The following is a 72,089-nucleotide window of genomic DNA, read 5'->3' on the forward strand; positions in this document are numbered from 1 at the left end:
AAAGTGATTTTACCGATTAAAAAGTGAATTTACCGAAAAAAGTTACTTTAACGAAAGAACCATAGAATATGAATTCCTGCAGTCACTAAAGTTGTCAAAATCGCTCCCTTACCACAATTATTATAATGCTGCAAATATGTAAATGACCCTAAAACTTTTTCGAAAACTGTCACGGGAAAATTGTAAATGTTCATCCGCAACGTGACCTTAGGGGCCGTCCATAAATGACGTCACGCACCTGGGGGGGGGGGGTCAGACATTTGTGACGATATGTGACGAGGGGGGGGGGGTTGAGAAATGTGACGTCACATCAAAATGCGCAACTTAAATAAATATAGACACATTCTACTTAATTAAATAGACTTTTTTCTCTTACAACATCAGAGTGCAGCGCCACATTAAATACGCACTACAATGACAATAGTTTAAAGCGATTTGAAGCATGTTTTACTTTCAAAATGGAAATATGGTTTTGGGGGGTGGGGCAGAGCTTTGTGACGTCATATTTGAGGGGGGGTCTGACTTTTTGTGACACCGTGAGACGGCCCCTTAGACCGAACAGCATTAAGAGGTTAAAAACCTCTCCATCTGGCATGTTCGTTAGGGGGGGGGGGGGCACAACGTGACGTCACGTCTTACCTGTGACTCTGTGACGTCACTCGCCCGTGCCCTTCGATGTCGCCAGGGTGCGAGCCCGCACGGCTGGCGAGCTCACGTGACGGCACGCAAACGCGGCGATGCCTGTGCCCAGACGCGCGGTTTGACGCGGACCCTCGTCCTCCCCTCAGGTCTCGGAAGTACGAGGTCATCGGTGATGTCATTTGGCGTTCCGAGTGGCCGTCGCACGTTGCGTGACGTCACCACTCGACGGCGTCGACTATCGATTCCGAGGCTATCGGTGTGAGCGATTCGCCATCGCGATTCTTGAATCGATGTCGTTTCGTCTCCCGTGGGCTGTTCCTGCGGCCGTGATGGCCACGGCCCCTTTTGTGCCAGGCTAGGTGCACCTTGAGGCCGTCAAACGTGGACTCCACCTGCTCCGTCTGTGTGAGATAGAGGGCGTCGCGGTGGCTAAGAGATGTTAACTACCTTGCCTGGTATACAGGAGGTCGTGGGTTCGACCCTGACCCCTGCTGTATATTTGGAGTTTGCGTGTCTCTCCCCGTAGAGATGTTAACTACCTCGCTTTGTATGCAGGAGGTCGTGGGTTCAATTCCGACCCTGACTCCTGCTGTATATTTGGAGTTTGCAGTGTCTCTCTCCCCGTGGTCGCATGGATTTTTCTCCGTGCCCTCCGGTTTTTCCTTCCACATTTAAAATCAACATCACGCGTTTAGAGTCGATCATCGATTATCCACGAGGGAGGGGACGCCAGATTTTCAAAAACTCCGGATAATTAATCACTAAATAATTATTTAAAATAGATGTTTTTTGCACATTCTTGTATGACATGTTTTTAGGTGTTATTTTTTTTTGTTTACTGTATGAAATTGTCAGACATTAACATACAATGGACAAAAATGAACATCCAACTTTAAAAAAGTTACTCTATTTACTGTATCGTATTTACCACTCCAATCTCGAAGACTACATGGGTTTATGTATATGAGCGCAGTATTATTGTATGTAGTGTATAATGTAGTGTATATATTTGACACTGAAATCAAGCATAGCTACTTTGTGTGTCATGTTTTGGTGATTTCGAAAACGTTTTTTGGTTTGGCCATGTTTTTGTTTATTGTAGTACGGAGTTAGACTGATGGCCTTAATCTAAGTTGTCTTGTGGTTGTTTTTGTTTGACTTGCATCCCACTGGGATTTTTGCACACAGTGTTGGTGTACGGTGCTTTTTCAGGAATATTTGATGTTTTTTTCCTGGATTTTCTGTTTGCACAGTCGCATAGTCACTTTAAGATGTTTTATTGTTTATTTTTGTGTTTGTTGCGGTTGCACCCGATTCAAGAGCCGAATGACTCACAGGGCTATACCAAATAAATGGAACTATCAATGGAACTATGTGTAGTGTCTTCAAAAATTACTCACGCCGACACGTAACAAGTCACCTACTTACACTTTATTCACCTATTCTTGCACCAATTGTAGGCACTCCTATAACTATCTATATCAGTGGTTCTTAAGCTGGGTTCGATCGAACCCCAGGGGTTCGTTGAGTCACTCTCCGGGGTTCGGCAGGGGTCAAGACACACACAGTATAGCAGCCCGGTTCGCACTAGCAATGTCGGGCGGTTTTGTCAGCCGTCAAAAAATTTGCAACACACAATTTTTCTTCGCTGTGTTAGATTACAAGTGTTACACAAAATAAATTCAGCCCACTTGTATTAGTCGTGACGTCACGCTCCGCTTGGCCATCATTGGCTGCAGCTGATCACGCCACATTACGTGATCAGGAACTTGGTGCGCTCAGTAATCAACTTGTGGCTGTTGTGATTGTACGTAATTTGTGATTTTCTTTTAATCTTTCAATCCCTTCATACTAACTATGTCGAGCAAAAAAAGAAAGTGGTTGGACGAATACGTACAATATGGAATCACGTGTATAAAGGAACGTGATGGGAGTCAGCGTCCTCAATGCATGATTTGCAATGCCAAGTTGAGCATTTCTAGTCTAGCACCGGCAAAACTAAAGGAACACTTCCTAAAGCTGCATGGAGATGGGAAATACAAGAACACAACGCTCGCTGAATTCAAGGTGAAGAGAGCCAGATTCGATGAAAAGGCTACTCTGCCTGTTCTCGGATTTGTACCCATCGACAAACCGATCCTCGCAGCATCGTACGAAGTTGCGTACCTGATCGCAAAGCAGGGCAAACCACACACCATTGGTGAAACACTCGTAAAACCAGCTGCGTTGAAGATGGCGAATATCATGCTGGGAAAAGCTGCTGAAGATAAGTTATCCCAAATTCCTCTTTCAAATTACACTATCAGCAGCAGAATAGACGACATGAGCGATGAGATCTTGGCTCAAGTAGTTGCAGATCTAATTTCAAGCCCAATAAAATTCAGCCTCCAACTCGACGAGACCACTGACGTTTCCAATCTAAGCCAGCTTGTTGTATTCGTGCGCTATATGAAAGACGACGTGATGAAGGAATATATTTTTTATTTTGTAACGATCTTTCGTGGAATATGGTTTCTGCAGTTTGTTCGGACGGAGCTCCAGCCATGCTGGGACGACACTGGTTTTGGAGCACTGGTGAAATCCGATGCACCACACATCATTGTTACGCACTGTGTTCTGCACAGGCATGCGTTGGCAACAAAAACCTTGCCTCCAAAACTGGCAGAAGTATTAAAAATTGTAGTTGAATGTGTGAACTACGTGCGAAATAGTGCTATGAAGCACCGCATCTTCAAAGAGCTGTGTAAGGAAATGGGCTCTGAATTCAAGATACTTCTGTACCATTCTAACGTTCGGTGGTTATCCCGGGGAAAGGTGCTGAATCGTGTTTTTGCCATGCGTGTGGAATTAGTCCTGTTTTTGCGAGAGTACCAACATTGTCACGCAGATTGCTTCGAAAATTCTGAGTTCGTTCTCATTTTGGCGTACATGGCCGATATTTTCGATGCTCTCAATCATCCCAATCGACAGATGCAGGGTGGTGGAGTCAACATCATTGAAGCAGAAGAAAACCTGAAGGCGTTTAAAAAAAAGCTCCCTTTATGGAAACGACGAACAGAGAATGATAACTTCACAAACTTCTCCCTGCTGGACGACTGTGTAAGTAAGATCGAAGACGTGTCTAGAATTGGAGACATTTCTGTACCTGGGGAGCTGAAGCAAGCAATTGCCATGCACTTAGATGAGCTCGCAAAGTCTCTCGACGGATACTTCCCCACCAGAGAGTCATATCCAGCATGGGTGAGACAGCCGTTCACGTTTAGTGTTGCGACAGCAGATGTCAACGATGAATACCTCGAGGAAATCATTGAACTTCAGCAGAGCCAGCTTCAACAGCAACTCTTCAGAACAACAACACTCTCAACGTTTTGGTGTCACCAAATCGTACCATACCCTCTAATTGCTAAGAAAGCCCTTGAGATACTCACACTGTTACAACGTATCTTTGCGAGCAATCTTTTTCGAGGATGGTAGACAAAAACTAAGAAAAGGAACAGACTTTGTTGTGAAAATTATATGAGAGTGGCACTTGCCAAGGTGAAGCCGCGCATTTCTGAACTTGTATCTGAAAGGCAACAGCAAAAGTCACATTGATTTGCAGTAAATATTCATTGAGTTATGTTTTTGTGTGAAATTCATGTTTTGTTGGTTTTGTTCTTTGAATACAGTGATTTTGTGTGCAACTGATGCATGGTTAATTTTGTGCACTAATAAAATATATACCTATGTTTTGAAGAAATCATATTTTATTTTTCCAATTATGAAGGTTTCGGTGAATGCACTGATGAAGCTTGCAGGGTTCAGTACCTCCAATAAGGTTATGAACCACTAATCTATATGATCACTTATGGTTAACTTCTCCCCACTCTTATCTACCTTTCGCCTCCCTTATCCTGCGCTCAGCAGCTCTGCTCTCAGCAACTTCGCACACAGCATCTCCGCATGCAGCGTCTCCACACACAGCAACTCTACACCTCCACCGCTGCCCTCACCTACGCTCCCTCAGACCCGCTCACCCGTCTGTTCCAGGTGAGGGAATCACTATCACCCGCCTGGCGACGGCATAGGGGTTGAGGTTCCTTTGACGGCTGGAGCGGCTGCGGCGAGATGTCTTCACACTTGGTCCTCGGCAACAACTCTCCCGCTCCGCTCACGCACACTCCCTTATTTTAATTCCTCTGCTAATTATCCAAGACCTCTCGTGCGTCTCTTTAAGCTGTCGCCAGGCTAGCGCCTGTCAGCCCATCAATCAACCATTGTCTCCCTGGCAACACCTCCGGTTTCAGCGTGCACAACCGGTCGACTCCGTTTGCACCTGGTTGCCCCTTAACAACTGGCGGTTTGCCCGTGCAAACCTCATGCGCACCTGTTTGTCCTCAGTTGCCCTGGGTTAACTGTGCACACCGCGTATTTCACTACTCTACACATGCACACGGTGGCGATAGCTGGACTGGGTCACAGCCTTTGGAACGGTTTTGTCGGATTGGCCCGGGACGGCCGGATAATGTTGGAAGCAGCCGGATAATCGATGATCAACTATTTATCTGCTTTACATTTTCACGTGACAAAACCACTTCGTTGAGCTATCATTTGTGGTAGCCAGGTCGCTTCTGACAGCTCAGTGGGCCTTAAGTGGTAAAATAAATAAATAAACTTTTGTTTTTGGTTTAGTGTTGCTCCCTTGCATATATGGGTTTTCTCCAGGAGCTCGTTTCCTCCTACATAAACACTAATCTAGTTACAACTCCCCAATATAGAGAGGATCCCAGAGCTTGAGCATTTACTGGTGCCGGCTCACCACTTGGCTGCTGCTGCATTCCCACTTGTCTGTGGTTCCTGCTCGCTCTTCTCGAGACGTTCTCTCGCTGCAAGAGCGAGTGAATAACTGTGCGGCGCGTTACGAGTTGAAGTTATTTTCTGCTGCAGTTGGAATTAGTGGTCAGTCGGCTTTGTTAGCTTTGCGCCCAAGCTATGGAACGCCTTGCCACTTGAAATCAGGCAGTCGGTAGACATTTAAGTCTGCTTTGAAAACCCATCTCTTTTTAAAGTGGCCTACCCTCTATAGTTTGGTCAGTTGGCCTGTCTTTATTTTTGTTTCCTGCTTTTCATGCATTGCGCATTGGGAACCTAGGATGGAATGCGCATTATACATTTGAATTATATTATTCACATTCTTGCGCCTCTTCCCCTAAATGATATCCTGATTCTTCTACTATTGATGTTCCATCACGAGACATCAGTATCCATTTTGTACTTTGACACAGCATCGCAACCTCCCTGTATTTAAGAATGCAAGTCTCAAGTTTATTTTGTTTAACCATGTGAGGATTGAAGACGCTAGGATAGAGCCTCATTTGCAAGAGTGACCTGGGCATCAGCCCACGGAAGTCGATATCACAGTCACTCACGTAACTTTAAATTCTTATGGGCACCAGCAGTAGTCACAGCAAGGCCCCTCAGTAACATTTATGTGTAGCTATGGAATTGACAGCAAGGGCATTGCAGTGGCGAGATGTTAACTACCTCGCCTGGTGTACAGGGGGTCGTGGGTTCGATCCCGACCCTGATGCCTGCTGTATATTTGGAGTTTGCGTGTCTATCTCCCCATGGATTTTTTCCCTGGGTTCTCTGGCTGCTATAAATTTTCACGTGATAAGCCACTTCGTTGAGCTGTCATTTGTAATAGCCAGGTCACGTCTGAAAAGAGCTATACAGCTCAGTGGGCCTTACCTGGTAAAACAAATTTTTTTAGTAAGTTGATACAGGAGTGCTTCAAGAAAAGCCAAAAGCATTGCATTCGTCCCTGTGTGTGTGAAAAAGCAGGTGATTTCCCAATGCACTCCATTGGGTCCGATTCTGGTGTTGATAGTGGCAGTTTGTAGTGATATTTGGTCCGAAAAATTTCGAATTATCCCTCAGTTATCAAGAGCAACTGCCTTTCTACCAAACGTAATTCAGGCCCGGCCAGGTCACCTTTGACGAACAGATCATAGCTCAGTGGGCTGTACCTGACAAATAAAACAGTATATCCATGAATTAGAGCATATTATTCCTCTGCACTAATCACACCTCCGATTAGCACCATTGGCTAAATACGGTGCGAAATAAGTTCATCGCACATACAGAAAGTTGCAAACCAGTAATCAACTTGAATGGGTTTTGGGCATTGTTAGAAAGTACACTTTATTGCGAAGAAAATGTCATCAACTATTCACTTTGCAATTTACACAAGACCTGAAATATCTTGAATTACAGATCATTGATATCCCTTAGCCAAGAGCGATGCTGAAGCATGGGAAGGTAACTAGGAAACAGACACCATTGTGAAGCATGCACAGTAAAGCCACCGCCTCCGCTATAACCGCGCATGTGGCCGCATGACATTCTCGCCGAATCTTATAAGCCACAGGCCCTGAGGGGGCATGCATATGCGTGGATTAGCACACACGGTACGGACACCATAAACTACGCACAGTGACATACTGATGGACAATCGACTTCGGTGGTACTGTAGACCTAAGTTTCTTTTACACAGGGCACAACCTCCTGATGAGACTCGAGGAAACGATAAAGAAACCAATGTATTTTTTATTTTACCAGGTAAGGCCCCACTGAGCTGTGGTAGCTATTTTAAGAAGTGACCTGGCCACAAATGATAGCTCAACGAAGTGGCTGATCGTCACGTGGGAATTGATAGCAGTCAAATACTCCTTAAGCGCATGTTGATTCTAAATGTGGAGGGAAAAACCCTAGGACCCGGACAAAAATCCACGTACCCACGGGGAGAGAGAGACATAGAAGCGAACAAAGCCTCACCAGGGTTTTCTATGACGCATTGCTATTAAGAGCCCAATAATTGGTATATTGAAATGTGATTTTATTGCAGAGGGTAAACAAGCTCCCTTTTTGTGACTTTATGTAAATATATTGGTTTGAATAAAAGTGTTTGAGGGATTTTGCGTTTCTCTTTGCTGTGCATAACTATGTTGGGACTGCATCTGACAAACAATTGAACTAGACATGCGTAGGTATGTACAACTTGATAACACTGTAATCAACTTAAAACTGACACTGTGTATTGTTAGGGTGTTTATGAATTGTCTGAGGTTGCTTAATCTGTGGAACTGCCAGTGTTTCTTAGTTAGATGAGGCATAAATATTTGCCTTAAGAGACCACTTTCTGTGCATTGTTTACACTACGTTTTTTATGGATACTGTGTTTTTTATTCCATATAATGCCATCATGTTTTAGGCTCAGTCTACATTACAATTAATATGACAGATTAAAAATCGTGTTTTTAGAGATACATAATTGAAAAAAAATGAAGATAATTTGTATATTGCGATTATAATTTGCTATCTATTGTTTTACTTCGCTTATGTGTTATTGTTTAAGATTTGGTTTATTTTTACCGTCACTTGTTGCGTATGTCGGAGGAAGTGGTGGTGTTGTTTTTTGTTGATGAAACACGATTCGAGAGCTTCTTGACTCACAGGGTCATGCAAAATAAACTGAAACTTAATGGACAGCTGAGGAAAGACAGTTTGAGTTCGGAAATATATATATTTTTGCACGGACATCATTTGCCGTAGCAAATGTGTAAAGCGTTCCAACCACCCTCCCAACTCTACACTCAATGCGTCTGGTCCAATTCACCATACGTCACGTGACTTTTTGATGAATGCAACTCAACACAGTATCACTTAAAAAATTTACAATTTTTTCGCATGCTTTCATGGTGGATTATACGTAAATAATAATAATAGGTCTACATCACCACATTAGAATTACATCTTGGTTGCTCTGCCTATAGGCTGTTTAATACTGGAGTTCGTTACCTCAAAATCCACTACGGCAACATACAGCGATTGCTTTTGCATCATGTCGCTGGGTTATGGTGAAGGGACCCACCCCACAGTGTTCATGGAGACCTCTTGCCTATATGAGGCAATCCATACACATTGTAATGAGCAGGCTAAATGGAGCACAGGAGGGCAAGTGAAAGATGAGCTTCATTTTATTCACCCGGAACCATGTTGACGCTCACCCACTTAAACACGTGCTTCTGGCAAATATTGTTCCAAACAGCACAGTAAGCTGCTCATTAGTGAAACAAACATATGTCCGTTTATTTTGTAGATTTAAAATTGCATGTTTATCAGGATTTCACTGTACACGTACGGTAGCTGGGGACCTTTTAAGCGACTGCTTGGACCTGTCCAAAAATTGGCAAATCTCCCTCTTTCCAATGTGTTTTCGGGTCATACCATGTTCTTGTACCATGTTTGTTGTCCTTCCCCTGTACCACCGATTAGCACGGTCGGCTAACACACGTACACGTTCGGCTTCTTCGGGAGCTCTCGTGAAACTGAAGAAGTTCCCAGAAAACGTCGGAGACATCGTGCCCAACAATGCGCAGTGCAACCAAAAAAACACAGACATCGAGAGAGGGCTACGAAGCACAATAAAAACGCGAAAACGTACGCAGCAAAACTCTCCGTCAGTACGGCGGGGGCCCTCGCGGGCACCGTCCCTACCCCGTGGGCACGTGGTGGCCGGGGCCTCACGGGGCCCACATCCCACCAATGCATGGCGGCGAAGTGCGCCCGGCGCGTGTTGGAGCCGCAGTGGACCTCGCCCTTCTTCACGTGGTGCGACAGGAGGTCGTCCACGAAGGAGCAGCGCAGGCCAAGGGGCTCGAGCAGCGAGCACACGCTGGTCTCGAGGGCGCACTGCTCGTCGATGATCGGACCAAACGGCTTGGGGATGGCCAGCTCCTTGTTCAGCACCACCATGTTCACCTGCGAGTCGTGACACGTGCAAGAGGTGAATTTTCTTTCACGTGTGTATGTTTAACTTTGTTAGCAGCGTATGTCGCCAACCGCACTAATCGGCTGAGTGTCTCGCAGTTTATAACGGTTTGTTAGAAACGTCTTTGCCGTGTTCACCTTTCCACAATAAAGAATACGACGTTTCGCCAATTCTGGCCGTCCCCTTATGATGCTAATTGTAATTATTGGTGAAACATCGTACTCATTGTAAATGTTGTGGGTTTACCTCTCCAAAACACCGGTGTGCTGAACTCCTAACGAATTGGCATGTTTTGTTTACGTACTGAACCTTACTAATTAAGCAAGCACCCTCTCTAGTTTCCACTCCTCCCTCAAGACCCACCTCTTCTCCCAGGCCCATCCTTCCCTCCATCCCTTAGCACCCCCATAATTCCGGTACTCACAAACCGCCCTCCCCATACCCCAAACCCTATCCGCCATATCACTTTTCGTTACCCGAATTGTACCACTCATAATCCTTGTAAAGCGCTGTAGATAACAGCGCTATGTAAATATAAGATATATTGGCTGTGTCGGGTGGTGGCGGGTTTGACATTTATATTTATGCGATCTAACCCAAAAAACCTCTTATTATGGACAATATTGGTCGTGAAAGCTCTGCTGCTACTACTACGTGTTAACTTGCACCTGTGGTGGCGAGGCTGTTATTGCTCGCCAAGCGCACGGCTTCCGTCGCGTTTTGCATTCTCGACCGGTCGCAGGGGACGTGAACCCGAGGTTTGCCACGCAACATTGCAGCAGCAACAACGACAATGAGGGCAGCCACACGCACCATGTTGGAGAAGTAGGCCTTGGCCTTGCACTAGTTGAGGAAGAACACGGGGAGCTCAATAATGTCCGCCTCCTCCAGGCCCAGCTCCCTCTTGAGCACGTCATGGTTCCAGTCGATGCAGCGCTGCCACCACACACAGGACAGATAAATGGGGAGCCGGGGATCGCGTCGCTTCAAGGCTGTGTGGCAGGTGCCTCCCCAACCCCAGCAAGCTGTTAATGGCGCTGTCTCCACCGCTGCGTATGTTCAGTGGTCCCTCGGTCTATGATTCCATCGATTAACAATTCGCCTCCCATAGAGTCCCATTTCTATTAACGATACATTTTCAATTAACGATACGGTTTTACGATATCACGCGGCCGCCCATTTCGGCCAATCGGAGCGGTCCCAAGTGGACTCAGCCAACCTCAGCTCCATCAACCCCTTAAGCCGCTATCCATGTTCTTAGCCAAAGGTATGACATTTTATTGTATGCTCTATTGATTATTTATCAATTTTTCTATTCATATTAATGCTCTAATATCTTCCTATAACGTGTATTTATTAAAATTGCGTGTTTAAATATTATAACCTATATTTTTAGGGTGAAAAAGATCAACTTCTGGTCGTCGTTTAACAAATTAAGCCTTCAACGTGTATTTCCTATATTCGATTCATGATGTCAAGTAACGATGGTTTTCGTGGACCCAGTTAACATCGTTAATCGAGGGATCATCGTATATCTGTACAGCGGCTGGGAGGGCAATCACTCGTGATGATAGTGTAGAGGTGTTAACTACTCACTGTTCGGCATTGCCACTAGGTATCAAAGGGGCAGTGCAGCGTTACCTCTGTGTACATAACGGTTGGGGTCAGACGAGGTGAAGTGGATCGTAGCCACAGGTATCAGTGTGTTTAACACGTAGTAGAGCTTCCACGACCAATATCCATGAGGTTTTTTGTTGGGTTAGATTGCGTAAATATACATGTCGTTAAACCCGCCACCACCCGACACAGCCAATTAGTAAGGTTTGTCACGCAAACAAAATATGCCAATTGGTTACTAGTTCAGCACGCCGATGTGTTGGAGAGTAAACTCACATTTATAATTCGAGTACTAAAACTTACATTCTATAGTTGTGGCTTTAGCCAGGAAAAAATACATTTTAGTGATATTGCTATTGATTTAATGATCAACTTATATTTAACATATGTAATTAAAGATATCGGTGTTACAAAAAATAACCTAATGATAACATGTCTAATGAATGTAAAACACTAAAATCCCTCTTGCACCCTCAAATGCGGAATGTGCACCGTTATAACGCGGAACACTCCCGTTATAACGCGGAACGCTCCCATTATAAAGCGGAATGCTCCCATTATCACGCAGAATGAGCGGCGTTATAATGCTGAATGCTCCCATTATAACACGGCATGAGCGCCGTTATAACATGGAATGAGCGCCGTTATAACGCGGTTTTCTGAGCAGTCGACGTCGAACTACTTTCTTGAGCTGCATGGCTGAATGGTGTGATACAGTACGCGGAATGATACAGTAACACGGTGGTGTAGCCTCATTTATCCCGCCACGTTACTCCCCGTGTGCATATCATATCTCGCCAAACTATGTTGTTTACATTTTTAGTGGGGAAAGTTTTTCGCTTAAAACGAGTTTTTAGTTTGAAGCAGCACTTATCAGGAACGCATCTACCGCCTTAAACGAGGACTTACTGTGATAATATATTTTATCATTTTTTATTAAACAAGAGCCCAGTATACGGCACGAGCGACGGAAATTATATTTTTGTTAAACGGACAGTGTGATTATCGTGGACATGACATCGTACTTTATACCGTAGCATCCCCATAAGGGGTGACCCGAATGAGCTGTGTGTGCCCATCTGGTGGAGAGGCGATGATGATGATGGCGAAGCCACTGCCAGCGCATTTCAGTTTCAAATTAGTGAACTATTCTAAACTAAAAAAAATATTTTACCAGGTAAATAGCTCTTTTTCAGAAGCGACCTGGCCACAGAAAGTCAAGAACAAAGAACACGTTTAAACAATTTATTGAAAGAAGTGCAACATCAATCAAACACCAATATTTTAACCACATCAATTTGCAGTGGCGATTAATAAAATATAAAAGAGAAATGCACCTGGAAATGAGGCACTTCTCATAAATGTACTACTGATTTTGGTCCATGGAAGGTACATTAAAAAGCAAAGCGAATCACATGACTTGGTGGCCTGTGGTCGAACCTGGCGCCGACGTCTTTTCGATGCCGAGACACGTAGAAGAGAAGCATTTTGAATCAATATCTCCTGTAAACCGGAGTACATTCACAGTCGGATATTGTCAAGAAATTCTGCGCTTTTAATTTAAGCTAAATTCCCAACTCTGAAAGTTTGACGCTCATGCAATGAGCATTAAGTCTCACGTGGCAGAGCGGGTGAGAAAATTCCTCCCTCTGACACGTGGAGCCAGAGGTCACTTCCAGCTGTCTCAGAGGTAGCGCTGCTATATCCTCTTCAGTGAGCCATACCATTACACAAGGGGGGGTTGGTTGTACTGTACTGCTGAATGAGACATCCCAATGGATACTTCGTCTCAGACATGATGCAAACAGGGAAATTATGATAACATTTTGTAAAGTTTAAAAGCCATGTAAAACTATTCTTCACATTAATCTAAATCATTGTTGCCACGGCCAATTCGAGTGACGCACACTCGTTACATTTTTTTCTAATTTAAACTTTTCTTATCCAATGCAAAACTGGATGTCAGAGTTAAGTTGATTCTTGGGGCTCTAGTTATCCTTCGATCTCAAAGGATTCGCAAGTCAATTGGGGGATGAATAGGCCTGAATAGGCACGAACATCATACCAGCCACAGTTTTATTAAATGCCTTTCCCTACACAATGTTTGCAATGATTAGGCAAAAGTCTGCTGCAAGAGTTACTTGGCTTAGATAACGCCCTTCGATAAGCCTACTATTTGTTTTTAGTCCTTAAGAGCTGGCACGAGTTACCTGCCTGAAATAATCAAATCACCATATGTGATTACAGCCTGGATTAATACTCACAAGGCAGTTGCCTGAATTGAACCAGCTGAGCAAGCTATGCCAGGGCTGTGCCGAGCCAACCCTGGTGTGACTCGAGAGGTGCTGGGTTGTTTTTCCACTGCACCAGCCAAGACATGCCAGGGCTGTACCGAGCCAGCCCTGGTGGCACTCGGGAGGTTGCTGGGTTGCTTTTCCACTGCAACCAGCCGAGCCATGCCACCGGCATCAAACACAACGAGCAAGTCGAGACGCAGGTAGACAATGTGGTGACGCCGTGTCCTCACCACAGTGTGCCGACTAGCGTCGCATGCGATGAACGAATCATTAGCCCTGTTTAACACGTAGTAGTAGGCTACCTGTTAGATATAAATGTGTAATTCACCCTGCCACCACCCGACACAGCCAATTGGCGAGGTTTGTCACATCAACAAAACATGCCAATTAGTTGCTGCTTCAGCACATTGATGTGGCGAAGAGTAAAAATAGTAAATTGTGGGTTTACTCTCCCAACACAACCGGTGTGCTGTAGTAGTAACAAATTGACACGTTTTGTTTACGTTATAATCTGGATGGAACACTCATTTCTTAAGAACTGCTTTTTGTGTTTCGTTTGTTGTCCTTCCCTGACACCTCCGATAAGCACGGTTGGCTACGTACGGTGCGAAAGAAGTTCAACATACAATCCTTACAAATTGGCTGCGTCGGATGGTGGCGGGTTAATCAACGTATTTATATTTACGCGACCTAACCCAAGCAAAACTCTTTGTGAAGCATTGACCCTGACCCTGTTTGGGCCCGAGCTAGATTCAGATACTTTGTTAGCCCAGGAAATTATGCTTTGGTTGTGGCTCAGCACAGTGGGAAAACCAACCACCTGTACCATCAGTTTAACACGTAGGCTTTCGTGATCAATATTATTCATAATAAAGGTTTTTGGGTTAGATCGCGTTATTTATAAATGTGTCGTAACCCTCTACCACCCGACATGGCCAAACTGTAAAAAATGTGTCACGTTTACAAAGGACAAATAGTTCACTACTTTAGCCTACCGGTGTGTTGAAGAATGAATCAACATCATTTAAAATTTGAGTACGACGTATCACTGGTCATTACATCCAGCTTCATCGGGCAATTCGCCAGAATTGTAAAGCCCTCACTTGCTCCCGGTCTAAAATAGAGCAGCAGGGTGGCATCATCATTTAACTCATTCAGGTGCAGTGATTTCAGGCGGGGGGGGGGGGGGGAGGTATTGTAATTATATAATCGATTGGTAATCAGTCAATGGTTATGATTAGTAATGAGTTGTAGATTAGTAATTAGTTGTAATGTGTGTTATTGTAATTATATGCACAATAACACATGCGGGCCTCGCACTGGCTTGGCTCGGACGATCCAGCGGAGGACGGGCCATCGGCATGACGTGGGCTGTCGTCTTCACGCCCAGGGGCTTGACGGGTCTCACAGGGGGTCCACGTCCCACCAGCGGACGCCAGCGAAGGGTGAGCGGCGAGTGTTGGAGCCGCAGTGCACCTCGCCCTGATTGAGGTGGTAGGTCTTCAGGTCGTCGATGAAGTGGCAAGCGAGGCCCAGGGGCTCGAGCAGGGAGCGCACGCGTCTCTCCAGTGGGCACTGCCCGTCCACGTGCGGCCAGAATGGCTTTGGGATGCCCAGTTGCTTGTTGAGCACCACCATGTTCACCTGGGCCACGGAATGGCACGGGAGAAATTAATAAGCCTGTATTTTAACGATGATATAAGGAATAATATACTATTTTGCAGAGGTTCTTAGCAGTCAGTTGTAGAGTATTCCAAGTTGGTCATAGAGGAGTGGGGTAGTTTAGGGTACAGTATACAAAGTATGTATGTACGGTGAACTTATTTCGCACCGTGTGTAGCCAACAGTGCTAATGGGAGGTGCGGGGTAAAGACAACAAACTAAACACAACAACAAGCAGTTCTAAGGAAATGAGTTTCCAGTGGCTGAAGTCACGATCAGCGCAAGCACAACGCGATGGCAGTGGTGGATGGTGAATGTTTACAACTGAGACTGCCACTAGTGTGACCACTTGGCAGCATCGTGAAATAAACAGATCTTAGAGAAGGGCACGGCAAGATGCCAGATGGCTATAGTAAACAAAATTCGGATATTGCCATTTCTAACAGATGCCGGTTTAATGGAGCATTCCGGATGGTAAAGTGCCGAATTGCAGAGCTTTTCCTGTATATACTATTAAAAATAATAATTAAAAAATTAAGCTTCTAATCTCAATGGTCCTCAAACTATTTGTGATGGACAGGTCACTTCTAAAAAAGAGCTATATATATCAGTGGGCCTTACCTGGTAAAATAAAAAAAATAGTTAAACAGTTAAAGAGTGGAGCTTTTGTAACAGAGCAGCCACACGCACCACGTCGGGGAAGTAGGCCTCGGCCTTGCTCTCGTTGAGGAAGAAGAGCACGGGGAGGTCGATGATGTCCGCCTCCTCCAGGCCCAGCTCCCTCTTGAGCACGTCGCGGTTCCAGTCAATGCAGCGCTGCCACCACAGTCGTTGCCATTAATACGCACGTGTGCGTGTGTGTGCGCGCGTGTGTGTGTGCATTTCTTCACAGGTGCTCGCTAACAGCACTTGCCCCAAAAGGCCGTTAAGGCTATATGGGGGATCTTTGTCTTTGTGCCTTACAAAATTGGCGCGTGATTTTTGGCGATTTCAGTGGCGATTTTCTTTTTCTCTCAGTAACTTTGACGTCAATTATTTTTTATACGCATGTAGTATTAATAATAACGAACGATAAAAAGTAGAATTCAAAGCCATCAATTGGGGCTGTCTTTGGCCTTATGGAAACAATAGGCTTTTGTATTCTTTGGTTCTTTCGGTAAAGTCACGTAGGTAATAATAGAATAAAATAAAACAAAAATAAAAACTAAATTAAATCATGACGTTTTGGGCGCAACACAAGCGCCCGTCATCAGGTGGAACACAACAGTTAGACACATCTAACTGCAGTGAAACAAGACGCTATGTAAATAAGAGAGGGGTGGGAGGAGCCAAGGTGGGGGGGTGGGGGGTGCGTGGGGTGGGGGGTAGGGCATAGGAAGATCAAAGAGAGAAAAGGGAAGACACTAAACATGCTGCAATGGACAACATGACACTAAACATGCCGCAATGGACAACAACATCATGTAGTTATGATTTTACCTGATTAATAACATCTTTCCAATGATTGCTCAATTTGTATCCATCATCTCAGTTAAAGTTATGTCTATGTTTGTGTATCTGGATGGCTTCATGAACAAACCTTTCATAGTAGCCAGATGGTTTGCAGAGTACCTTGGTCTCGGAAAAAACAATATCATGAGAGCCCACAGCATTATAGCAGTGATCAGCAACTGCGGAGGAATTGGTTTTTCCGTGTTTCAGATCTGACTTGTGCTCGCGGACACGGTCAGAAACATGACGTTTCGTTTCGCCAATGTAACAATCACCACAGATGCAACTTAGTTTGTAGATTCCAGGGTATTGCAAGTCAGGAATGACATCCTTCACAGATGAGATTAGATCACGGATTTTGTGTACTGTACTAAATTGGACCTGGATCTTGCGTTTTGTTTAAGATTTTGGCAACCTTTTTGGTAACGCCATCTATGTATGGTAACGTGATGGTTTTGATCGGAGTCTTAGGGGGTTGTTTCTCCATGGTAGGAGATACAACTTTGCGGATAGTACGGTCCGAGTATCCATTCATCTTAAGGGCCATGTGTACATGTTCTAATTCATTGACCAGGTGGTGTTGGTCAGAGATGCAGTCGGCCCTATGGATCAGTGTTTTGATGAGGGAATTCTTCTGTGCCGGATGGTGGTGGGAATCAGGCTTCAGATAGGAGTCTGTGTGGGTGGCATTCCTTTAGACAGAATGTCCCAAAGAGCCATTGGACCTCCTCTCAAACAGAACATCCAAGAATGGTAGCTTGCCATCCTTCTACATTTCCATGGTGAATTTGATTGATGGGTGTATGGAGTTAATGTGGTCAAGAAATTGGTTCAATGCTGGTAGGCCATGTTGCCAAATGACGAAAGTGTCATCCACATATCTATTCCACAGGGAACGACATAGGGTGGATGTCTGGATGGCGTCTGTTTCAAATTTCTCCATGAAAACATTGGCTATCACTGGTGACAAGGGGGGACCCATGGGGTATCCTCATTTTGTTTGTAGAAAGTACCATTCCAGGTGAAGTAAGTGTTGATGAGGCAGTGCCTAACCAGCACAGGGACATCAGGGTTCAGTCCATGTTGGACTAAGTCTTCAATTATTGCTATGGTGTCAGTAGGCCTCGGCAAGGTAAGGTAAAAGGTTAAAACAACGAGCCTACCTTTACCCTACCTTTTACCTTACCACAATACAATCACTCTACCCTACCTTTTACCCTTCAGCAGGTAAGGTAAAAGGTTAAAAGCAACGAGCCTACCTTTACCCTACCTTTTACCCTTACCCCACCTTTTACCCTTACCCCATACAAATTACCCGATTACAGGGTAATTACTGGGGTACTGCACATGAAAAAGGTTTATAACAGGTAAATGCTAGGTAGAGTGCTTTATTCATATAGAATACTCTCGATGATTACAATTTTACACGCTTTATTTTAACTCACTGTTGTTGTCCTCAAATCTTGTAACTCAATTTTAACCCACTTTCCAATGTGGTATCGACTGCAAACTTGATATACTTATGTCATACTGATGACGATACTATATTCTATCATTAAAAAATATATATAAGTTTTTATGTTATGTTTCGGCTTGGGTCTAATTGTCCATAGTCAACTGACGTTGGCTGTAATTGGCCACGGTCCCTTACGTTACGGCAAGCTTCGGGGCCACTTCCTGGAGTCGTGGAGTTCTGCCATTACTCATACATTTCATAAAAGCGTGTTTTTAAGAAAGTTTTTTTTAAATATTACTAATTAAATGGAGGCCACGGACTGCGCCACGGAGCTTTTAGCGGTAAACAAGGCACCGTATTTACCGGGTAATACTTCGCGCTACCGTTACCCTACTGGGTAATTCTTCCGAGCTACCTTTAACCCTACCCTTTACCTTACCCCTTGGCATGTCGACACTTTTACTCTTTTACCCGGTAAAAAGGGTAAATTACCTTACCTTGCCGAGGCCTAAGTGTCAGGCACTGGAACCTTGGTAAATGGAGAGACCACATCAAAGCTGACGAGGACATCATCAGGGGACAGTGAAATGTCCTTGATTAGAGAGACCAAGTGAGTTGAATTAAGTACAGCTGAAGTGGTCTTGCCTGTAAAGGGAAGTAAAGTATCCGGCAGAAAACGGGCTAGTTTGTAGGTAGGTAAGTTGATCGTGGACACGATGGGCTGCAATGGGGTACCTTCTTTATGGATCTTGGGAAAACCATAGAATCTGGGTGGTCTAGCAGCCGAGGGTTTTAGGGAGAGCCGTTTGACTGGTTCGATTAGGGAAGTCGAACTGGTAATTTTCTTGTTGGTTTTAGTAGTTAGGCTGTTAGTCAGATCTCTATTGATTTTGGAGTAGCTGCCATCATTGAGTAGGCCCTGGATTTTGTTGTTGTATGTGGTTTTATCCATGATGACAGTGGCATTGCCCTTGTCGGCCGAGAGGATGACTATCTCATCCCTCTTTTTCAAATTTGCGAGTTCAGAGCGCTCATTTTTGCTAATGTTGCTAATGGGTTTCTTAGAATTTTTGAGGATAGTGGCAATTTCAGCTCCAGCAACGTCTGTTTGGATGTGTCCTAAGCCTTTGAGGGCTCAGCATGTTTAGTGTCATGTTGTCCATTGCAGCATGTTCAGCATGTTAGTGTCTTCCCTTTCCTCTCTTTGATCTTCCTACGCCCTACCCCACGCACCCCCCACCCCCCCACTCTGTATCTCCTCCTTGGCTCCTCCCACCCCTCTCTTATTTATATAGCGTCTTGTTTCACTGCAGATTTCTTGCTCAGTTCAGCAGTTGTTTCTAACTGTTGTGTCCCACATGATGACGGGCGCTTGTGTTGCGCCAGAAACGTCGTGATTTAATTTAGTTGTTTTTATTGTTGTTTTATTTCATTTTTTTATCTACGTGACTTTACCGAAAGAACCAAAGAATATGGATCCTTGCAGTCACGAAAACTTAAAATCTAGAATAGGCTTTTGCTCATGAAATGGATATACGGTGAAGTCCTCGCTTAACGCGTGTTCACACACCGCGTTCCTCGCTACGAGAGTTCTGCGAGGGAGCACTCTCGCACACAAGCGGAACGCGCCATGCAACAACGCTGGCTGCTCTCAGTTATAACGTTGACCGCTCCCCATTATAACGTGGACCACGCCCCGTTATAACGTGGTTCCTGAGCGGTCGACGACGAACTACTTTCTTGAGTCGCCCGACTAAGCGGTATGATACAGTAACGCGGAACAATACAGTAACGCGACGGCGTACCCTCATATCAGTTGTATGTCCTACCATCGGATGAGTTAATTATATAAACGTGATTCAGTCGGTTAATTCCTCACTTAATGCATTTACACTGAACGCAGCACTTTTCAGGAATGCATCTACCGTGTAAACGAGGAATTTCTGAACACGAATGAATCCCACCCCCTTAACGAGGCAGGTGTTTGAAGGACACCCTAAAATCGTGTGTGTGTGGTTATCTCTGGGTATCAGTGTGTGTGTGTGTGTGGTTATCTCTGGGTATCAGTGTGTGCGTGTGTGGTTATCTCTGGGTATCAGTGTGTGTGTGTGTGGTTATCTCTGGATATCAGTGTGTGAGTGTCTGTGGTTATCTCTGGGTATCAGTGTGCGAGTGTGTGGTTATCTCTGGGTATCAGTGTGTGTGGGTGTGGTTATCTCTGGGTATCAGTGTGTGTGTGTGGTTATCTCTGGGTATCAGTGTGTGTGTGGTTATCTCTGGGTATCAGTGTGTGTGTGGTTATCTCTGGGTATCAGTGTGTGTGTGTGGTTATCTCTGGGTATCAGTGTGTGTGTGTGGTTATCTCTGGGTATCAGTGTGTGTGTGTGGTTATCTCTGGGTATCAGTGTGTGTGTGTGTGTGGTTATCTCTGGGTATCAGTGTGTGTGTGTGTCTGGTTATCTCTGGGTATCAGTGTGTGTGTGTGTGTGGTTATCTCTGGGTATAAGTGTGTGTGTGTGGTTATCTCTGGGTATCAGTGTGTGTGTGTTTGGTTATCTCTGGGTATAAGTGTGTGTGTGTGGTTATCTCTGGGTATCAGTGTGTGTGTGTGTGTAGTTATCTCTGGGTACCAGTGTGTGTGTGTGGTTATCTCTGGGTATCAGTATGTGTGTGTGGTTATTTATGGGTATCAGTGTGTGGTTATCTCTGGGTATCATTGTGTGTGTGTGGTTATCTCTGGGTATCAGTATCTGTATGTGGTTATTTATGGGTATCAGTGTGTGGTTATCTCTGGCTATCAGTGTGTGTGTGTGTGTGGTTATCTCTGGGTATCAATGTGTGGTTATCTCTGGGTATCGGTGAGAACAGGTCCACCTCTGGGTGAATACTGTACCTGCACATTATTGTTTTCAGTCGTGATGTTTATGTCATCGAGGATGTCCTGAATCTTCATCTTGCGCTCCAAGGATGAGACAACTGTGGGGGGATCATAGATGGGAAGAGGGTGATCGCGATAGAGGAGATGTGGGAGGTCAGAGGTTAGGTTTCATTGCTTACAGCATTGACTACAACTAGCATTACTGCCTGTTGTAATTACAACTAGCAGTAACTACAACTAGCAATGGTGAAACGTCATACTCAGATTGTAAATGTTGTGGATTTGCTCTCCAACACACCGGTGTGCTGTGCTAGTAACAAATTGGCATGTTCTGTTTACGTGACAAACCTCAATAATTGGCTACGTCGGGTGGTGGCGGTTTTAACGATACATTTATATTTACGCGATCGAACCCAAAAAATCCGTATTATGGATTCTGTTCAATGCAAAACCGGTACCAGTTCTCGGTGCAAATCAATCGCTGCCACCCAAAGAGAGATGCCAATTTCCTGATTGTCCAACTGAAACCCAAGACATGTGGCAGCCCTGACTTTATAATGCCATCCAATGTTTGGTGCTTTACAGTTATATTTCTTGGAAAGGCAAGGATATTTTCCCAAAACGTATTTTTTCTTTCTTTGCAACTCACCAGATGGAAGTCTTTACAAAAGGGTCGGTGCCTCATTTTTCTCTTCTAGTCAATCATGACCCAGAACTTTTATCAGTATTAGAATACAGTCTAGGAAAGGCCTAAGGCCCAATCCACCACGTTTCCATTTTGCCTGCTTTCAGATGCCCTCAACCAGCAGAAGACGAATATGTACCTGCACATTAAAGCTAAACACAAATACGTAGTCGTCCAATGTGCGGGACACCGCTTCATTTAATACCTAGGATCTTGCGCTGCCAACTGCAGCTTCAGCGTCGATGTTTATAAATCTTCAACCTGCACATTTAGTGACGAGCTCACCGTCTGGGCAGCTCTCAAAGAGGCGCCTCTGGCCGTGGCCCTGCTGGTGCAGCTCCTTGAGGAGACGGAGACACGCGTTGGGGCTCGCGAGCAGCAGCCGGAACCCCTGTGTGTCGCACGGCACCACAAGCAAATCGCACACAACAACAACACAAACACGTAGAACACAACGACAATAATAACACCACGCAAAGCACAATACAATTCACCGTAACACAAACACGTCACACACAATGACAACACAACACAATGCACAGCAACACAAACACATCGCACACAACGACAACAACAACACAAACACGATGAACAACGGCAATAATAACACCACACAAAGCACAACACAATGCACGGCAGCACAAACGCATCACACACAATAACAACACCGCACAATGCACAGCAACACAAACATATCGCACACAACGACAACACCGAAAGCGCACAACACCGTACAACAACACAAACATCGCACACAATGACAACGACATCAACACAAACACATCGCGTACAACAACGACAACAACAACACAACACACAACAACACAAACAGACAAAGATCGTTAGCAGCCCCGCCGTTGGGCAGGGGCCTCCCACCCGCGTCTTCCACTCTTCACAATCTCTTTGCCACCTCCATCTCGGGCATTCCTCCAAACTGCATCTCATCCCACAATCTCATTTTCCATCTTTATTTTTCCTTCCAATCTTCAGCCTTAGTTCCTTTGGTAATGTTTCCCCATCTCTCATCCGATGTGCGAGCAATATCAGCCCCCCACTGGAAGCCCTGCGGCCACCTTGTGCCACTGATGACGCCGTCACTCGTCGTCACCGAGGTCGTCACTCTGGACATCTTTGTGAAAAAGAGCTTTGTAGCTCATCGGATTCTTCCAATAAAAATAATTCAGATTCTGATTCTGAGGGTCGCGCGTCTTGAAGGCCGGATGCCTGACAGCTGCCATTGGAAAATGCATGCCGCTAAAATGATTATTTTAAAAAAATCTGTCTTCTAATTGATTTTTCTAAATCTCACACAAACCCTCCTATTAACTCCTTTTTAAAGATCTTATTATCTTGTTCAAGTAAAAAAAAGATTAATGGTCATCTATTTGCATATTCTCCAAATTATAAGAGACAGTTTTTTTCTCCCCGTACTTTAAAACAACATTTCCAGGTGCATCTTATTATTCAGTTTTCGTGTGTGTGACCAATATAACTTTATTGACACTGGGCACATGTTTAGAGTGCATCGGACCTTGCGAGTCTTTTATAATGATGAGACTATGGTATACCTTCAATAGTGCTGTTTGTTTGCTCACCCCTTGCCATTTTGGGCCTGTGCTTAGCAACCACAATAATAACAAAATAACGCATGTATATAGACATTGTGCATGCACGTGCGCTCGCATATACAGGGTGCTTAAAAAAATGTTTAACACGTCTGAGAATTTGCAACAATGCCACAAGAAATGTGCCTCCAGGCTCTGGAGACCACCTGGAGATGATTCCAGGCATGTGTTGACAATGATTGCGAACAAGTGGAGACTCTTTCACATTTTTAAGCTAGTAACATTACATTTTGGTATCATGTTACAGTACCTTATCCGTTATTTTTTAATTAAAAACGATGGTCCCATGTAAGTGTTAACGTGTTTTTGAAGCGCGCCGTACTCGAGGCCAGCGGTACTCCACGCCAGCGGTTCCCAACCCTCTTTCCCAACCTCCAAATATTTAGCGGAACACCACACGCTGCAACCACTAGTTATTTGAAATTGTGCATTTCCTCGGTGAGGATGTTATTATTTATCTTTTTTTCCACGGGACCCCCACCCCACCATAGTAGCCTCGCGGACCACAGGTTGGGAACCACTGCTCGAGTTTAAAAATCCATGCATGGTCCTGCCCCACCCTCGTCTTGCTTCTCTCGTCTCTTACTCCTCTGTTACATCCTATCCTCTATGCTCCCAGTCTCTGCGGTCCCTCTCCGTGCCGCCCTCACCATCCTGCACCCAGCCTCGCTCTCTCGTTCCTTGTCCCTTCTGGCTCCCCTTCACTGGGAACAAACTCCCACTGCACGCGGAACAATCGTTGCCAGAACAACCAGCTGCCGCTCCTCCCTTAAATCCCATCTCTTCTCCCCAGTCCAATCTACTACTGCTGCTGCTACTAAACTAACCTGAAATTTAATTAAACCATTATTTTACCAGGTGAGGCCCACAGAGCTATGTAGTGCTTTTTCATTAGTGGCTAATCACATTGGCATTTATTGCAGCCAAATGCTTTAAAAGCATATTGATTCTAAACGTGAAGGACCCGGAGACAAATCCTCGTGACCACAGGAAGAACATGCAAACTCCAAATATACAGCAGGTATCAGGGTCAGTATGAAATCCACTACCTCCTCTACACCAGGTAAGGTAGTTAAAATCTTGCCACCGTGGCGCCTCCCTGTCCCCCACCCCCCAGCTACTACCAGACCTACCCCAACCCCCCCCTTAACCTCTCCCGCCTGTCCTCCTAACCGTCACCTAAACTACACCACCACTTTCTAAATCGCAACAACCACCATCATCTCCCGTGTAATCGGAGGACAGTTCACCATCACGCCAAACCTTGCGGTCGGGCGCCGGCACGAAGCTCATGAACTCGTCGACGTGGCCCACGCTGAGCCAGTCGCTGTAGAGCTCAACGGGCGCCTGCACCTGCTGCGCGAACAGGAACTCGCGCACGGCGCGGGCCATTTTGCGCCCCGCGCGCTCTCTGCAGGGACGGGACCACATACGAGACAAGCGGGGCGGGGCGGGTCAGGGCGGGTCGGGATGTCACACCTGGGCGACAACGACGGGCGACGGAGTCAGGGGGATAAGGGGACAGGAGGTGGAGAGGGAATGCGGTGAATGGGACGATCCTGCGAACGAGGGACCCATTTGAGCTCGAGGTGGTGCGTGGCACGTGCCTGTAGTCCCGCCACTCTTAGAGTGATTGGTGCAGCGGCGGCGTGGTTGGCTTGGGCCCTGGTGAAAATAATTAATTGGGCCCCCCCATCCCTCCATCTTCAATTTTCCCCCACTTTGTATCATAAATCGTTACAACTCAATTATGAAGCTGTTTCATGACCGTTCCCCTCTTGTCTGTGTGTGTGTGTGCGAGCTGCTTAATGAGCTCATTCTTTACGTTTTCTGGCTTTCTGCCGAGTTCGGTTATGATTCTGAATCATACTATACAGTGTTGTTATGTTAAGGTTTGGTATTGAGCGGTATGCCACGTTAATTTAAAAAAATATCGCACGATATGCTGCTAGGTGTGTACAAGTTATTCGTATGCTGGTGGTCACATGGCTATATATTTTTTTTGCTCTCAGGAAGCCACTAGAGCTATGCCCTTTCAAATCGAAATTGAAAAATAATTCTTTAAAACTGATTTTTGTACTTAGTTAATCCTGCAATCTCAAATGTAAATGATGTATAAACCTGAAAAGTTTGCATCTGAACTTCAATCTTTGATTAGTTTGTTGTCCTTCCCCCACACCTCCGATTAGCACGGCTGGCTAACGTACGGTGCGAAAGAAATTAAACATACACACCTATATACAACAGCTGGACTCCTCTGGCTTATCGGCAGTGCCTTCCCTGTGACGGCACCAGAGAAGGTGTCGGTCCAGCGATGTTGGTAAATTGTCACGATTCAGCATCGTGACCAAACTCGCCCGTTTTTTGTGTAGATGGTACCCCGTTTGTATTTTCTCGTTTATTTCTCTGTCTCATTTGTTGCAGTTTTTTCTTGACGATGGGTGTTTGAGGAATCGCCGATTCCAATACAATTGTTGCATTCAACGGCGAGCGCACGTCCAAATGTGCTTTCATGTGAATTCCAGTCTTGCGCAAGAGCAATTTTCGACGTCCGCTCGCCACGAAGAGAGTGCTTCGGGAGGAGGCAGCTTTGCCATTTTCTCCCATTGAAGAGGGCGAGGGCTACAGTGGTCCACTATATACTTGAACTGATTAAGGCTAGTGCAAAGGAGAAAGCTATTTTTACAAGTGGGCTAATGGGGGGGGGGGGGAGGGGGGTGAAGATAACCGTACAAATGAGATAGAATAAACGTGAAAAAAATTAAGCCCAAATGAAGTGGAGGGGGTGGAGCTGGGGTGAGGAGGTGCATTGCGAGATGAACCAGCCAACCCGAGTTCGAATCCCGGCCATGTTCAACATCGGTAAAAGAGCGTTAACCTGAACCGGGCCTGGCCCATTCCCACTCACCAAACGTGAAGGATGGTGGAAACAACCCCCTGTGATTAACATTGGTGTGGAGTGGCCTTAATGCGGAAGATTTTTTTTTTAATGCAGCAAGGCAGTCGATTTCTTCCTTACTTTCTGAAAACATGACGAAAAATAATGACTGAAGAAGAATCGGCTCTTGAATCAAATCGCGGCCGCCGACTGAATATTCATCGAGTTATTGAAGAGGTTCGGGGGGAGAGGGGGGGAGGTGAATCATTCCATGCGGCGACCCCCAGAATGAGAGAGGGAGTGAGACACCCAGCAGACTCACCCGGGGAAGGCGCTGCCGATGATGATGCGCCCGAGTGGATATTTCTTGCCCCTCACGATGATGGGGGGCGACACCTCAAGGTTTCCGAACGAGTCCAGGCTGTTCACCCATTCGCCTCTCCGTGTCTTCCGCGTCACGTAGCCAAAGTCCTTGCCCTGAGACGCCGGCCAGGGCAGAGAAACACCATGGTGGCGAGATATTAACTACCTCGCCTGGTATGCTGGAGGTCGTGGTTTCGATCCCGATCCTGATGCTTGTTGTATATTTGGAATTTGCATTTACTCTGTCTCCATGGTCTTGTGGATTTTTCTCCGGGTCCTCCGGTTTTCCCCTGCACATTAGGAACATGCAGTTCAGAGTATTTGGCTGCTACAAATCTCCACGTGATAAGCCACTTCGTTGAGCTATAATTTGTGGCCAGGTCGCTTCCGAAAAAGAGTCATATAGCTCAGTGGGCCTTACCTGGTAAAATAAAATAAAAATGTTGGTTTTAGTTTTAAAACATAAAAGGCTCACAGACTGAAGGGCTATAATCTGTTGGAATATTACACGTTGAAACAGACCATGGTTCATTTACATTATTACCCACAACTAGTGACATAGGTGCATAATAAATTGAGTAAAGTCTCTGAAAAGTTCACGATTTGAAAAAGAGCTATAATTGCTCAGTAAGTCTTACCCCAGTCCAATTGCCTCCACGGACTCATCCCTGCATGCCCCGTCTCACTCCATCCTCTCTCATCATCCCCTCGGTTCCCCTCCACGCCCCCTCCTGCTGCTCCCCTCTCATCTCACTCTACTCTCCTCCGCACGACCTTCCCATTGCTCCCTTTCTTTCTGTCCTCACCATACTCCCCCCTGTGTATAGGAGGAGACGATGCATTTCGTGGGTAACAAGCAATTCCTGTGAATGGGTCACTGTATGATGTATACAGTAGTCCCTCGTTAACACTGACATCGATTAATTATACCTATCAACCTGTTATCAGTGCCTACCTTATTTCAGACCAATTCAGACAGTATTGGTCACCCCGTGCCCTTATAAAGGGCGAAACACAAACAAATAGAAACAAAATTTTGCCCGCATGGAAACGGCTGTACGCCGTATGGACCTGAAAACTTAATTTCCCTGTACAAGAATATGGGTAAACCGTATGGGTTGACAGGTATGTTTAATGTTTTTTAATCGGTTCACGTTTCACCTCCTATAGGACCCCTATGGTTCCGACTGACGTTAACATGTTGATTGATGGTAATGTTTACGTTCTGCACCCCGCGTGCAGAACGTAAACATTACATGACTGGTACCGTCTTCCTGTTTCAGGAGAAACCCAATTTTCTGATATACCATGATAAGTCCACCCGTTCGCCCAACTTAACGCCATTCGATTTTTTTTTATCTCTGCGATTTTTTAAATAAAGTCTACAACTAGCAAACCAAGGGACCTTGAAGAGCTTAAACATGCTACTGTTGTTGATGTTGCTGTGTCATCATCAATCCCCTACAGCTGTGTTGGAAAATGTTTTCTCAGGGTTTGAACACTGAATTAGTTTGATTATAGTGAATTATTGATCATAGTAAATGATGGACGACGTGGAAGTTTATTAATAATCCGATAATATCTAATCAATACCATAACATTTTAAATAAACTAAAAACTCCTAAGCCATATTAAATTAATGTCAGTACCTCGAATAACAATAAAACTACTCAACATTATTTTTGGTCTATTATTTTTCGGACACCCTGTATGCTTTTTAATCCGCGATTCGCGAGGCAGTGTGCATCGCTTTCTGCCATGGAAGCGTAGCCAGCAAGGGCTGGGTGGGGTCGACGCGGTTACCGTTAGAAGGATCGGCACGGCCTTTAGTTCGCGGTCCCGCGGGGAGTCGAACACGACCGGTATGACCTTGGTGGGACACTCGCAGTAGCCAAACTCCATCTCGTCCTGCACGTGAACAAAGAGAAACGTCAATTACCCCACCCCCACGAAACCTCGCTGAGTGAATGGAGCAGCGTTGGTAGCGAGTGAATCCACCGGCGGATTAAGGCCTCCCAACGTCGCACTAAGACGTTTGGTTTGTTTGACCATACTTCACCGTGCAGGTGGAGTGCAGGCTGAAGGGTGGGCCCTAGGACCAGTTCGGTTATCACTCACCACTGATGTTAGCTGTCATGAGGAAATCGAACTTGGGTCGCCGGGTTCATAACCCAGTGCTCTCACCACTGCACCACTGCTCCATCAGAACTGCAGCATTATGAGATTCTAATCATCTTCGACAGATGAGCTCACCCTGTGTGCTTACCACTATGAATGAGAATTGAACTCAGGTCACTGGGTTAGTAGTGCAGCACGCTAACCGCTACTCTACGGCTCCCCACACACCTCAGTACTCTCTCTTACACACTGACACTCACCTGCATCCACACGTCCATCTTGACCTGTATTTCAATTGGCGTGCACCCGGCCAGGTGAGCGAGGGTGGTCATCTGCTTTATGAACACCGCATTCGAGTCGACCCTGGGGTGACAAAGACAAAGATCCCCCGTATAGCCTTAACAGACTGTAGGGGCAAGTGCTGTTAGCAAGCACCGATGAAGGCCGGCACAGCACACGAGGAGGTGGGTGGCCAGCACTACACCAACACACACTCTTCCACACACCTTTGTCTCCCTAGTGGTGACGTTTACACATTGCACCAGCTACTCCTTTGAGGCTAAGTCGACCTAGGGGAGGTCCAGGACCGGTAAAAATATTCGCTATCACTGGTGTTGGCTGTTAACGGGAATCGAACCTGGGTTGCCGGGTTTGTAGCACAGCGCACTAAACTGCTACACTTCCACTCCCTACTAACCCTGGGGTGAGCACACAACCACGCAAACACACAACCACGCAACCACAGAACCATGCAACCGCTCACCATGCAGAGAGGATACACCACGCATCACACGCCACCGCATCTAGGCCCGGTTTAATTTATTTTTGGGATTAACATAAAAATCAGGAACGTATCCCTACTCCCCAGATACCTTGACATGAAGACCTCCAGCGCCGGCTGGGTATTTGGAGTCATGATCCACGGAGCCACACGAAAAACCACGCTGTCGGTGAAAATCGGCGTGCTCTGTTTGCCCTGGCAAAAGCGAGAAAATAATACTATAGCGTCACAAAACAACCTAACCCATAATGTTCATAATGATGGTTTTGGGTTAGATCGCGTAACAATAAATGTGTTGTAACCCTCCACCACCCGACACAGCCAATTGGTAAGGGATGTGTCATGTAAACAAACGCCAATTAGTTCCAACTTCAGCCCACCGGTGTGTTGGAGAGTAAATCCACAACATTTACAATTTGATTACGATGTTTCACTGGTAATTACATCCAGCATCATGCGCCATTTGCCAGAATAGCCTATCCCACTTCACTTCCCATAGATGGATCACTGATGTCAAGATGTGTCCAGACACCTGGATAAAAAATAAATCGCAACGTTCGATGGCCAGCCAAAAAGCCGACTGCTGCGAGGATGACCGAAGTCTGCGCGATGGTTTATGCTCCTCGACAAGAAAGATGGATGCACGGGGATAGTTGCTGCTCGGTTGCTGCTGCTGCTGGTTCTGATGCCCACTCACCGGCAGGATGCTCTGCAGGAGGCTGAGGTGGAAGTGAACGAATCCGTTGAAGTCGCCGTCCGGGAAGCTTAGCCCCTCCACGAAGAGGTTAACCTCTCCGCCACGACCCGGGTACTCGAACAAGTAGCTCGACTTTCCCGGCCCCAGCGAATGGCTCTCCGTGCCTATCACCTTGCTCAGATCTCAACACCACCGAGGCAACGACAACGTGTCAACCAGCGAGTGTCCTTCACTTGACATGTCCTCCGTCACGTTTACAAGCTTGTGATGGTTGTCCGATCTCAGAATCAAGAGTAGGATTCAGACTGGAGAGTGCAGTAAAACCCTTTCTATCTGCGAGGATTACGTTGTTGAAAATGCTCGCGAATGCAGAAAAACCTTTGTTCCAGTGGGGGAAAAGCGGGGTGAAGTTCCTGGAATGAGTGAACATAGGGAGGAAATGGTAAGTGTTTAATAACTATGACTACAATAAATAAATAACATTCAGAAGTACGACGTTTTTTAAAATTTCCTTTGATAATGATGATGATTTGACAATGATAGAGGTGGTGGTGGTGATCTCCTCGGGAGATGCAGGGGTTTGATAACAACGCAGCACAGCTGTTATCAGTTCAGCACTGGGGAGCGCAAGCCGCAACACTCTCCCTGATTGCATTCGCGTTCTTTTTAATGGACCGGACAGTCGAATCGTTTAAAGATTTGGTATAAGTACGTATATGAAGTAAAAAAATCCACAAGAGTGAGTTTAGAGCGGGATTACTGCAAGACGTGAGGACTATGTGGGCAGCCGAGGGGGCATACTTGATCTTTGCAGACAGTTTCAAATGTAGTAACATTCTGTGCTCACCTCCCTAGTGTCGATGGTTTGTAGGCACTACGCACACTCGCGAATACTGGAGTCCGGCGGGTCGCGAAGAGGGAAAAATGGATACATTTAGAAACTCGCGAATATGTGAAACTTGCAAATCCAGAACTCGCGCTTAGTGAGGATTTCTTGTATTTGGATTGAGGACTGCCTCAGGATACCAGCTACCATAGGCTTGAGATGCCAGGTAACCAGGAGATAGCAACGCAGCTACAGAATGTATGAAGTGAAGTCGTGAGTCGTAAGGAATGAACTTGCGGACCGTATCTCTCTTTAAATACACCTTGATGCTAAATGCAGAGGGAAAAAAAACCGGAGGACCCGGAGAAAAATCGACGCAGCCACGGGAAGAGAGACATGCAAACTCCAAATATAGAGAAGTCAGGGTCGGGATCTTACCCACGAACTCCTGTATACCCAGCGAGGTTGTTAACATATCCTAGCCACCGTGCAAAGTGATTATAGACAGGCGTCAGGGTTGGGCTTGAGCCCACGACCTCCTGTATCCTGTATACCAGATGAAGTAGTTAACATCTCTTAGCCACTGTGGCGCAGTGCTCCGTTGGGTCGATGGGCCTCTCACCAGGTACGTAGAAGACGCCGGCGTGCTGCGACTCGAGGCTGTGCAGCTGGAGGCTGTAGCCGGGCGGCAGCTTGGCGGGACCTCGGGTACGAACCAGCATGGGCGACATGTCCTGCAGGTCTGTCGGGGGATGGTCACATGCGGCGGCATAGCGATCATCACCCATCAGCTCATTAGTGACACAGTGATTATCACCCGTCAGCTCAGTGACACGGTGATCATCACCCGTCAACTCATTAGTGACACAGCGATCATCACCCGTCAGCTCATTAATAACACGGTGATCATAACCCGTCAGCTCTTTCTGAAGCCAGCATCGCAGCTTCACTCGATCTCATTCCCTCTTCTCATTCCTCTCTTTCTCCACTGCATCTACCCAACCTCGTTCCTGGTCTTCCCTCCTCCCAGTTTCCCTCCACTTTTGTGGGCACCGCAACATGGCTCCCGCGACGCTTCGTCGACACCCAAGGCCTCTCGCCCCTCTAGGGGGAGCCCTTCTAAAGCAGTGGTTCTCATACTGGGGGGTACTCGGGGGTACAAGCAGTGCCAGATTAAGCTAGTGCGGGGCCTGTAGCATATGTTATAAAGGGGCCCTAAATATGAAAACACAATTTTTTTACTTGCATAGTAACGTCATTGTATTTTTTAGTTTGCTATACAGCCAGATAATACGACAAATCGCTAACCTTTAAACACCCAGTCATTCATAAAAGTTGAAGTCGGTATAGTACTATAATAATAGAGAATCACTGAACCGGAATTGATAGCTTCAAAGCATTTAGCGCGGGGCCCTTGAAAGTGCTGGGCCCGTAGCTAATGCACGTGTAGCTACTGCACGTGTAGCTACTGCACGTGTAGCTACTGCACGTGTAGTAGCTACTGCACGTGTAGTAGCTACTGCACTTGTAGTAGCTACTGCACGTGTAGTAGCTACCGCACGTGTAGTAGCTACCGCACGTGTAGTAGCTACCGCACGTGTAGTAGCTACCGCACGTGTAGTAGCTACCGCACGTGTAGTAGCTACCGCACGTGTAGTAGCTACCGCACGTGTAGTAGCTACCGCACGTGTAGTAGCTACCGCACGTGTAGTAGCTACTGCACGTGTAGTAGCTACTGTAATAGCCACTGATACAGATACTACATGTGTAGCTACTACATGTGTAGCTACTACATGTGTAGCTAGACATGCTCCTCGGATAATCCCGCACTGGGTACAGGTGGCAATGTCCCAGGGGGTACCTGAGGTGATTTATCAATGAGAGTCATTGAGTAAATAATCTTAGATGAGTCTGCCAATATAAAATAACCAAGATGAAATTTATATCCATATGGTAACCCAAAACGTTATGAAAAACCTTTCTAAACTCACCGATCGTAAACAATGTGGGTTTCCAAGATAACCAGCGAGCGCGAACAAATTACCTCGCACGTTGCACAGCGTCCAATTAATTTTCTTTTATGCACTTGCAGTTACTACCTAGTTAGGATACCTCACGAAATGGACAACTGGTTCAAATATTGATGTCCATTATTCATACATTTATTTCTCAGAACCATGTTTAGTCGAGCAAGGAGCTTGTGCTCGTATGAAACAAAATTCAACAAGGGGGTCACAGAAGTAGCCAATCGAAGGTTGAGAACCACTGATCTAGAGGGCGTTTACGCATGTCACACGTCACACATTTTTTGTGCATTTGTATTATTAAAGAATAAAAACGCTCAGCAGGTCGTCAATGAGGAGCACAGAGAAAGCGAAGCGGCGTGAGGTGGAGATTGGAGTTTGCATGTCTCTCTCTCTCCCCGTGGTCGCCTGTGGATTTTTTTCCGGATCCTCCGGTTTTTCCCTCAAACATTTCAAATCAACGTCACGCGTTTAGAGTATTTGGCTGCTGTAAATGTCCACGTGATGACAAGCCACCTTCGTCGAGCCGTCATTTGTGAATGCCAGGTCGCTTCTGAAAAAGAAGCTATATACAGCTCAGTGGGGCCTTGCTTGTTAAAATAAAAATTCGTTTAGTTTATCAATTTTTAGTTCATGGAGTGGCGACCGCGCACCTGCTGCCCCCTGTAGGTAGCGGTCCTCGTTGTCGGGTTTTGGGGTGGAGTCCCTCTCCTTGTCGCAGTTCACCAGAAGAATGGCGCCATGCCCGTTGGGTCCCCACTTCCACGTCGCCTTCACGCGCCACAGAGAAAAAGACAAAGATCCCCCCCATGTAGCCTTAACAATACTGTCAAGGCAAGTGCTGTTGCGTACAGCACCTGTGAAGGGCCGGCACGACACATGAGGAGGTGGGTGGCCAGCATCATGCTCCAGCCGCATTTGTCTTGCCCAGTGGTGATGTTTACGCGCTGCACCGGGTACTTTTTTGAAGCCGAGTCGACCTTGGGGAGGTCCAGGACCAGTTCAGACTGGTGTTGGTGGCAGTCACAGTGGGTTCAAAGAACAGCGCTCTAACCATTACACTACCGCTCAGGACCACAGAGATAGAGATCCCCCATATAGCCTTAAACAGATTGTTGGGGCAAGTACTTTTCCCGAGTAGCACCTATGAAGACTGTAACGGCACACAAGGGGGTGGATGGCCAGCACCACACCCCGGCTGCCTTTGTTGCCCCCAGTGGCAATGTTTACTACACGCCACACCAGGTACCCATTTGAGGCTGAGTCGACCTAGGGGAGGCCCAGGATCGGTTCAGATAATTGTCACCGGCATTGGTGGCCGTGAGCAAGAATAAAATCCGTGTCGCCGGGATCGTTGCGAGGCATAGCGCAAAACCGCTACTGCACCACCGCCCAGCGCCACGGGCACAGAGCGACAACCGTCGAAGCTTCTACAACACCCCCCCGACACCGCCACCCTCCGGTGAGCGAAGACCGCGGCCACGCTCTGGGGATGACGACGCGGGCCGAGCACTCGCGCGTTTGCCGCTTGTTGCAGATGCGCACGGTTCGAGCCCAGGGGCCACCCTGGATGACGCCGCGGGGTGTATCAACCAGAGACACAATGGGCCGTCTGCTTCACAGTGGTGAACATTCGAGATCCCGTGACGTGATTCGAAAAGGAGTGGGCCACGTGTGCCGGCGTCACGGTCCAAACTTACCAATTAAAATTACTCGTAAATGACCTATGAATTATAAAACTATACAAATAAGGTGTATTTATACTGGAGGAATCCGATGAGCTAACAAACAATAGGAAACACGATAGGAGTGTAAAGTAAAAAACATATCAATAAGTCAATTTTTTTTATCTTACCAGGTCAAACTTACCGAGGTATTTACTTATTTTTCAGATGCAACCTGGCCACAAATGGTAGCTCAACGCAGTGGCTTATCATGTGGAAATTTATAGCAGCGAAATACTCCAAACACAAGTCGATTATAAATGTGGAGGGAGAAAGCAGAGCACCCGGAGAAAAATCCAGACGACCACTGGAAGAGTGAGAAAGACGCAAACTCCAAATATACAGCAGGCGTCAGGGTCGGGATCGAACCCACGACCTTCTGTATACCAGGCAAAGGAGTTAGCATCTCGCCACCGATGACGGAGGCAGCAGAGGATCGTGTGCGGCCATCCACCTAGCTGGGCTTTGACAGAAAACCACGAGCATGTGAGAGGGAGTGGACAGGGTGAGATGAAACGAGAAGGGAGTAGGCAGGAGTGAGCCCTTGCAGAGAAACAGAGGGTGACCTCTATTTTTTTATATTGTTAACAACCCTATAGGAATAGGTTTTACCCTTTTAACTGAATAAAGGTGTCAGTTTTTGTGCCAGTTAAAAGGGTAAAACCTATTCCTATATCTTGTTTCTGGCAAAGGAGGTCTAATAATGTTAATGCTCACCCCGAGCCCTCAATACTCTGATAGTGCGCTGTTTTTGAGTTGTACGCCTTTTGGCGTCTTCTGGTCCAACATCAATGGAGACTAGGCTCTAAGAAAAGCTGTCTCGGGTGTGGACCAATCAAATTCAAGGACAGTGCATATTATTATCAGAGTTGTCTTTTTTGTTTGCATTTTGACTGCTTGTGTTGTGGTCATTGCAAACATGATGCCTTGAATAAAGGTGTCAGTGTTTGTGCCAGTTAAAAGGGTAAAACCTATTCCTATATCTTGTTTCTGGCAAAGGAGGTCTCATAATGTTAATGCTCACCCCGAGCCCTCAATACTCTGGTAGGGCGCTGTTTTTGAGTTGTACGCCTTTTGGCGTCTTCTGGTCCAACACCAATGGAGACTAGGCTCTAAGAAAAGCTGTCTCGGGTGTGGACCAATCAAATTCAAGGACAGTGCATATTATTATCAGAGTTGTCTTTTTTGTTTGCATTTTGACTGCTTGTGTTGTGGTCATTGCAAACATGATGCCTTGAATAAAGGTGTCAGTTTTTGTGCCAGTTAAAAGGGTAAAACCTATTCCTATATCTCGTTTCTGGCAAAGGAGGTCTCATAATGTTAACAACCCTGCCAAGCCCTTGCCCCCCCCCCCCCCCCCCCGAGTTGCCAGAGCATGCTCTCTGGACAGAAGCTCCCTTCTTCCTCACTCTGCTGTCCGGATCTGGAACTGCCTCCCTGATTAACACATTGTCGGCAAAGTCACCAATTCCGGTCTTCAGGCCTTCAAATGCCGAGCACAGACACATGGGAAATTTTCTAATGTCACCACACGCCTTGTAGGGACTGAATCTTTGAGCTGTAGTGAACCAATGATAATGGCGATTAGATGTACTAATGTTTAACATGTAGGCTTTCACGACCAACATCATCCATAATACAGGTGTTTTTTGGGTTCGTGGTGGTGGCGGCTTTAACGACATTCATATCTTTATTGTAACTGTAAAAAACCTGCATTATAGATGTACTAATGTCTGATATGGCGATCGTTCACAATTGCACCCAATGCAACAAAAAAACAGATTAACGCGAGCCCCATACAAAGCGCCGATCACCAAAATGCAGTTGGGGGGGGGGTGGGTAGAACAGAAATTCTGCAAACAGCAGCCCCGAGTTTTCGGCGCGACAGGGGACTAGCGAAGTGCGGAAAAAACTGGGCACACTACCCCACACAGGTGGGGAACGCCAGCGGGGGGAGGGGGGGGGACATTAATTTTTATACGGGGAGGGGAAGAGGGTAATAGGGGAAAGATAGGGACGAGGAGGGGATAGGAGGGGAAGGTGGGTGGGGAGGGGGGTGATCTCTTTACGTTTATTCAGGACAGAGGGTGTGCCAGTGAAGGGATCGGAGTATGAAGGGTAACGTTGGTCTCTTTCTGTGTGCAGAGTCCTGGCGGCAGAGGCATTTCGGATCATCGTCATTCTCCCCATCTGGGGAAGGCGAAAGGTGGTTGAGGAGGCTACAGAGGACAATGGATGAGTGTGCTCTGCAGCAGCCAGGCAGAGGGATCGGCGATGAAGGAGATGCGCAGACAAGAGGGAGGAGGTGTGAGACAGGGTGGAGGTACGTGGGGAGAAGAAAAATACAGGGGGCTCAGGATCAACGACGATGACTCGAAGGTTAAGCGCACACACTCCTTGCCAGGCGCTTTACCTTGTTAGGGTGGTTTTGCTCTACGATGCCATCTCGATCAGAGTCCACATCCAGGGAGAGGCCTGTAATCGAACAACAACAACAGCATCGTCACCATCGCATGGCCAAAGCTTAAATATCTCACTTTCGAGTCCAGGTCAACGAACTTCCTCTGTTCCTCTTTTCCTCTCTATTAAATATAAGGGAATAATTATGTCCATGTCCGTCCCAAACTATATTGAATTGTTACGCATTGACCACACCTTTTTGATGTAAACAATGAACTTCAGTCAAATGTCCTTAAAGTAATGATGTGTTTTATTTGATATTTTAAAAATATTGTAAACTACATTATTCCTATGCTAATTATACTATGACGGTCACACAGTGCATCTGAATTACAAAAGCACTACTTACTAAGCACTGCAACGTTGCAGGAACAATTATTAACTTTAAGTGGCACTAAAAGTTGAAGCCTCTTTAGTTCTTACTGGCTTAACCAACTCGCCTGGTATACAGGAGGTCGTGGGTTTGACCCCGACCCTGATGCCTGCTATATATTTTGAATGTGCGTGTTCTCCCTGTGGTTCCATGGAATTTTCTCCGGGTCCTCCGGTTTTTCCCTCCACATTTAGAATCAACGTCACACGTCTAGAGTATTTTGGCTGCTTTACATTTCCACGTGATGGTAAGCCACTTCGTTGAGCTACCATGTGTGACCAGGTCATTTCTGAAAAAAGCAATATAGCACAATGGGCCTTTCCTGGTAAAATAACATAAAAAGTTTAGTTTCAGTTTAAAACACAAAAAGCTCTCAGACTGACAGAGCATATTGTGTTGGTATTTTACGCGTTGAAACAGACCATGGTTTATTTACTTTATATTCCACAACTAGTGACGTAGGTGCATTCATAAATTGAGTACAATCTCTGAAGTTCACGATTTGTTTAAACCACCTTCAACCATGATCAGACGCCTAATTAACTGCTGTGGACAGACACATGAGTGCTTTGTGAACATTGCATGATGTCAATCACACCTCATCTAATTTTACATTTATAGAGAGCACCTTCACTCAAGGCGCTTGACAGAGCTTACAACTGAGAGACAGAATATCATGATTGAGATGGCAGGGGCGTGCAAGAGTTGAGGAATGAGTGACCACAAAAGAGGAGAACGTAGGTATCACGGACGTGTGGGGGTAGGAATGGGAAGAAGTGGAGGGGCGAGGGGCGGGATGAAGAAGAGAACAGGTAACAGAAGAGAGGTGAGCTTGAAAAGATTCAATGCTTCAAAACCTTCGCGTGCATCTCCTCATCAAGAAAACCAATGTTTCAAAAGAAAGACACCTGTTTGAGTTACACAGCTGTTGTTCACATTCTTCCACTTAACCAAAAGTTAATTAAAATACAGGAATAAGGGATCTTTGGACAACCAGATGAATTGCAAATTGGCTCCAAAGCAGAGATAGCAGGAATAATGGCAAATAAAGTAGCGTATATGAGGCAGTTCATTGTATGCTATTGTTTGAGCTGGAACGGGCAGCCGATTAAGTCAATTAATTGACGAAAAATTGTAACCAACGATTATTTTTTGGTACTTGATTACTCAGGCCCATTTAAAATGGTGACTGTTCCCCCATCCTTAAGGGAGAAAACCATCCCCACAAGCCATGGCCAGCGTGACATGGCCGACTTTGCTTGAGTCACCACGCCCCACCCATTACCTTCTGTTCAGTATCAACGTGTGGAAAACAGACGTGAGAATGATTATTTTAACATAAACTATTTTTGTCTTATCCAAATGGCACAGAAATTGCTAGAATAATCGATTGCTAAGGTAATTGGATAACACCGCTCTAGATACTACACGCTCAATGCCCCCCCCCCCCCCCCCCCGTCGCCATTTCATCACGGTGTGACATCACAGGAAGTGACGTCACAGTTCTGTCATTACCCGATATCGCCGAAAAGCTCTGGGTGACTATTAGAGTGAATCCGGGATTGAATGGAAAGAAACACCACTGTATGACTCTACTTTATTAGTTATTAAGATGAGGAGCTCATGTTAGTTGGCTTGCATGTCAAGAATAATGTTTTAGGCTTTGGGTTTAGAATTCCACATATTAGATAGGGGCTCATATCATGGTTGGTGTTGGGTGTTATTGTTATTGAATCATTTTCGCGTTCCGTAGGTCCTGAATTTTGATTTAAGATAAAGTATCACGCTCGTTGTCACTCGCACAAGGACACAACTCAGAAGTGACGACACTCAGCGACCACATCTCACCAATGGCCGTCAGGTAAACTCGAGCTTTGGCCAGGGCAACGTCAGCCTTTTCTCCGTAAAAGGTCACGGACATCTGCAATCAAAACCCAAAGAGGATGAGTACCACGCGCGGTGTGGGGGGGGGGGGGGGGTAGTTGAGACCTGAATTAACGTGATACAAAATCCTTATCTCTGGTGTAGGCCACTCTGTTTCAAAGACAATGTATATATTATCAGAGCATGTTTGTTTGCAAGTATGTGTGGTTAATGCAGACTTGATTCCTTGAAATAGGTATCTATTTGGTGTTTGAACATCTTAACACCTGTTCTATTGCCATCACATCTAATTATTCCATTATATTTCTGATATGTTGAATAAATAGCATCCATCCCTCTTCTGAATACTCATTTTGCCTGGGCATATCCCGTGAATGCAATCGTGATGATTGCGGCAGTGGCCGGTGGTAGGAGTGTTGGTGCTAATGGTCCTGTGCACTTGGACGGATGAGAGTGGTGTGGCAGGGATATCAATGTCGGTCACGGTGGAGAGTAAATGGATCCAGTGGCAGATACAGTGGTGGTGTTGTTGCTCGTGGTAGTGATTAAGTGCCCTCACTGTAGTGGCAGATGAATCAGTATTAATGGTTATAAAGGGTGGTGGTGGACGAATTTAGACAAAGATTCCCCATATAGCCTTTAACAGACTATTGGGGCAAGTGCTATTGACGAGCACCTATGAAGGTCGGCAAGGCAAAGATGGGGTAGGTGGTAACACCACGCTTGGCCGCCTTTGTCTCCCCAGTGGCAATGTTTTTATACACTGCACCAGGTAATCATTTGAGGCTGAGTCGGCCTCGGGGAGGTCCAGGACCGGTTGAGATCATTAATCGTCACTGGTGTTGGCCGTGAGCGAGAATCGAACTCAGGTCGCCGGGTTCGTAGCGTGGTGCGTTAACTACTGCGCCACTGCCCCCCACGAATTGAGAATGCACACCCACACACAACAACCACCATTCACCACTAAGTGGTGGTGACGTCATCACGGCACCTGTGCCAGGCCAAGTGCACTTTGAGGCCACGTGAAATGTCGAAGGGTCGCTGGACAGACCCAGGTGCCATGAGTTGACCGACTGAGATGACAGGCAAATGCACCAGCCGTGCCCCCATAATGTGCACGCACACAAACGCGCACATGCACGCATGCACACGCAGCGTAACGTTCTCACCTTCTTGTCACCAACCTCCTGGCTGGGCGTGAGCACCTGAGCGTGCACCTGGGTCCCCACGGCCACGCGGCCGCGTGCGTCGTTGGCCGCCGACCTGAACGGCGTGCTCACCCAGCACGTGACGTCCACGCTGGCACTCAAAGAGAAGCTCTTTGCCCCCGGCGGTGCCACACTAGGAATGGGCAAGGGGGGGGGGGTAGGGCAATTTGAATGTACAGCATCCCAAACGCGTTACTCCTTGGCATTAGTTTGAATGGTAAAATCCTAAACAAAATCTGCTGCATTGCCATAATATGATACTGAACTAAACACTTGTTTTTTTTTACCAAGTAAGGCCCCCCACTGAGCTATATATAGCTCTTTTCTATAAGCGACCTGGTCAGAAATGATAGCTCAATGAAGTGGCTTATCGTCACGTGGATATTTATAGCAGCCAGATACCGGAGGGCCCTGATAAAAAACCACACGACCACGGGGAGAGAGACACCACAAACTCGAAATATGCAGCAGGCGTCAGGGTCGGGATTGAACCCACGACCTTCCGTATACTAGGCGAGGAAGTTAACATCTCGCCACTGTGGCGCCCGTATAAGCAAGAGTTCTCACAAAAAAACATCCCCTGTACTGTTTTGAATACACGTAGTCTGTCAGAATTTTCAGAAATTAAATGTCCTACACACGGGTTGTCGTTTACACTCAAAATAGCCCGTACTGGATCAGTTGCAACAACATGGCAAGTTGCGTTTAATTTATCTCTCGGATTGCATCGTCAGACATTATCTATCCACTGCTGGATGATGGCCTCATCGTCCCATCGTGGCACTGCATTGCCACAGTCCCTCCTGCGCCAGCATGTGAGCTGATCTGCCACCACTGCCTTCTCCACGGGACTTGTGAAACTCATTTTTGGCAGTATGTACACTCTATATAAGATGTCTTAGCACATTTAATGCAGCCGTTTGGGTGGCCACTTTATCTCAATTATAATTGATAATTATTAGTTCAGACACATGCAAAGCAGGTTTGTGTGACAGCCACCAACCATTGTTAAGTCAACATAACTCTGAGCTGCATTTAGAAACATGCGTTTAGAGTATTTGACTATGATACATTTCCACGTGATTGATACTTTGTTGATCTATTATTTGTGGTCAGGTCGCTTCTGAAAAAGAGCTATGCAGCTCAGTGGGTCTGATCTGGTAAAATAAAATAAAAATTAATAGTTAACTCTAGTGTGCCATGATGGTCTTCGTGAGGTGGTTACCAACAGCACTTTCCCCTCAACAATCTGGTAAAGGCTACAGAGGGCATATTTGTCTTTGTATATATGTGTATGTATGCATAGGTTGTGTGCACCTAAGGTTAGTACTTGTGGTTGACTGCCTAGTTGGTTATGGTTTAAGGCTCGGGCTCGCATTCGATCGGTTAATTTGTTATGCTTGCAAACTGCTTACCCCCCATCTCCCCATTGCAACGTGTGACCTTTTTTTGTTTTTGGCACCGCTTCTGTGACAGCAGCGTGAATCAGACACCAAAGTACCCCCCCCCACCCCAAGTCCCAGTCCATATTAATCAATGCTGCATGTGCAGTGGGTCGTCCTTCCCCCGCACCTCCGATTAGCACGGTAGGCTAGGTACGCCGCTAAAGAAGTTCAACATACAGTACATAAACATAGAACATAGCAATGAATGGGCCTCGGGAAATAGCACCACTCTGCGTAGCTGTAGGGCAAAGCAATCGCATCTGGAGAAGGAGCCCTGGGCACCAAACCATAGGCACGGGTAAACTTGCACAGTTATTGAGTTGTGTCTCTCATGTGGTGACCACTGGGTTCTGAACCTTTAGCCAAGGGCACTTCATTGCCGACCCCTTCCTCACTGTTGCACACGCGCACGAGAGAGACAAGATGATGAAACGAGCCACAAATTGTTCGGTTGTAAACCGCGCCAGATGTTGGTGGTCACTTCTGAACCAGAATGTTCTCTGTGAGTCGCTACATCTACAGCATGTACAATTCGTTGGGGATATGCGAATGATTGGAATAAGAGCAGATGGCCAAACGCCATGGGTTATAGGAAATGCATTTATGCAAAGTTGGTGCTGCCCTGCATTTAAATTTCCTCGCATAACCATGTACTTTCTCCTGAACATCTGTGAAAAAATAGCTTTATAGCTCATCGGATTCCTCCAGCATAATAAAGATTCCAATTCTGACCGCTGCTGGCGACAAAGAAAATTCCGGTTCAGAAGTGCCCACCGACAACCCAAACAAATCTGTGGTGCGGCCATTTATGGGCACTTCTGAACCAGAATGTTCTCTGCGAGTTGCTACATCTACAGTGTGTACAAATCACTGGGGATGTGCGGACGATTGGAATCATTTCAGATGGCCAAGCGCCATGGGTTATACCAGGGGGGGTTGGCAACCTGTGGCTCCAGAGTCGCATGTGGTGGCTCTTTGGCTTCCCCCTTGCGGGCGGCCGTAAAATAGACAGTAGGCCTCAAACGTAATTGAACGTAAAGATAATTGATTAAGTATGGCAGGGAATGGGTCACTTTAGAATATCTAGACGATGGCGAAATGTATAAAAGTCAAACTGTATTGTTAAAGTATCATTAAGGGGGACAAAAACTAAATAGACGCAGTTTATTCCATCACCTATTTTGGTTAAGTCACAATGTGGTTGTCATCTGCGTGTATACCTGCTGCTGTGTTTGTGTGTAACAAGGAGCTCAGAGTGCGAACGGCTCTCGAACTATATTGGTCAAAGACAAAACAAAAATGTCTCTTCTTTTTTGAAAAGTTGCCGAGCCCTGGGTATATACGAATTGCGTTCGTGCAAAGTTGATGCTGCCCTGCATTCGCTTTACTCACACTGCATTTGATTTCTCCTGGATATCTGTGAAAAAAGAATGGTTTTTAGCTCATCGGATTCCTCCAGGATAATAAAGTTTCTGATTCTGACCGCTGCTGACGACAGGACCTCTCCACTCGAGGGCACGTGGGCTTCTCTTCCACGATGGGCAGACATCTTGGAAGAGCACGGGAGTACCCACACTTTAGGGGCCGTCCATAATTTTGGATGATTTTTAACCCCCCCCCCTCATCACACGGCGTCACAAAAAGTCAGACCCCTCCCTCAAATATGACGTCACAAAGCTCTGCCCCCCCCCAAACCATATTTCCATTTTGAAAATAAAACATGCTTCAAATCTCTTTAAACTATTGACATTGTAGTGCGTATTTAATGTTGTGCTGCACTCTGATGTTGTAGGAGTGTTGTTATAACAAGTAGTGTTCTTATAACAATTCTATATTTATTTAAAGTTGCGCATTTTGATGTAACGTCACATTTCTCAACCCCCCCCCCCCTCGTCACACATCGTCACAAATGTCTGACCCCCCCCCCAAGTGCGTGACGTCATTCATGGACGGCCCCTTACCCCATCACACGTGACCTGCTGACAGACGGTGTTGCACCCATTTATGCTGTTGAGTGGACAGAGGTGGGGGGGTTGGTGGGGGGGGATTTAAGCGACTTGCAGCGTTGTTTCAACAGTACAACAAAATTCTACTTGGATTAACAAAGCGTATAAATGTGACCATGGCTCAAGGTGTTGTACAAGTATGGGGACGACATGTACATGTACAGAGCTTTTTTGGGGGGGGGGGGGGGGTGGGGGAGATAAAAAAAATGTTGGCAGGCAGAGGGGTTAAATTCCTCAGGTCACAAATGATCTTACGGTAGATGGTCAAATGAACACACTTTTTTGGGAGAGAGAGATATTCGTTTCGGCAAATGAGGAAGGCCTCTAGCCCTGACAAATCCGGGCAGCGGTGACGGCGGTTTGGATGGGAAAAATAAAATAATTCCAAATCATGGAGGCTCGTGTTGTTGCTCTGGAGACAAGGAGATCGATGATCATCGATATTCGGTCGCCTTGTTGATGGCACTCGTTGTGATTTCTCGCTCAACAGGGTGGACCACGTGAAGGCTGCCACGGGGAGGCGGGAAGGCAGCAGCAGAGTAAACGAGTGCCCTCCCATTCCATGAAAGTTTATTTAGGGGTTCGGACAGAAAGCCCTCGTTTCTGGAGCAGAGAGCACTCGAGGGGGAGTAAAGTGGGCTAAGAGAGAGGGGCGAGGTAGGAAAGTCCACGGAGTATCTTAGAGGTATCGAGTGTGATGCCAGGAATCGATCCGAATTGGGGGTGATGTCGCATTGTTTACAGGGTGTTGTGCATTAAGTTTGATGGAGTTTGTAGATTTAGCGACGTCATACGCCTCCGATTAGCACGGTTTGGCTTTCATGTGGTGTGAAAGAAGCTCGACATACATGTGTACGTACAACGAGAAGAGAGTTGCAGTAGTTAAGTTGAGAGGTGATGACGGTCTCAAGCAGCAGCAGCAGCTATGGCGAGGAGATGGCAGGTGCCAGTGGAGGTATAAAGGTAAGACCTACTTTAAACGCGATACCTCACCGAATGTTACCCGTATCTTCCATAAATCATTTTTACGATCACATTTACATTCCTTGGTTATCAGTCACTGATTTGGCTGTGAATGTAAACATCCTAACAGCTGCAAAACACCTCTGAGTGCACAATTATGTGCAAATCCCATAGTATAAGCCTTTACTGGCTACATAAGCAAACAATAGATATCTTAAGATAATAGTACAGTACTCCCTTGGCTAACTGTTTCATCCGTTCCATGAAAATTACTGGCAATCGAAATAACTGTGCATTTAATTCACTTATAAGTTGAAAAATAAGTCTGCAAGAGAGACGTTTCCACGCCAAAACAGAAAACGTCATGTAAACAAAGCCAGTCGAGGTCTAAAAGCTCATAAATGGGCGTCGCTGATTGGCTGAGGTAAGCTCTGCCCACTTACGAGCGCTCGGATTAGCCGAATTTGGCGCCCCGCGTGCATAACGTAAACGTTACCGTTAATCAAAATGTTAACATCAGTCAAAACCACGGGGGTCCTATGGGAGACGAAATGTCAACCGATTAAAAAAAAACGTTAACCGATGTCACCGTTAACCGAGGGACTACTGTATTAGATCAGGGACGCCAAAACAAAGCCCCTGACAGAAACCTAGACGCCCCCCCCCCCCGCCACCGCCCTATCATAGACTGTCTGGAAGAGCCAAGGCCCACATATAGATTATCGGAGGCTTACCGTTTGCTAGGCAAGGAAGGTGCTGGGACCAGATCAGCAATTCTGAAACTATGGAACAGAAGAAACCTTCTATTCCCCGACATCACACTGCTGAAATTGTCCTAAATCTGGAAAGCCCCGAGAATCCGGCCCAAGATCAATACCGCTCAAAACTCTTACAGTTAAAATTCATGCATGGCACATACATGACAAAAGAAAGGGCAAAATTCACAGCAAACCCCTCCTGACTGTCTAGCATGTACCCCAGGCACAATACAAACCCACTTACGCGCGGTTTTGGTCATGCCCGGGCATCCCAAATTTATACCAGAAGGTGACATTTGACAAATGTGGCAACAACCTCTCTCCATCGATTGAAACTGCCCTGTGGGGGGGGGGGGGGGGCTTGAAACCGAGTAACCCTTTCAAAACACCAGCACGCCCTACTCCAAGCGTTCACCATCATTGCCCAGGAAAACCATCCTTGTAAAACTGGAAAGACCATGACCCCCCGCCAGCCACCATCTCCCATGGGGGCAAAGGCGTTACACCCTGCTAGCTCACGCGGGCAATGAACACATTGTCCTACAAGGCAATGAAACGGTATATAAGGTCAGGGTATCCCCCCTCTGACCGCCGAAGTTTAAAATTAGAGTAAAGTGTCCCCCTGCCCCCCTCGTTGACCGGGACGCGTGGGCATAATATTTGCGAAGCGGTTGTTTTTTTTTTGTCGCCCCCAACGTTCTGCGGCGGGCCTTTGTTTTTTAGGGACAGCAAGAATCGCGTCAAACATTTTTAAATGAGAGGAAAGGTGGAGAGGCCCTGGGAGGGTGGGAGACGGGGAGCGGCCAAGGGAGAGGGGGAACCCCCCACCGCCACCAGTTGAGATAAGAAGGTCCCAGAATAGAGGAGAGGTTGTCATCCCAAAACGCAAAGCCACGTGGATGTTAGTATGGTTTATAGGGCGCGTTCCTTTCTCACCCACCTTCCACGATACACCTGATCTCCCCCCGAGAATGCTGATTACTTCCTCCCTGCCCCCTCTTGCCCCCACCCCCATCCATATATACACTCTCCCACTCTCCCCCGTCGGAAGACCCCCTCAGGGTGGTCACCGAACATTCCTTTCACACACCTCTACATGTTCAAGCGCCAAAAGACTCCACACCCACCCAAACCCACCCATCCACTCACCCAAACCCACCAAAATCCATGCATCCAAACCCACCCACCCAATAACTCCCCCCCTCCCACCCACTAACTCCCCCCCACCCACCCACATTTTCTATTATGTTGTGCACATCTATCACCTCTGCTTTCCCGCGAGAGAGACTTCTGCTACAACTCGTTAAATTAAGTCACTACCAAATAAGGGCCCGCCCCAGGCCCTGTCAATCATGGTGATTGTTTGACCACATCTTGCCACACTTGTGAGTGCAGGTTAATTTAAAAAAGAAGGGCGGGAACCAGGACCGGTAGAGTTATGATTACTCACCACTGACGTTAGCTGTCGCTGGGAATCAAACTCAGATAAGCGGTTTCATTTATGCGGTGAAACAAACCACTGCGTCACCAGTCCCCACAATGAGCTCCTACCCAAGCAAAGAGTGCTGTGAAGGTGAACTCCACTGCCATAGTTCTCAACAACACATCTCCAGATTAGTGCTCAGGAGGAAGGATGTATCCAACGCACATCCGATTAACGCGGCTGGCTACGTACGGTGCGAAAGAAGTCCATCGCACGTATGTCCAGGGCACCTACCCATAACCACACACTCGCGACTCGCGTCTCTTGAGCTCTCGATCGGACTTTGAGTCCGATTTGTGAAATATGTGCTGCGTTTTAAATAGTGTTTATTTTAGTGATTATTTCGTGGTGTAGCGTGGTTGGTACGGCAGCTGGTGAACGGAATGTCTGATCTTAAGGTATCTAGATTTATATAGCGCCGCTTATTATAGCAATTATTTAACACGTAGTAGGCTTTTGCGACCAATATCATCCATAATAGTTTTTTTGGGGTTAGATCGCGTAAAAATATAAATGTTGTGTCATTAAAACCCGCGACCACCCAACACAGCCAACTAGTAAGGGTTGTCACGTAAATAGAACGTGGCCAATTCTAGATTTGAAGCTTTCGTGACTGCAAGGATCCATACTCTTTGGTTTTATTCGGTAAAGCCACGTAGGTAAAAAAAATAAAACAACAAAAATCACGACGTTTCGGCCACAACACAAGTGGCCTTCATCAGGTGAAGGAACCGTGCTGTCACGAAGACAACGTTGGAATAAAGCAAGTCAAGCCAGGTCGCGTCCTTTAAGCTGTGTGGGAGGAAACCAAACGCTTTGACAAAGGAATTAGCATAAAGTGCTGATAGAACACTTAAAGTGCTGATAGAACACTTAACACGGGGGGGGGGGGGGGGGGTGGGGAGGGGAATTTCACAATGCAAACGTTGTCTTGAAGGGAAATAACCTGCTGTGAAAGTTTGGTATATCACTACTGGGATAAATATACTGTACCATTGAAATTAGTTTAATGTTTGGTATGATTTAGAACATCTTTCCAATGATTGCTTAATTTGAAACCATCTTCTCGGTTGAAATTGTGTCTGTGTTTGTAAATCTGAATTTCCTCGTGTACAAATCTCTGATGATAACCTGTGGGTTTGTAAAGGACCTGGGTATCGGAGAACACTATATCGTGATCACCCACAGCGTTGTAACAGTGGTCAGCCACGGCAGAAGAATTCGTTCTGCCGTGTTTCAAATCTGATTTGTGCTCGCGAATTCGGTCAGAGACATGTCGCTTCGTCTCCCTGATATAGCAATCACCACAGGTGCAGCTAAATTTGTAAAGCCCGGGGTACTGTAAGTCCAGAATGACATCCTTCACGGATGGGATCAGGTCACGGATTACGTGTACTGTGTTGAACCGGACCAGGATCTTGTGTTTGTTTATAAACAACCATTTGATATTCTAGATTTAAAGCTTTCGTGACTGCTAGGATCCATACTCTTTGGTTCTATTGGGTAAAGTCACGTAGGTGAAAATAAAATAACAAAAAAATCACGACGTTTCGGCCACAACACAAGCGGCCTTCATCAGGTGAAGGGAGTGGAAGAAGCCACGCTTAGATCACGACCTTTAAGCTGTGTGAGAAGATAAAGAAGACCAAGCGCCTTGACAAAGGAATTAGCATATATTTAGCATTGAAATGGCTCATTGAAATAGCTAAGTTAAAGTATACACATCCGCAGAGGTACCCCTTGACAAAGGAATTAGCATCGAATTTAGCATTGAAATAGCTGAGTGATTAGCTTGTAACTGGTCACAGAAATAGCTATGTTAAAGTTAGAGTATATTCATTCACCGAGGCACCTAGTACTCATCAAACACGAGAATTTAGCGAAACACAACCACGCTCAGACATCGGACCTGTGTGCGAGCAAACAAGGTGTTCTGACAAAGAAATTAGCATAAAAATTAGCATTTGATTTGCGGATTTTAGGAAAGAGGTGGTGTAAGTGCCGGTGGACTTGCAGTTTGGCGCGGGGGGGAGGGGGAAAGGGGGGAGGGGGAGTTTACCTATTGATGGTGTAAAAATGGGAATTTATAAGAGCTGCGAAAGTTTGGGGTACCACTACTCGAAAAATATACTGTACCATTGAAATTAGTTTAATGTTTAGTTCGATTTAGAACATCTTTCCAATGGTTGCTTAATTTGAAACCATCCTCTCGGTTGAAATTGTGTCTGTGTTTGTAGATCTGAATTGCTTCATGAACAAATCTCTGATAAAAGCCCGTGGGTTTGCAAGGAACCTTGGTATCGGAGAAAATTATATCGTGATCCCCCACAGCGTTGTAACAGTGATCAGCCACGGCAGAAGAATTCGTTTTGCCGTGTTTCAAATCTGATTTGTGCTCGCGAATTCGGTCAGAGACATGTCGCTTTGTCTCACCGATGTAGCAATCACCGCAGGTACAACTCAATTTGTAAACCCCGGGGTACTGTAAATCAGGAATGACATCCTTCACGGATGGGATCAGATCACGAATTTTGTGTACTGTATTGAACTGGACCTGGATCTTGTGTTTGTTTAGAATTTTGGAAATCTTTTTAGTAACGCCTGATATATATGGAAGTGTGATGGTTTTGACCGGAGTATCAAGTGGTTGTATCTGTATGGAGGGAGAGACAGCTTGGCGGATGGTACGGTCAGAGTAACCATTCCTTTTGAGGGCCAGGTGTACATGTTTTAATTCACTGGTCAGGTGGTGTTGGTCCGAAATGCAATGAGCCCTATGGTATAAAGTTTTGATGAGATAATTATTTTGGGCTGGGTGGTGGTGGGAATCAGGTTTTAAGTAGGAATCTGTGTGGGTGGGTTTCCTGTAGACAGAATGCCCCAATGAGCCATCAGGTCTCCTCTCAAACAGAACATCTAAGAACGGTAGCTTGCCATCTTTCTCCACTTCCATGGTGAATTTGATGGCGGGATGTCTGGAATTGATGTGGTGTAGGAAAAGGTTCAGAGCTGGGAGGCCATGTGGCCAAATGACGAAAGTGTCATCCACATATCTCTTCCACAGGGAAGGTCTGAGGGTGGAAGTCTGGATGGCGTCTGATTCAAATTTCTCCATCAAAATATTGGCTATCACTGGTGATAAGGGGGATCCCATGGGGGTACCCTCATTTTGTTTGTAGAAGGAGCCATTCCAAGTAAAGTAGGTATTGTTGAGGCAGTGCCTAACCAGTGCAGGTGTGTCGGGGTCTAGTCCATGTTGGACCAAATTTTCAATTATTTCAATGGTATCAGGTACTGGGACCTTGGTGAACAAAGAGACCACATCGAAGCTGACAAGGATATCGTCAGGGGACAGTACAACGTCTTTGACCATAGAGACCAATTGGGCTGAGTTAAGTACTGCTGAGGCGGTCTTGCCAGTGAAAGGCAGCAAGGTATCTGACAGAAAACGGGCTAGTTTATAGGTAGGAGAGTTGATCGTGGCTACGATGGGTCGAAGTGGGGTGCCTTCTTTATGAATCTTGGGAAGACCATAGAATCTAGGGGGTCTTGCAGCAGAAGGTTTTAGGGAGGGACGTTTAGTTGGGTCGATTAGGGAGGTCGAACTTGTGATGATCTTGTTGGTTTTTATCGCTAGGCTATTAGTGGGGTCATTTTTTATTTTTGAGTAACTTCCATCGTTGAGCGGATTCTGGATTTTGTTGTTGTATGAATCTTTATCCATAATAACAGTAGCGTTGCCTTTATCTCTGGTCAAAACCATCACACTACCATATATACCAGGCGTTACTAAAAAGACCTCCAAAATTCTAAACAAACACAAGACCCTAGTCCGGTTCAATACAGTACACAAAATCCGTGACCTGATCCCATCTGTGAAGGATGTCATTCCGGACTTACAGTACCCCGGGGTTTACAAATTGAGCTGCACCTGTGGTGATTGCTATATCGGGGAGACAAAGCGACATGTCTCTGACCGAATTCGCGAGCACAAAACAGATTTGAAACACGGCAGAACGAATTCTTCTGCCGTGGCTGACCACTGTTACAACGCTGTGGGTGATCACGATATGGTGTTCTCCAATACCCAGGTCCTTTGCAAACCCACAGGTTATCATCAGAGATTTGTACACGAGGCAATTCAAATTTACAAACACAGACACAATTTCAACCGAGAAGATGGTTTCAAATTAAGAAATCATTGGAAAGATGTTCTAAATCATACCAAACATTAAACTAATTTCAATGGTATAGTATATTTATCCAAGTAGTGATATACCAAACTTTCACAGCAGCTTATTTCCCTTCAAGACAACGTTTGCATTGTCAAATTCCCCTCCCCCCCCCCCCCCCCCCCGTGTTAAGTGTTCTACCAGCACTTTAAGTGTTCTATCAGCAGTTTATGCTAATTCCTTTGTCAAAGCGTTTGGTTTCATCCCACACAGCTTAAAGGACGCAACCTGGCTTGACTTTCTTTATTCCAACGCTGTCTTCGTGATAGCACGGTCCCTTCACTTTATGAAGGCCACTTGTGTTGTGGCCAAAACGTCGTGATTTTTGTTGTTTCTTTTTTTTACCTACGTGACTTTACCGAATAGAACCAAATAGTATAGAACGTCACCAATTCGTCACTGGTACAGCACACCGACGTGTTAGAGAGCCAAGCCACAACATTTACAATCTGAGTACGACGTTTCGCCAGTAATTACAACTAGCTACTATTGGTGAAGACTAATTACGAAGGTCCGACTTACAAACACCGCGTCCTTACAAACCAGCTTCCATGAAATATATTTTCAAAATAGCTTTGACTTAAAACGTGAAATCGCAATTGCAAACTGAACCGCGGAAACATGCTGTTCAGAGTTGCGATCGTCCGCGAGGTGATGAGTTGGACCCACGATGGCAGTCAGCGTTTGCGTGTGTGTGTGTGAAAGTGAGTGAGTGTGGACGTGTGTGTGAAAGTGAGTGTGGAGCGGTAGTGTAGTGGTTAGCGCTACGCTGCGCAACGAACCCGGTGACCCGAGTTTGATTCCCGCTCACGGCCAACACCAGTGACGATGATCTGAACTGGTCCTGGGCCTCCCCTAGGTCGACTCAGCCTCAAATGAGTACCCGGTGCGATGTGTAAACATCGCCACTGGGGAGACAAAGGCAGTCGGGCGTGGTGCTGGCCACCCACCCCCTCGTGTACCGTTCTGGCCTTCATAGGTGCTCGCTAACAGCACTTGCCCCTACAGTCTCTTACCGGCTATACGGGGGAACTTTGTTTGTTTGGACTGGTAGTGTAGCGGTTAGTGCTCTGCTGCGCTGGGGGCCATCCATTTAGTACGTACGCATGGAGGGGGGAGGGGGTGGTTAACCCAAATGCGTACACTTATGTATGGGGGGTCTACTGACAATGTTACGTACGCATAGGAAATGGGGGTTAGGGAACCTCGATAATAATTTGTCGAAATTGGCCTTCAAATGAGCCACAGTTCAGTTACTTCAGCGGTCAGACAACAAGCACTACCGGGAGAAGTGGGACTATGGGAGAGGTGTCACTTGTGTATTGGTTGGGGTGGGGTTTGCAAGCGGTGTGCGGGTTACAGACACTGAGAGGTCGCATCGGGGCGGCCAGGTGCGGTGGTGAGAGGGAGCAACGGAAAGGAGGCGGCTCTTTAAGATGCATGGCAGTGATTTGGCCGGCTGCAAATGCAGGCAGGGAAAAGACGCCGGGCAGACCGGGAGATTGAGACGATAACGAGGAAAGCCACGGGCGTTAGGCGACTGCAGGTCGCCTGCTTAATTCACGAGGAGTTAATGAGGAGGGATTTATATACACGGGAGCGTGGGAGAAAGAGTTGAGTTGGTCGGAGTGAAGAGAAGAGGAAAGACAAGAGAAGCTAGCAGAGAGTCTAGCTAGCAGTAGAGAAGCTAGCAGAGCGTATAGTTAGCGGTGGATAAGCTAGCAGAGTATATAGTGGAAGGTTAGCAGTAGAGAAGCTAGCAGAAGATATAGTGAGATACTAGCAGTGGAGAAGCTATCCGAGTGTATAGTAAATGGCTAGCAGTGGAGAGGCTAGCGGAGTGTATGGTGGGAAGCTATCAGAGTGTGTAGTGGTAGGCCAGCAGCAGAGAGAGCAAAGCGTGACAGGCAGGCTAGCAGTGGAGAGACTAGAAGAGTGAGATATGTTCAAACACCACACCAGTTACTCGTTTGAGGCTGAGTAGACCTAGGGGAGGCCCAGGACCGGTTAAAATAATCGTCACCGGTGGTGGCCGTGAGCGGGAATCGAACTCGGGTAGCCGGGTTCATAGCGTGGCGCGCTAACCACTACACTACAATGTGTTACGCTTCAACATGCGCGCATCACGTGACAGATTTGACGTCACAGCTCACTTGCCGTGCGAAACATATATGCATTATTGAGCACCCCCCCCCAAAAAAAATTGTGTTTTGTATAATATTTGCATGGTGTACAGCCTGGAAAGTCCCCACATGGCAAATTTCCATTTTGTTGCACGTCGGGAAGTACGCTAAACATTTTGAACAGACACACGTATTCACAACTGTGCCTTTTATATATATGAAGATTTACTACACAGTATTATTTTACAGTGTTACGTGCAAATGTACAATGTTTCTTCTTAATTGAGTTTAACGATGCTTTCCTGTTTTGCTAAACCGTAACAGACTTCATAACACCGACCGCATGGGCATTTAAATAATCCGTTATTGTGTTCCTACCTACGAACCGTTCGACTTACGAACCGGTCTTAGGAACGAATTAGGCTCGTAAGCCGAGGACTGCCCGTATAGCTATTATAATATATAGTTGTACATTATATATTTGTACATACGGTGATAGTGGTTGAGATAAAGATTACTGCGATGGGGGACGCTGTCCAACTGCAAACCACTCTTCATAGCTGGCACCTGAGTGCCTCCGGCCCGTGGGCCCCCGGGTGCAGTGGCAATGCCTGCACACTCGATAGCTACACCGCCGTTGTTACAACTACCATCCCACTACGGTCCTTGGCGTACGCTTATTATTGCTCGCCCTGTAGACGGGCAAACAATGAAGACAATGTGGGGCGTTGGTATATGTAGTGTAAACATATGGAGAAAAATGACACGTTTTTTTACATTTATTTAACCAGGTAAGGCCCACTGAGATATGGAACTCGTTTTCAGTAACGACCTGGCCACAATTGATATCTAAACGAAGTGGCTTATCAACGTGTACATTTATAGCAGCCAAATACTCTAAAACGCATGTTTCTAAATGTGGAGGGAAAAACTGGAGAACCCGGAGAAAAATCCACACGACCACGGAAACAGAGAACATGCCAACTCCAAATTTACAGCAGGCGTCAGGGTCGGGATTGAACCCACGAACTCCTGTATACCAGGCGAGGAAGTTAACATCTCTATTGAGAAAGACACGCAAACACGCAATATACAGCAGGCGTCAGAGTCGGGATTGAACCCATGACCTCCTGTATACCAGGCGAGGTAGTTAAAATCTCTATAGAGAGGCACGCGAACTCCAAATATACGGCAGGCGTCAGAGTCGTGATTGAACCCACGACCTCCAGCATAATTATCGGGATCGGTGGCCACTAGGGGAGGCAGTCATGATGAAAATACCTGATCAGCTACACTCCCCTTGAAGGCCGGGTGTGGTGACGTGCCCACTCATGTCTTTATGACATCAGAGGTCAAAATTTAAATGTAAAAAGTTCCGGCATGAGACCACTTTGTCACACAACATCCCTCCCACCGTTAACTATCAGTTTTCCCTCTGCGGAAACATCGTAGCATCGGAGTGGGAACAGTTATATGTATGTTGAACTTTCTTTCGCACCGTACGTAGCCAACCGCGCTAATCGGAGGTGCGCGGGAACGACAACAAAACAGTGTTATAGGTGTATACCGGCTCTGTTCGACCACTTTACGACTGCTCAACACACAGCTCAAATATATCACTTACACACACAGCTCCATGCGGCACTCACTGGTGACACACACAGCTCCATGTATCACTCACTGGTACACACACACAGCTCCATACATCACTCACTGGTACACACACAAAGCTCCATGCATCACTCACTAGTAACACACACAGCTCCATGTGTCACTCACTGGTAGACACACAGCTCCATGCGTCACTCACTGGTACACACACACAGCTCCATGTATCACTCACTGGTACACACACACAGCATCATGTATCACTCACTGGTACACACACACAGCGCCATGCGTCACTCACTGGTAAATGTCCATGACCAGCTCAGTGCCCAGGACGAAGACCTCCTCCAGGACCTTGTCCAGCTGCAGGTAGATTGTCCGAGTCTTGGCCATGTTGTCCTCCGCACGCCTTCCTTCCTACTGCACCTGCAAAACACGACGGGGCAACTCAAGCTAAGAAGAGCAGCCGCTCGGGATCACGTTATCAGCTGCTTGTTAAGGCTCTTTAAATAGCCAGGCGTCTTATATGGGGGGTCGTGAGTCACGACTTTTTGTCGGCGCGAAATATAAGGAAGGGTTCCCTCGTGCTTATTGGTTCATGGTGATGTAATTGTACCTGGGAGGGGTGGGAGGGGTGGTGGGCGGAAAGTGGGGGAGGGGGCAGGGATGGAGGGGAATGGGCAGGGATGGAGGGGAGGGGGTAGGGATGGATGGGAGGGGTTAGAGATGGAGGGGAGGGGGTAGGTAGGGAGGGGAGGGGGCAAGGATGGAGGGGAGGCGGTAGGGATGGTGGGGAGGGAAAACCCGAAGGACCCGGAGAAAAATCCACGCGACCAGAGAGAGAGAGAGACACGCACACTCCAAATATACAGCAGCAGGTGTCAGGATCGAGATCGAACCCACGACTTGCTGCATACCAGGCGAGGGAGATAACATCTCACCACCGTGGCACCCCAAACGAACCCGGGGACAAAGCAAAACCACTGCCCTGCACCTGTTTGGATGGAAAAACATTTGCCTTTCCAAAACGTCAGTGCAAGGCACTGATCTCATGCCTTTCTTAACACACCGAGCCCTAATGTTATCGCCACACACACCGCACTGTTAATGCCACTGATGCCGTGCGTGTTACTTTGTAGCCTAAATCTCCAGAACCAATAGTCAAAGGAGCAAACCAAAAGTATAAAAACACACGCTTTCCACAACACTGTTTTTTTTCTTTTAGATGACGTGATCTGAAGAGCAGTTCTAAAAACGTTTCATGGGGTCATTGTTTTTGTATGTCCTGTATGTATGTATATGCACCTCCGATTCGCACGTTTGGCAACGTACGGTGGGATAGAAATTCAACATACATATGTATTTTTGTTATCATTGCTCGTCAGAGACACCTACTGAAGGTGATTGAATTAAAATATACATTTTATTATTCACCAAACTTCTCTTGTGCATTGATGTGAATCAGTTTGCATAATCTTCACAAATATTTTGTAACCATCAGCCTGTGGACTATCCAAAAGAGATCTGGCTAGCAATTGAGCAGCATTGATTCTAGCAAGTCTGACACTGCCGATGCTGAAGTTATGCAACCCCAGAAGACCGTGAGGTCGTTGCATTTGTTTTTTTAAAATATACTTTTATATGTTTTATGTCGAGAGACAGACATCTGGAGGAGACATTGTCTGCTGATCTCTTATATTCTCCACAACGGTGCTAATGAGTAGTTTGTGTTTTGCGCGATCCAGACCATTGAATGATGTTTGTCCATCATTCCGCTTGTAACCACAGAGCCAACAGAAGTGCCACCATACACAAAACACAGCCTTAAACGACCACACAAAGGTACTCCCTACACAAAGGCAAATATCCCCCGTATAGCCTGTAACACTGTTGGGGCAAGTGCTGTTAGCGAACACCTCTGAAGACCGGTACGGCACACGAGTGGGTGGGTGGCCAACACCACACCCGGTCGCCTTTGTCTCCCTAGTGGTGATGTTTTACACCCGGCACCGGGTGCTAATTTGAGGCTGAGTCGACCTAGGGGAGGTCCAGGACCCGTTCAGATAATCGTCACTGTGGCCGTGAACGGGAATCGAACTCGCGTCGCCGGGTTTGTAGCGCAGCGTGCTAACTGCTGCACTACCGCTCCCCGACACACAAAAAGACAAGGACAAAGATCCCCCGTCTAGCCTTAACAGACTATTGGAGCAAGTGCTGTTAGCAAGCACCTATGAAGGCCAGAACGGCACACGAGGGGGTGGGTGGCCAGAACCACCCACGGCCGCCTTTGTCTCCCCAGTGGCGATGTTTATTACACACCGCACCAGGTACTCATTTGAGGCTGAGTCGACCTAGGGGAGGCCCAAGATCGGTTCAGATAATCGTCACCGATGTTGGCCATGAGCGGGAATCGAACTCCGGTCGCCAGGTTCGAAGCGTAGCGCACTAACGGCTACACTACCGCTCCCCGACACACACACACACACACAACCACACTCATGCACACATCAAAAAACATCATAATCAGCCACGATCTATCCACTGCTGCATCAAGGCCTGCCCAAGCTGTTGCAACCTCTCACGGTTTTGCGATGCAGCAGTCCGCCTCGCGTTCCGCACACAAAGTTCCGTTATCTGTCTTGGGCAACTTTGTAGGTGCCAGAGCAACGAAGCCGCTCCGTCGGAGCCGTGCCTACGGCAGTGGTACTGCAACAGCGAAGCCGCTCCGTCGGAGCCGTGCCTGCGGCGGGGGTGCTGCAGCAACAAAGCCGCCCGGCTTCCGTCGCGGCGCTTCCCCCACCACCCCCCGACATGAACACACACACACACATAGAGCCCCGAGGGGAGGTCACCTGTCCGACAGGCTTTCACCCGGAAGCCCTCCAATCTTCACAGTTTCCTGCGACCAGGGAATTGGGCGACCTCCCCCGAGGCTAGCTCGCACCGCGGCGCCGTGACCTGGATGGTAGTTGCATGGTCACAACGGGGCTGCTCAGCCGCCGCGGATAGAGGGGCACACTCGACACGGGTCAGCAGGCAGGTAGGGGGTGGGGCGGAGTAACGAACGGCGGGACGAATGCGCTTGCATAAAGAGTTAAAAGCGGACGTCGGAGAGAGAACTGATCCGATTAGAGAGCAGCGGGAAATTCGAGGCTTCTGATTGGACGAAAGGCCAGCGGATTAGCGGCAAGTTATCGTTGATGTAACGACAATAAAAAGGGCAGGGAAGGTAGGGGCAGTCAGTCGTGTTCTTCTGGGGTCAAGGATCGGAGGAGTCATCGTGCCTGCCACTGGATCGTCCGTGAGACGAGTCGCAGCGCAGCCAGGCCCCGTTCCCAGCGAGGACTACGTGCAGCCTCGCCTTTCCACGGCTTCCTACACCTCGGAGTCGAACCGTGAGTACGCAGGAGAGAGGTGAGGTTAAGGGGAATATCCTTAGGGAGAGTGATTAGGGAGAGACGGGACAGATTGAGTCCTAGACCACTGGGAGATAGGTTAGACCTGCCCTGCTAGCCCACACTGACACGGGTAGTTTCGCTTCGTTGTTCGCGGAGAATAAATCGCCAGTAGTCAATAAACCTTGTCGTGTCGTCCCTGCGAATGCGGAGAGGAGTGCATGGTGCTGTGAGCCTTCTCGTTGTGGTATCCTGTGTTTGCGCACGAGCGTGTATTTTACCCCCGTGTGTGCGCTCGCCGCTGCGTGTAGCTCATAGTTAACATGTACGCGAGGTAGACGGGCATCGTGCACGCGAGATCACCTGTGCCGCCTCTGCTTAAAGTGTGCGTGAGGTAGACGGGTGGCGTGCATGCGAGATTAGCTGTGTAGCTCGTGGTTAGCGTGTGCGAGAGGTGCACGGGCGGCGTACCCGCGAGGTTGTTCATACAGCCCTTTAAACCAGCTCCGGGGCACCTCCTCCAATCAGCTGCGCACGTACGAGTGACGCCCCTGCCCTCTGATCCCTGACCCCGGGTCCCGCGCGTGCGATTGGTGCACGGCGCCAGGCAGGTAGCCGCATCGAATTTTGGTGGCTGCGGGTGCATGAGTATGCGCGACTGCGTACGGCGTGCATAACGTTTAGAGGATCATGTGAGTGGGAGTGTGTGCGAATTGATCCCAGGTGGCTATGCCCCAGCAGCGGATTATGCCAAGAAGGACTGTGATGAGGGGGGGGAGGGGGGTTGGAGGGCAGTAACCCTCCCCCGAGCACGCGAGAGGAGAGCAATGGCTCTCCAGGGAGCGAGGAGTCGGAGGTCAGCCTCCCCGACAACATGGCGTCAGAAGCGGTACGAACACCCATATCCCCACAGGAGAGAGGCGCGTTACTCCACGTAAAAATAAGGTATGGGTTTACCGGCATGGGGACCCCTTCATGGAAAGCGTTTGCCCACAACATCATAGGGGCTAAAGAGCTTAATGGCTGGACGGACGCGCAGTCGTTATGGCAACTTACTATTAATCTAGATGGGCGGGCAGCTGACTTTGTGGAGGCTCTACCCGCAAGCGCCCAAACCAGTTAGAAGAGTTGATGCGCCAACTCGACCTATGCTTCGGCATGTGTAATGTGAGACAGGCAAAGACGGCCTTAGAGGCGCGCCGACGCCAACCCGGCGAGGACTTTCGCGACTATGCCGAAGACGTGCGATCGCTGACACGGATCGCCCATCCAGAGTTCGCGACAGAGGTAATTGACGAGCTGGCTGCCGACAAAACCCTCTGGTATTTAGCCTGCACCACGTGGTGGCAGCCCAAAGTGGGTAGTGCAAGCCTTCCCTTTGATACCCTTGTCAAGCGCGCGCTTGAGTGCGAGGAGCTTGCCAGTGAACGCGCGCAGCTCCGGGGGCTGGGACGAGAATGCGCCATCGCGAGCCTGCTCCCAAAGGAGGAAGAGGAGGAGGGGCTCACCAGTACGGTAAGGGGCCGGGCAAGGGAGCCTCCGGGATCCCGCGAGACAACCCCGGGATGGGTAGCAGGGCTACAGACCCGCATGGGAGATATAGCCGGCCAGCTGGCCCACGTATGCGAGGAAACGAACCAGAACATGACCAAACTACAGTCTACAGTTGAGACCATTCAGTCCGAAATGGGAGAGCTGCACTTCACAGTAGGCAGGCTAACTGGACGAGTGTCCCGATTGGGGGCAGAGCTTGGGCAGACACGTATCGGGGAGAGAAAGGACGGGCAAGGGGCCTCCTATGGGGCCGCTCCCCGGGCATGTGATCTGTGCGACCGGCGAGGGCATCTCATGAGAGACTGTCCTCAGATCGCCCGCGCTAGAAACGCACCAGGGCTAAATGCCAACGCCCCCTAGAGAGTGGACCAACTAGGGGTACAATCGACGCGGTCCCAACACAAAATGATGATAATAATAATGGTGAGCGAGTGACCTCCACCCAGATTCCGACAACAACACCCAAGGACGCGGTGAGGACGGGCGACTGGCTGCGGGAACTGGTTGCGGGAATCACGGGGGCCACGCCGCTGGTAGAAGGGCAGGTAAACGGGCGGTGCACCCGGATTTTGCTGGACACGGGGGCGGTGGCCTCACTCGTGAGCGCCACACAATGCAGCGTGCTCGGGATTGACGTGGGCCGCCTGCAGGCCCCGGATCGCGCGGTGCACACGGCGAGTGGAGCCGGGATGGGACTTCTGGGGAGGGTCACCCTGGAAGTCCGTCTCGGACGCCAGGTGTGTGACCAAGAGTTCTATGTCTCGAGCATGTTATGCCACGAGTGTATCACAGGTACAGACCTCCTGGAAAAGCTGGGGCTCAACGTGCAGCCCCGCCAGCGATGCGCCACCGTGGAAGGCAGCGGGGAGCGGATTCCTTTCCTGGGACCTGAGCCGAATCGCCCCCGCTTTGCACCCGTGGCCGCTACCCTGGTGTCGGCCGTCACCATCGGGCCGCTCGCCGAGATGCTGGTGCCAGTGGCAACACCCTCCACCGACCCACACACACCGACCATCGGGCGAGGTAATGCTAACTCCTCACCCGGAGTTGGCGACGCGGTACAGGGTTGTGGGATCAGCCACGCTGGTCAATGCAGATTGGGGCCGACTGTTTGTGCAGGTATTTAACATACACAGTACCCCGGAAATGCAACGACGACGCACCACGGTAGCCACCATACACCCCTTGCACGCGCGCCACTCTAACGACTCGGTGTTTGCACTCTGGGCTGAGGACCCTGGTCGCCCCGAGGACAACCAGGACCTGGCCTGGCGAGTCGGCCCGACTCCCCGAGCCGAGGGCGACTAGTTATAGTGTAATTAGTGTAGTTAGCCTGGTGGTTACGTAGCTAGTTACGGTGTAGTTAGTGCAGTTAGCCTGGTGGTCATGTAGCTAGTTACGGTGTAGTTAGTGCCGTTAGCCTGGTGGTCATTGAGCTAGTTATGGTGTAATTAGTGTGGTTAGCCTGATGGTCCTGTAGCTAGTTACGGTGTAATTAGTGTAGTTAGCCTGGTGGTGACATAGCTAGTTATGGTGTAGTTAGTGTAGTTAGCCTGGTGGTCATGTAGCTGGTTACGGTGTAGTTAGTGTAGTTAGCCTGGTGGTCACGTAGCTAGTTACGGTGTAATTAGTGTATTTAGCCTGGTGGTCATGTAGCTTAGTACGGTGTAATTAGTGTGGTTAGCCTGGTGGTCATGTAGCAAGTTACCGTGTAGTTAGTCTGGTGGTCATGTAGCTGGTTATGGTGTAGTTAGTGTAGTTAGCCTGGTGGTTACATAGCTAGTTACGGTGCATTTAGTGTAGTTAGCCTGGTGGTCATGTAGCTGGTTACGGTGTAGTTAGCCTGGTGGTCACGTAGCTAGTTACGGTGTAATTAGTGTAGTTAGCCTGGTGGTTACGTAGCTAGTTATGGTGTAGTTAGTGTAGTTAGCCTGGTGGTCATGTAGCTAGGTACAGTGTACTTAGTGTAGATAGCCTGGTGATTACATAGCTAGCTACGGTGTAGTTAGTGTAGTTAGCCTGGTGGTCATGTAGCTAGTTACGGTGTAGTTAGTGTAGTTAGCCTGGTGGTCATGTAGCTAGTTACGGTGTAATTAGTGTATTCAGCCTGGTGATCATGTAGCTAGTTACGGTGCAGTTAGTGTGGTTAGCCTGGTGGTCATTTAGGTTAGAACGGTGTAATTAGTGTGGTTAGCCTGGTGGTCATGTAGCTAGTTACGGTGTAATTAGTGTAGTTTGCCTGGTGGTCCACCACCGGAGGTTGTTATCTGGTGAAGGGGCAGTTACCTCTTTGTTTTGGTATTAATGTGTTGCCTCCAAGGAGTACGTCTGCGACTCAGTTGACCTCACTACGCATGTAAACACAGCAATACTACACATTCACAACCATTAAAAGTATCAGAGATAAATACATGTCCATATGATATACACTCACACGCAATATATAGTCACATAGCACACGTTATTTGCTGTAGTAATTCGCTAGACTGTACTGCTATCGATTACCTAATCACCTTGCAAGGTGTGAGTCTTGTTGTATATCACGGGTATGAAAATTTGAATGAAAATAATAAAAAGTTAAATGAAATTTGGAAGTATCCGTAATTATCCGAAATTATGTTAATTGATGTAATTATGCGCATAAATTACGCTAATTAGAGAGATAATCGTATACATTTATGCGAGTGTGCGATTATGCTAATACGAGCCGTTATGATAATTAGGCCCCGCCTCGCCGACGAGGTTAGTATTATCAATCGGGATAATGCAATTGATCGTATGAGGTTATGCAGGTTTGATGTAAGTCTGCCAGATTAAACTCGGCTTCGTTGTCTAGGTTCATACTATTGATCGGTATAATACAATTATTCTTGTTTTAACAGTTACTGATTAGATATTAGTGTTTATGTCAGGTCTCCAAATTCAAATCTCAACGTAGGATACAGTTCTTATAACTAAGATTATTTTGCATGAACTCATGAAAGAAACACTCAATTACTTCTGTGTTAGGCAATTTTATTCTAAACGAAACCTTAACACTATACTATGCGAATTCTCATGCTTGGATTTATCAACACAGTACCATCGGGGAATTTTCCCTCAGGTAGTAGGACATTCAACCATCAATGATTGCGTTGTTTCACTTTGGCAACAGCACCTATGATTAATTCACCGCGCAACGCGAGCTCAGTTGGTGATACGGAGAGTCTTTAAAACAGACATGCACAATATTCCAACAAAACCTAAAGACATTTTAATATGCGAAATTGTTATGCTTGAAATGGTCAACACAGTACTCCAGGCGATGTTCTCCTCATTGAACATACATTCAACCCTCAATAATCACGTTGTTAATTGGGTAACAGATCAATTGATTACTTCAGAGTAACACGAGCATTCACGGCACATAGGAATAAAAAGTCCTTAGAAAGTCATCCAACGATATTCATGCGAAAGGCGATCAAAGCAATTATTATACCCCAAAGGCACAAATATACGTCAATAGATTCATCGGCAAGATTATATAATTAACGAGATGTCTTGGAATAAGGTGTGCGGCAGTACGTGCTCTCCCATGGGAGATCCTTATCTGTGGCTAAGCTTTTCATTAATTCGTGGACAAGATTGTATGATAAAGAAACCGCCTTAACGCAATATTCTCCCTGTGAGCGTATAGCTTCGTGGCGAAAGTTTCAAAGGTTTAATTTGTATCGATGAATCTATTGGTAATTATGTGGTTGGAAGTAAAAATCACAAAACAATTAATGTACTTATAAACGACATATTCTCATCACTCGATGCCTTCACGGCCAGCTGATGGTTCATGTACTTGATAATTAGGCTTCTTATTAGTGATTCGTGTATGTTTTGAGTGGTATGAATTGGGTTGAGTGGGCAAGTGATCAATTCTTTGCGTCAAGCAGACGCCATGTGATGCGTTGTAGTGTGGGGCAGAGTCCGTATCATACGAATAGCGGGGTTTCCTTCTTTCACGCGGTCGGCCGGAATTCGGCCCACAGCAGGTTGACGAGTTGACACGGTGCTCGCCGTCGGCGCGATGATCCGTCGGCAGATGGCGGCCGCAGCTTGTCCGATGGCAGTTGACACCCTTGCTCACGGGCAGCTGGGCAGGCTCTTTCCCCTGCTGGATGAGCCGAGTTGGCACAACAGCCTCGTCTGCTGGCAGTTGACACTCTTGCTTGGTGTCGCTTGGTGGCGCGCTCTCTGGCGATGAACGATGCTTCGTTCGTTGCGGCACTTCTTCTGATGGTGCTGAACTCGCACGACGTAGCATGTCGCTAAACAGCGAGCCTCGCCATTCTGGGTGAGTTGATGAGTCTTCTTCTGCATCGGTGGTTGGCTGGTATCTTCAGGTTGGTCGCCGGCTTCTGCTGCTGGTTGCTGATCTGATTCAATGCTCGCGGGTCTCTCTTTTTATGCCAAAATTTCTCTCTCTGGTTCTGCCTTTTCACAAAGGACCGGATCTCTCTTTGATTTCGCTCTTTGTGGTGGGGTATGGATTGTCGTGTGTCCGTGTGTGTGTGTCATTTATTGAGGTAATATTAGTCTCATCAAGGCATGGTCCCCTCGCCTTCCTCAAGCCATAAAAGACATCAAAAGGAAACAGATGTTTCAGATTGCCCCAAGTGCATCCCTCCATCTCACTCTCTGCATTAATTAATCTGAGAGGAGGGGGCGAGCCTCCTGTCCTGCTCTTCCCTCCCGGTGTGACATTTTCCGCCGCACAAAGGGTGTGTTAAGGCTTTTGAAGTTAACATTTATTTTATCATAGTTTGGTTCCGTACCACTTGCAGTTATGATTCTGTATGTGACTCAAGGTATGTTGTAGTAGTTTTCCATCGTGGTGTTTGATTTTTATTTCCAAGAGGAGATGCTCTCTCGAGCATATGAAAATTCTTATCACGTGCTGCTGGAAGACAAAGGCGGCCGGGAGTTTCTCTTTCTCTCTGGCTGGCACTTGGTTTAACACTGCACAAATGTTATTTGGTTTTATGTTTCCCAAGATTTGTGATTTAACACCGTCACCACGACGCACTTCCCCGTTTTTATAAATTTCCGTTCCCCCGTCTGTATCCAGGGATCCGTGCTCTTGTGCTTGAATTATTCTTTACTTTAATTTTGTTGATGTCTTGAGTTTGAGAGGTAAGCATCTTGACAGTTGGAATTCGTATTCCTTGGTTTTTGGAAGGTCATGTATCGGCAAGATGTAATACAATTTAAGGTGAACAACGTTAGCATTAATATTGTGTTACCCACTATGTGGATTGTCTGCCCGGTTTCGCTCCCTGGAAGCTGCGAGGCCCTGAGAAATTCCCCCCCCCCCTTTCCTCCCTGGTTCCGCCTTCTTACAACGGACCGGATTTTCTTTGATCTCGCTCTGCGTTGTGGGGGGGGGGTGTGCCGCACGTGTCGGTGTGTGTGTTCTCCCAAGCCATCTGTGTCCCTTCCTGTGATCACCGTCGCCCTCCCCAAGGTGTTACATTCCTTGCCATCCGTGCTGCGGGAAGACAAAGACGGTTGGGAGACTCCTTCCCTATGGGACACAGTCTATCTTAGTTGTGTAAGCCCGACCCATTTCGCCTCATCCCTTCTCGATAACCCTCGGTTTAATACTGCACAATGATCATCTTGGCTCACGTTTCCCAAGATTTGTGAAATAACACCGTCATCACGACGCACTTCCTAGGTTTCATTAATTTTCATCCCCATCTGAATCCAGGGATCCGTCCTGTTATGCTTGAGTTATTACTTATTTTATTATATTTTTGATGTCCTGAGTTTAAGAGGTCAGTTTCTTGATTGTTGGAATTCATATCCCTTGGTTTTTGCAAGGTCGTGTAACGGCAAGATGTAATTTAATTTAAGGTGAATAACGTTAGTGTTAATATTATGTATGTGAAGTAATAACCCACTAGGGAGATTATAGTCTGGTGTTGTTTATTTTGTAAAGTGTGTGGATTCGTTATGATGTCGACTCATTTGTTGCTAAGTTCTGAAATTTAACCGTTGTATTAAGAGCAACGAAGGGTAAAATAGTTTTAAACCTCGCGTGTGCGTGGCGTCTCATTGTCTGGGGGTTCCAAGATGGAGTCTTTGAAGCCTGGAGCTTCCCCTCGGGCTTCATTAGTAATTCCCCCTTTCCCTCTTTGTTTATTACAGTTTATGGTTTATCTCCTGGCGGCCTGTGGTGTGTGAGGGGAGGGGGAGTCTGTGGTGTGTGAGGGGAGGGGGAGTCTGTATCCCCCCGTTTATTATTTAATGGCTTTTTACGACCTCCAGCTGCTTATTCTGGGTGTCGGTTCTTATCGTTGAGGTTGTTAACTTATTTATTTATCCGTTATTATTTAAAAAAAAATCCTCAAATATTATTAATATCAATTTTGGAAAAAGGGCCATATACAACATTCTGACACCTCATTATCATCGACCATGATGTAACCATTGCTGTATTAAGATCTCTCCATGCCGTTTTCACCCCTCAATGTCCTACGATGCAATAACTCCCCAAGCTCCAGCACACAAACTGATTCCTTTGCTCCGTTTCCGTGGTGGATGTCCTCTCCTGGCCGTGTTTCCCTTTTTTTGACAACCACTCCTCCTTTCGTCTCGACCGCCGGTCATCGTCCACGCCAATGATGATGCGTCCTGCTGCCCGAGCACACTTACGTTTCTTAAAAGTCAATATTATGTTGACTGTTAACCCTCTCCCATTCCGGTGATGTATGTGTACGTCATCGGAACGAAATCAGAAGAAAAGATCAAAAGAAAATAAGTTTATTAGATACGTCTTCAGGTCGGAAGACGTACCCGAGGCTCCCACAAGATCATGTGGAAGGGCGTGTGGCGCAGTTTGGCGCCAGCTATCGTAGAGTTAGGTCGTGTCGCTACGGTTCTCTGCGGTGAGTGCAATGTCTTTAAAAACAACGGCGCTACGCCTCTCTAAATGAAACTAACGGCGAACCGCTTGCATGCTCTGACATTCGGCGGCGAACGGGACACCACACCCAGCAACTTGCAGACTGCCTCGGGATGGGTAAAATGGTTAAGAACTCACGTGCAATGAAGTTTACCGATGCCAACTCACGTGAGCCTCCGCACCAGACATGATCGTCCACCCTTTATACACACCGCCCACAGCGGCACGGCGGCGTCCACCACCCACCCGCGAAAACATCGCCGAGCCAACAAGCGCCGCTCAACGCCACCACAGTCCACGCACCCCCCCCCCCCACCCCCCACTTGTGCGCTGATACTGCTCCGAGTTTGGCCGACAGACGAATGGCCGGGGGTTCTGCAGCGATGACTTCTCAAACCCTGTTTAAAAAATACTTGGGAGGGAAGGGGAGAAGGGTTACAGTCGCCCAAAATCCTCGCGACCTCCTGGGCACAACACACGCCCTCGCATCCCACCAACGTGGACGCAGCCACTCTCAATTCCTCTTCTTAAATCCAGACTATTGGTCATCATCTCTCCACACCGTTAGCAGTGTGGTGAAGGCATAGTAACAGATCGTGACACGGAGCCAGCTACTGTGAGTGGTGTGAAGGTTCACCGACAAGCCATGGGATGACAGTTTCCGTGGGTAGCATGGTGAAAGCTGGCTGAGGAGGTCATTAGCAAAGCCCGGGTGCCAGGAGCAGTGTGGTAACGGCTCAGTCACAGCTCGTGGCACAAACCCAGCTACTGTGGGCTGGGCGGTGTTGAGGCCTCGCTGCACCACACTCACCTCCATCCCCTCGTCCGGCTCGCTGACCTGCATGGGTCTCATGTAGGGGCTGCCGTCTGTGTGCAGCGCGGGAATTGATGACCCAGCTTCGGTGGGACACCTCCAGCACGAGCTTGACGCTCACCGGCAGCTGCTCCGACCGAACGGTGGCCGCCACATCCATGGCCTGCGTGATGCTGCACAAGCGCACGTGCACACGTGGGGCAGGTGGTCCTGAGCGCACCCGCATTGGCGCCGCGCAGCCACCCGTCTGACAAAGAAAGTGGCGCACGTTGTGGCCGATGCAAATGTAGCGCAGAAGAGTATGGAGCTCTGTGTGTGTACGTGTGTATGTTGAACTTCTTTTGCGCTGTACGTCGCCAACCGCGCAAATCGGAGGTGCGGTGGAAAGGGCCAGAAACTAAATGCAGAAAGATCAGTTCTAAAGAAAATAGATTTCAATCTTTAATAAATTAACATTTCAATCGAAGAAATTAGGTTTCAACTTGATACGGCTCGCGACCACGTGAGACCCATCACTTCGACATGGCCCACAAGCAATATCTATCACTGTGAGCATCTTAGCCGCACTAATCAGGTACTAGAGGGAAATATTTTTGACCTGGCTATAGCATGGTCTTTCTAATTTTAGTCCGCTTCTGTCACAGCTGAAGGCCCTAGCAGTGACAGAACAATTTCTGATTTGAAACTCCACCTAATTTACTCCCGGTATAAGTGTAGTGTTCGATTTCACTCAGACAACTTCTGTCTTTCTTCGAACACTGCTTTATTTACAACTCTCAGCATGTCCTCCACATTCCACAGTATCCTGGTCGCCACGGCTCGCTCGCCGTGCTTCACTCGACTCGCTCGCCACCTTTGTCTCTCCACTCCCCATGATTACTTCGCTTATTCCTTATTAACTTCTTGTCTCCGCTCTCCGCTATCACCCTCGCTATGCTCTCTCCACTGCTAACTGCTTCGTCTCTGTTCACCGTTATCACCATCACTATGCTCACTCCACTGCTAACTGCTTCGTCTCTCACTCCGTCTCAGCAACTCCGCACACAGCGACTTCGCACACAGCGTCTTCGCACACAGTGCCTTCGCACACAGCGACTTCGCACACAGCGACTTTGCACTCAGCAACTCCACCCTTCAACTCTTCACTCCAACTCTCCCAAGCTCTCTAACTTCAACCCATCTCCAAGCTCAACTCCCTTCAACTCAACTCCCCTCTGTTGACTCCGACTCCCGCTCTTATACCCGCTCTCATTACACCCCCAATTAATTAACCCGCGTCCCAACGGCGCTCCGCGTGACCGTCGCACCTGTTTCTCGCCAGACTTCCAGACGCCTCTCCAGCCCCAGCAACAGCACCAACCAATCACAGCCGTCCACGGCTACCCTGGCTTATTTGCCCTAATATAACCTGCACTGTATTCGCCTTCACTACAGGCTGACCCAAGATAACCCGTACTGTTTGTGTGATCAGGTAATCACGCTGTTTGTGCTACGTACCTTCCTACTCCACTACATAAGCACAACCGTTTATTATAAACCTTGCTGACATGTGCGCCCACCTCCATTGCGTTTACGGCCAGCTGCCACAGTGCACAGCGCATTGTAACGAGGGCCCCCCCTCTCTCACCATGTCAGTCGTGGGGGAGGGGGTGTGTTAAACCATACATGGTGCTGGTCAGTGCGGGCGTTGGCGAAGGGAGTGGGATGCCCAGGACCAGTTCATGTTGTAAGGTAGCTGCATTTAACGGGCACGGAATTTGTTCCAAAGTGTGGCGTCAAATGCTATGATGATGCTCCTTGACGTCACAATTACGCAAGTCACTTTACGCGAATGTAGAAACATTTCCTTCGATTTTAATGACGCTTCAAATTCACTCGAGACAGCATGTAACAAGGAGCAGATTTTTTAAGTGTCCTCTCTGAAGAATGCCACGTCAGCTGTGTGCGGAACGGTGTGGCAATGTTTCAATTTAAAGCTTTCGTGACTGCAGGGATTCATCTTCTTGGTTCTTTCGGTAAAGTCACGTACAATGGAAATAAAATAATAAAAATAAAACATAATAACATGAAATTCTCAAGACGTTTCTGCCACAACACAAGTAGCCTTCCTCAGGTGAAGAAACAGAACTATCAGTAAGACAGCGCTTCAGTGACTACTGCCAAGCTTGGCAGCGTCTTTTAAGCTGGGTGGGAGGAGCAGAGCGCCTAGGGCATGGAGATGACCAATAAGGACTGAATTTGTCTGTAATAAGGTAGGACACTGATTCGGAGTGGACAGGTATGGTCTTGACTTTGAAGAAGGTAATTTTTTTAGCGCGACCTTTGCCAATTACTTTGGCCGAATGTTAACGGTGGCGACCCTAACTCACAATTGGTAAAACGATGCAAAGATAGCAAAAACAACACATTTACGAACGTCGAATTCAACATCCACAGCGACACGCGCAGTCCAGAAACCGGTGAGTGGATTATCCCGAGTTGTGTATAGAATGAGGGCCAACAGCCAACAAGGCTATTTTAATTTAACACGTAGGCTTTCGCGACGAATATATAGAGGCGTAGATGTGGTAACCGCACTTCTGCGCTCTTGCGCAAAGTGGGGGGGGTGGGGGGGCGCAGGGGGGGTAATTACCCTATTGAAAGTTGGTACGGCTATTGTAATACACAATTTACAGGAAGGACATGATCAAATAAAGGGCTCGCATAATATACGTTGCCTCAGTAATCCCCCCCCACCCCACTTTGCGCAAGAGCACAGACGTGTGGTTACCACATCTACGCCTCTATGTAAGGAACGACAAAGTTAGACTTAAGCTAGTTTAATTAGTGGTGAAACGTCGTACTCAGATTGTAAATGTTTTGGCTTGGCTCTCCAACACACCGGTGTGCTGTAATAGTGACGAATTGGCACGTTTTGATTACGTGACAACCCTTACTAGAGTTGGCTGTGTCGGCTGGTGGCGGGGTTTAACGACACATTTATATATTTACGCAATCTAAGCCCAAAACAACTCTATTATTGAAGGCTATTTTACTCATTCTAGATTTGAAGTTTTCGTGACTGCAAGGATCCATGCTCTGGATCTTTCGGTAAAGTCACGTAGGTAAAGAAAATTATATAAAAGATAAAAATAAATCAATTAAATTAAATCATGACATTACTATTGCAATACAAGCAATCATCATCATCAGGTGTGAAAAGCACAGCTAAAATTTATTTTTATCTTTTATTTTATTTTCTTTACCTACGTGACTTTACCGAAAGAACCAGAGTATGGCTATTTTACTATTTTATTTTAACCGGTAAAGCCCACTGAGCTATGTAGCTCTTTTTCAGAAGCGACCTGGCTATCACAAATCATAGCTCAACGAAGTGGCTTATCACGTAAATATTTAGCAGCCAAATACTCGAAACGCACGTTGATTCTAAATGTGGGGAGGGGGGGCGGAGGATCAGGAGGAAAATCCACACAATCACAGGGAGAGAAACACCACAAACTTCAAATACACAGCAGGCGTCAAGGTCGGGGTCGAACCCACAATCTCCTGTATACCAAGCGAGGGAGTTAACATCTCACCACCCGGGTGCACACGAGTCGTCCAGGTAAATAAACTGTTGTTCCGAAACGCACACACACCACAGTCCACCGTCCTGCCTCAGCAATTCACTGAAGTCATTCGTGCCCCCGCCCTCACCACACACCTTAGTTTCTCGCAGGCCTGTGCATTTTCCCTCCCAACCTCCTCAGCTTTTGAGACTGACGAGAAGTTCTTACCGGGGTCCCCGACTCGGTGGTGCCTCGGCTGGGAGGCTTCCCCCCCTTGCTCTCCAAAAACCCTCGCAGAATTATGACGTTTGGTCCAAAATCCTTCGTTTTCAGTTTCGATCATTAATTTAAGACCATTTTGCGTTGATAAATTATCCACGTGATAAGGCACTTTATTGAGCGATTATTTGTAGCCAGGTCACTTCAGAAAAATAGGCGAATTGTTCAGTGGGCTTTACCTGGTAAGATACAAAAACATTTCTTCAGTGATTTTTTTGTATTGTTTGTTGCACCGTTCTGACCCGCCCCTTCTGGACGTCTGTTTCTTGTTTAGAGATGTAGGAAAGAATCGGTGTATTCGGAGAAAACCCATGCTATGAGACGTTAAAACTTAAAGGTTAAGACTTAAAGTTTGAGACACAAATGGGTTCACAATCCCAATTGCCGCACTATCTCCTGACCACCACAAAGTGCAAGTGAGTTTAGGATTTGCAACAACAACT

At 47.1% G+C, this 72,089-nt stretch overlaps 2 protein-coding genes and 2 long non-coding RNA genes across 4 annotated transcripts; 1 reads left to right on the forward strand and 3 right to left on the reverse strand.

Annotated features, from left to right (window-relative positions):
• The first annotated feature begins 945 nt into the window (after positions 1–945).
• Positions 946–10,723, forward strand: LOC142930598 (uncharacterized). Its single transcript, XR_012946549.1, has 3 exons — positions 946–1,047; positions 4,549–4,671; positions 8,959–10,723. It is a non-coding gene; the product is annotated as an uncharacterized LOC142930598 (long non-coding RNA).
• Positions 10,724–14,543: 3,820 nt separating this feature from the next.
• Positions 14,544–27,155, reverse strand: LOC142930632 (protein-arginine deiminase type-4-like). Its single transcript, XM_076073628.1, has 7 exons — positions 27,093–27,155; positions 26,366–26,568; positions 24,429–24,576; positions 21,826–21,931; positions 20,871–20,953; positions 15,721–15,846; positions 14,544–15,012 (listed from the first exon to the last, which is right to left on the reverse strand). Exons 1-7 carry the CDS (start codon positions 27,153–27,155, stop codon positions 14,773–14,775), a joined length of 969 nt encoding a protein of 322 aa, XP_075929743.1. The 3' UTR covers positions 14,544–14,772.
• Positions 27,156–27,918: 763 nt separating this feature from the next.
• On the reverse strand, positions 27,919–30,747 carry LOC142930597 (uncharacterized). The gene is made up of 3 exons (XR_012946548.1): positions 29,397–30,747; positions 28,785–28,887; positions 27,919–28,314 (listed from the first exon to the last, which is right to left on the reverse strand). It is a non-coding gene; the product is annotated as an uncharacterized LOC142930597 (long non-coding RNA).
• A 6,142-nt stretch (positions 30,748–36,889) lies between these two features.
• LOC142930596 (protein-arginine deiminase type-2-like) lies at positions 36,890–55,666 on the reverse strand. The gene is made up of 4 exons (XM_076073451.1): positions 55,421–55,666; positions 40,463–40,634; positions 39,258–39,330; positions 36,890–37,051 (listed from the first exon to the last, which is right to left on the reverse strand). The coding sequence occupies exons 1-4, from the start codon at positions 55,510–55,512 to the stop codon at positions 36,957–36,959; spliced, it is 432 nt and encodes a 143-aa protein (XP_075929566.1). The 5' UTR covers positions 55,513–55,666; the 3' UTR covers positions 36,890–36,956.
• Between the last annotated feature and the right edge of the window lie 16,423 nt (positions 55,667–72,089).

Source organism: Petromyzon marinus, chromosome 42 (genome assembly GCF_048934315.1).
Source record: "Petromyzon marinus isolate PM22_M1 ecotype Great Lakes invasive population chromosome 42, UKy_Petmar_22M1.pri1.0, whole genome shotgun sequence".
Lineage (NCBI taxonomy): Eukaryota > Metazoa > Chordata > Hyperoartia > Petromyzontiformes > Petromyzontidae > Petromyzon > Petromyzon marinus.

Excerpts from the sequence above, each read along its gene's own strand:
- LOC142930632 (XM_076073628.1), bottom strand. The coding sequence starts at position 27,155 with ATGAGAGGGGAGCAGCAGGAGGGGGCGTGGAGGGGAACCGAGGGGATG. Across the intron at positions 20,954-21,825 it reads CTTTGAGAGCTGCCCAGACG|TTGTCTCATCCTTGGAGCGC; the intron begins GTGAGCTCGTCA and ends ATCCCCCCACAG. Across the intron at positions 15,847-20,870 it reads CTGAAAACAATAATGTGCAG|CGCTGCATTGACTGGAACCG; the intron begins GTACAGTATTCA and ends CTGTGGTGGCAG.
- LOC142930596 (XM_076073451.1), bottom strand. The coding sequence starts at position 55,512 with ATGGCCAAGACTCGGACAATCTACCTGCAGCTGGACAAGGTCCTGGAG. Across the intron at positions 40,635-55,420 it reads CTGGTCATGGACATTTACCA|TGTGGCACCGCCGGGGGCAA; the intron begins GTGAGTGACGCA and ends GCCCATTCCTAG. Across the intron at positions 39,331-40,462 it reads AGGAGGTTGGTGACAAGAAG|ATGTCCGTGACCTTTTACGG; the intron begins GTGAGAACGTTA and ends TTTTGATTGCAG.